The sequence below is a fragment of the Marmota monax genome, unplaced genomic scaffold, assembly GCF_021218885.2.
Source record: "Marmota monax isolate L192 unplaced genomic scaffold, Marmota_monax_Labrador192_F-V1.1 WCK01_AAM20220418_F8-fsc00149, whole genome shotgun sequence".
Lineage (NCBI taxonomy): Eukaryota > Metazoa > Chordata > Mammalia > Rodentia > Sciuridae > Marmota > Marmota monax.
Genome location: NW_026693170.1, coordinates 4,403,443 through 4,475,531, shown reverse-complemented (window position 1 = coordinate 4,475,531; position 72,089 = coordinate 4,403,443). Strand labels below are relative to the sequence as shown.

Here is a 72,089-nt window from a genome sequence, read left to right as displayed (position 1 = left end):
AGCCCCTCGTATTAACTTCCCAGGGCTACCAAGGCAAAATAACACAGAATGGGTTGCTTCAAACACAGAAATGTATTGTCTCACAGTTCTGAAAGCTAGCAGGTCAAGATTCAGGTGTTGGCAGGTCATGCCATTTGAAACACAAAAGGGAATTTTTCTGCGCCTCTTCCTAGCTTCTAGGCTTGCTGGAAATCTGATGTTCCTGGGCTTCTAGCTGCATGACTGCTGTCCCTGCCATTGTTGTCACATAGCATTCTCCCTGTCTGGCCACCTTGTTATAAGGACACCAGTCACATGGATTAGGAACCCACCCTACTCCAGAGTAACCTCATCTTCACCACATCTTCCATGACCCTATGCTTAAATAAGGTCACATAGCAGGGGTCCTGAGGATTAGGACTTGAACCTTTTGGGAACCCACATTTCACCCCCATAACGTCCCTATGCACAAGCACATTCAGTCCTAGAAACCAGCCTGTCAGGCAATTTGATGACGCCAAGTTAAGGATGAGTTCACAGGCTCATAGGAAGTTTAGGAACCTGCTTAAAGTCACACAGATAGGACACAATGAAGGTCAGAAAGTGGATACAGGACAGGGAAATTCTGATGTGCCTCTCTTGAGCTTTCAGAGAAGAGTTAGAGACAACTCCAGACCCAGAGGAACCCTGGGGGAGGAATCAGCTTTAAGGAGAATGTTTCCCAAGGAAAAGAGGTCAGAGGCTGGGATTTAGCTTCCCATCATCCCTCACTGAAACCCATGATGTTCCACTTTGGGCTGCCTGTGGACATGCATAGTATTTCCAAGAAAAAAATGCTGGAATAACTGAATATCCACCTGTGAAAAAATGAATCTAGACCCAGAGCTTATGGCTTTCACAAAAATTAACTCTAAGCATACCCTAGACCTAAATACGAGGAGAGAAACTGTGAAATGTTTAGAAAATCCAGGTGACCTGGATTTGGTGATCAAGTCTTAGAATAGCAAATGCAGAATCCATGAAAGAAACAACAAATATGTTCAATTTACTTAAATTTAAAAACTTACAAGGTAAAGACTGAAAGAAAATATTTGGAAAGCATACTTTCAACACTGTATCTGAATAATACAAGAGCTTCTATAATTTGATGCTAAGGAATAAAACAACACAATTACAAATAGAAAAAAAATGGGGAAAAGATGTAAATCGACATCGCACCAGAGAGAATGCATGCATAGCAAATGAGCAGATGAAAAGAAGCCCAACATCCTGCGTCATGAGGGAACCGCAAACTAAAACCACAGTGGGGCTGGGGCTATAGCTTAGTTGGTAGAGAGCTTGTCTCACATGCACAAGGCCCAGAGTTCAATCCCAGCACCACTGGGGAAAAAAAACACACAATGAGACACCACAGTAGATAAGATATCACTATGTACCTATTAGAAGGGCTTCATTTGAAACCCTGACAATCTTAAATTCTGGCAAGGAGATGAAGCTCCAGGAACTTTCCTTCATCACCAGTAAGAATGCAAAAATGGTACAGTCACTTTGGAAGATAGATTGGCATTTTCTTAAAAGTCAAGCATATGCCAACCATGTGATCTAACAACATGCTCTTTATAAAATTTATTTGTAACTTTTATACAAAACATGAATATTACAAATATTAATGGTGTACCATGTAATGTTTGGGTACATTGAGCAATGTATAAATCAGGTTAAGCATTTATCTCCTCAAACATCTTTTAATCAAGGTAAAAATTTTAGAATCCTTTCTTCTAGCATTTTGAAAGGGACTGTATATATTATTGTTATCTATATTCACCCTACTGTACAATAGCACAGCAGAACTTCTTGCTTTTATCTAGCTGTAACTCAGTAACCACTGATCAAACTTTCTCCAGTTCTCACCCTAAGTTGCCCCAGCCTCTGGGAACCACCATTGTATTCTGAAGTTTGATGAGATAAGCTTTATAGATTCCACACATGAGTAGGATCATATAATTCTCATCTTTCTGTGTCTGCATTATTTCACTCAGCAATCTCCAGTTCACCACATGTTGTCACAAATGACAGGATATCATTGATTTCTGTATCTGACAGTTCTCCGTTATGTATATGTACTATATATTCTTTACCTATCTATTGGTTGGTGGACATAAGGTGCCGCAGTCTGGCTGGGCACAATTCACGAGCCACTTATCAAGCAGAAACTAACTTTATTTTTAGAACACACGCTGCACCACACGAGCTCTTCAGGGATTCCCTCAGAGCCCAACTGCCACCACTGGCTTCTCACAAGCCTCTCAACTCCCCCACTCCTCCTGCTCTTGAGGCCGGTTGGCTGGGTCACGTGGGTGGAGCCAAAGAGTCCCCCAATGAGTAGCTCTGTGGTCTGAAAGGGCAGGGAAACAGCCCAATGAGCATCAATGCAGAGGAACCAATCAGCTGGCACCTGGAAGTTTGCTGGGGCCGCTGTGAGCCCATCATCAGCTGGCAGCTGGAAGTTTGCTGGGGCCCCTTCGGCTGTGGCTCTCAACATCTCCCCCTCTCTGTTTAAACAACAAGCATGTGGCTTAGGGACCGTGCCTGCCTTAGGTTGTCCAATACTACATATGGTCCTTACCCGTCATAGGATGAGCTGACCTCAAGGCGTCAGCCTCCTGTCTTAGGTTGGTACCATTGCAATTGGATCTTACCCGTCATTGACTACTGGTCCAGCATACAGCCACACCTATAGATAGGCGTTTGTACTAGCAGGGGGGTGAGGTTCTTTGCCTCACCTCTGTTGGCCCCCAAATTTTAGCTGAACAACCATCACAAGCAGAAGGGAGGAGGATACACCAAGCCAATTGACGGCTCCTTGTGGAAAAATTGTACCATTGATGACACCATCTGCAAAAATACCCCAACACTACCACAAGTCACTGCACCAACAGATAGCTCACAATGCATACAAGTGATACAAGTTCTGCAAGCAGTTCAGTGATAGCTATTGCAGAAGCTGTGGATTGGTTTTATCTTTGTCTTCACCGGCACTGGGATGAAGATAGGAATTCTGGCAATAATGGCTAAGGAAAAAATTATGCAACATTCCAGTAGGCACTAAAAGAAAACAATTTTCTGAACAATTTACACTATTCTGAACAGAATTATTAAATATAATGTAAAGGAAAGGTGAAAGTAAACAAACAGATCTGTTAACCTTCTTTTTTGTTCACATATTAAAATAATCGTCAACAGCTGTTTACCCAATTTAAATTAAACCATTTAAATCACGTGAATAAAAAAAATTGGATCCATTTTTTCATGAGCGCTCATCATATATGATATATGGACATACGTACATACAAACATACAACACAAAACACAAGTGTGCACACATAATATAATACATACAACACATAACATAATAGTAAAGGCCTTATAACTATTTACAGGTGAAATTTCCATTGCAATGTTTAAAAACTCTATAGTCAAAAAATAGAACTGATCAGCAAAACATTAACCTAGGTCTGTATGAGCTCAAAAAACAAAACAGAACTTTATGATGTGGGAAAGGGGCAAAAATTAAATAGATATTGAAAAAAGCATCCTGGTTCTGTTGCAGATGTAAGGATAGCCAAACTGGAGTTCTGGATTTCAGCTGTTATGGATTTGAGCCAAATCATCTTCTTTTTGGTCTGTAGAAATCGCTTTAGTTAATCTCTCTGGAATCCAAATCGGCTGCTGTTCTCCCTGTGGAAACACACAAACAGACCCCCGATTCCAGACAATTACTGGGTCAGGACCTTTCCATTGTCCTGTTAGAATATCCTTGGGCTTATGTACCTTTTTTGGACACATATGCCTTGGGCTTATGTACATTTTTTGGATACATATGTCTTTCTGCAGCACTAAGCCCTGATGAATCCAAATTTTAAAAGTTTAGAGTAAAAAGCGTTATTTTAAGTTTATCTTTGGGGGATATATACCCCTTTCCAATTCCCTCTTTTTGCTTTAATAAGTACATTTTAATAGTTTGATGAGCTATTTCAACTATGCCTTGTCCCTGTGGATTGTATGGAATTCCTGTTATGTGAGTAATGCCAAATGATGAGCAAAATTGTTTAAAGGAGGTGGAAGTATAACCAGGACCATTATCTGTTTTTAACTGTTTTGGAACACCCACAGTGGCAAAATTTTGTAAGCAATGAGCTATAATATCTTTAGTTTTTTCTCTGGCATGAAGGGAGCCCATCAAAAATCTGGAAGAAGTATCAACTGTAACATGCAAATATTTTAATTTTCCAAATTCTGGCAAGTGTGTGATGTCCATCTGCCAATATGGTTAGGTATCAATCCTCTAGGATTGACTCCAAGATTAACTTGTGGTAAAAAGCTTACACAATTTTGACATTGTTTTATTATATGTCTCCCTTGTTCCTTAGTTATTTTAAAGCGCTTTTGTAAAGTATTAGTATTGACATGGAACCTTTTATGAAAATTTGTAGCTTCTTCTAGTGTAGAGAAAATATGTATGTCATGTGTAGTTTTATCTTCTAAATCATTGCCCAAACTAAAGGCTCCAGGCAATCCTGTATGTGCCCTGATATGTCCTATAAAGAATGGATATTTTCTGTCCCAGATTAGACTTTGTATAGTGGAAAACAAAGAGAAAACAGTAGAGGAAGGGGAAATCCTAACAGCATCTTCAAGGGATACTATAGCATTAACTATATACTGACTATCAGAAAATAAATTAAATACAGAATCTTTAAACATCACAAAAGCTTATAATACTGAATTAAGCTCTACCTTTTGAGTTGATTGTTTGGGTACTAATGCTGAGAGCCATAGCCAAGTAGGAATGATGCATGGAATTTGGGGTTGAAAGGTGACCCTGCTCAGGGATTAGGGTGGCTCAGGGTTTAGGGTGGATCCTACTGGGAATAGGGCGGCTCCAGGTTTAGGGTGGATCCTGCTGGGATTAAGGCGTATCCTGCTGCCTCAGGCACCCGCTCCTTTGGAGTTCCCCTTGAGTTCTTGTGGGGTTCTGAGAGAATTGGTGCACGGAGCCGAGTGGAGGCAGGGTGTTCACAGGAAGTGTGGGTAGAGTGTCGGTGAGAGTTCGGGAATAAAGAGTTGCTGTTGGAATCTACAAGGTTTTGTGGTGGCTTGGTTATTTGTGCCCAGCCAGACTGCAGCATTTGGTGGCCTGTACGCTGAACGCCTGAAGCTTGGAGGTAAGTGAAATTGCTCGCCCCTGAAGGAGAGCGAAAAAAATGGGTGACCATTTCAAAAAACAATGTGTTCTTGTTTTGATTTATTTTGTTTTTATTACAAGTTGCCTGTTCCTAGAACTTTCTCAGGCAAACTGGGGAAAATGGTTGACTCAAGGTTTGAAGTTTTTTGCCCCCAAGGAAGAGAAATTGTTAGAGGAAGGAGGCACCCCAGTAAGACCAAGAACAATAAGGGAATATGTTGATATGATACAAAAATGTAGCCCATGGCTTTTTAAAGAGAAGTTGTTAAATATATCACAATGGGACCATCATGGTATCCTGATTCTGTTTACTACACTTGTCTAAGATCTTGGTTTTTACAGACATCTGATTAATTTACAAAGCTAGAGTGTTGAAACATCAACCACTAAATATAAAATCAAGTACTCTTTACTTATTAAGTTCCATAAGGTAATATATTTAAACATTATGTGTGTTTTCATAAATTGGTAAATGGAACAAAAGTTTAATATTGCTTTGTGTCTGTGTCTTTGCTGAAACAAGGTTACTAAGAGTTAAGATTCTATCAGGCGTAATTTATATACAAAGAGTATAAGAAGTTTCAGTTGGGTTTCAATTACAGTATTATAGTACCATAAAAAACATAAAAATATTTCATCTTGTGGAGTAATTTGTCTAAATTCAAAAATTTTATAAGGGTCGTTTCAGAATATGAATTTTTTTAAAAAGTGTTAATGGCTAGAAAAGAGATATAAAAAGATTCAAGATGTGGAGATATATTTTAATATGGAAGGTTGAAGAAAAAAGAAATGTTTCTAGCTGAGATAATCTTTGTGTGGTAAAGTAAAAAGTTATAAAATGTCTAAGTAAGTTGCAAAAGGCTTTAAAAGGTTAAATTAAAGGTTGTTAAGATGCCTTCATGGTGGAGGAAAGCATTCTTCACCATTCAAAGCCTAGTTAATCTTAAAAGCATTCCTTAAAAAAATTTAAAAAACATGAAAATGGGACGATAATAGGATAAAAGATATTTGGATAAAGAAGATTAAAAATTTGAAGTGGAAAACTTTAAAGACAGACATACAGAAAGGTAAAAAAAGATAGAGAAGATGTAGGAAGATAGAAAAGATGTAGGAAGATAGAGAAGATGTAGGAAGACAAGAATTTTAAACCCACAAAATAGGAAACAAAAGAAAACTAGGAGGAAAAAAAGCAACTAAGGGTGAATGTACAAACCTTAGGAAAAAAACTAGAAAATAGAAATAAGATAGAAAATGGTTGAAAATGTCAAGTAAAGGTATTTCAGATAGAAAATGCAAAAAGCTAAGACAACAACTAGATACAGACATTCAAGATATAAAAAGGTAGAAGAGAGAAGTTTAAAGTCAAATATTGGATAAAATAGAAGAACAAGGAGATTATTAGTAATTTTTTTCAAAAACGCCCATCAACTTTAATTTCTGGTGGTGCAGAAATTAGAAGTCTCAGATGAGGGTGTTAAAATGTTTAGACAAGAGCCAATTTAGAAAACATTAAACTAGAAGGAAATCGGATTAAAACCACATCAAAAAATTAAAAGGACTAAAGTAATTCTAAAAACTAAGGCAAAATGCTTTTGGAAGACTTGAATTTAAAAGGATATTTAAATTTCCAAAGGATGCATATAGGATATTTTGGAACATCATCCCTGAAGAAAAATCAGTTAAAGTTTTACTTAACAGGAATCCCATACAATCCACAGGGATAAGGCATAGTTAAAAGAGCTCATCAAACTATTAAAATGTACTTATTAAAGCAAAAAGAGGGAATTGGAAAGGGGTATATATCCCCCAAAGATAAACTTAAAATAATGCTTTTTACTCTAAACTTTTAAAATTTGGATTCATCAGGGCTTAGTGCTGTGCAAAGGCATATGTGTCCAAAAAATGTACATAAGCCTAAGGTACATTGGAAGGATATTCTAACAGGACAATGGAAAGGTCCTGACCCAGTGATTGTCTGGAGTCGGGGTTCTGTTTGTGTGTTTCCACAGGGAGAACAGCAGCCGATTTGCATTCCAGAGAGACTAACCAAAGCGATTTCTACAGACCAAAAAGAAGATGATTTGACTCAAATCCATCACAGCTGATATCCAGAGCTCCAGCTTGGCTATTCTTACATCTGCGACAGTGATTAACCAGGATGCTTTTTTCAATATCTATTTTATTATTGCCTTTTCCCACATCATAAAGTTCTATTTTATTTTTTGAGCTCATACATACATATGTTAATATTTTTCTGATCAGTTTTACTTTTTGACTGTGGAGTTTTTAAACATCGCAATGGAGATTTCACCTGTGTAAAGCTACAAGGCCTTTACTATTGTCTTATGTGTTGTATGTTTGTGTGCACACTTGTGTTTTGTGTTGTATGTCTGTGTGTGCGTATGTCCATATACCATATATGAGGAGCGCTCATGAAAAAATGGATCCGAATTTTTTTTTATTCACGTAATTTTAATGGTTTAATTTAAATTGGGTAAACAGCTGTTGAGGATTGTTTTAATATGTGTACAAATAAGGAGGTTAACAGATCTGTTTGTTTACTTTCACCTTTCCTTTTCATTATATTTAATAATTCTGTTCAGGATAATGTAAATTGTTCAGAAAATTGTTTTCTTAGTACCTGATGGAATGTTACATAATTTCTTTTTAGCATCATTGCCAGAATTCCTATCTTCATCCCAGTGCTGGTGAAGACAAAGATAAAACCTAACTACAGCTTCTATGATAGCTATCACAGTAAACTGTATAAACTGATGCATCAATGAATAATAACTCAACAAGTAATCCTCAATCAAGGAGTCGATTTACTTTGGGAGGAAATGGACATATTGATAGATTCCTCTGCTTTGAACTGCTTCCAGAACTTGCCTGGACTATGTATCACTTGTATGCATTGTGAACTATCTGTTGATGCAGCGAATTGTGGTAGTGCTGGCGTATCTTTGCTGATGGTGTCACCGGTGATACAATTTTTCAAAGGAGCCATCAATTGGGTTGGTGTCATGGCATTTCTGTATCCTCCTCCCTTCTGCTAGTGATGGTCTAACATTTGGGGGCCAACAGAGGTGAGGCAAAGAACCTCACCCCCTCACTGGCACCAAGGCCAAATTTGGGGGCCAACAGAGGTGAGGCAAAGAACCTCACCCCCCTGCTAGTACAAACGCCTATCTATAGGTGTGGCTGTATGCTGGACCGGTAGTCAATGACGGGTATGATCCAATTGCAGTGGTACCAACCTAAGACAGGAGGCTGACGCCTAGAGGTCAGCTCATCCGATGACGGGTAAGGACCATATGTTGTATTGCACAACTTAACAGGCACGGTCCCTAAGCCACATTGCTTGTTGTTTAATTAAACAGAAGGGGGGAGATGCTGAGAGCCATAGCCAAGTAGGAATGTTGCATGGCATTTTGAGTTGAAAGGTGACCCTGCTCAGGGATTAGGGTGGCTCAGGGTTTAGGGTGGATCCTGCTGGGAATAGGGCAGCTCCAGGTTTAGGGTGGATCCTGCTGGGATTAGGGCGTATCCTGCTGCCTCAGGTGCCTGCTTCTTTGGAGTTCCCGTTGAGTTCTCCTGGCGTTCTGAGAGAATTGGTTCACGGAGCCGAGTGGAGGCAGGGTGTTCACGGGAAGTGTGGGTAGAGTGTCGGTGAGAGTTCGAGAATAAAGAGTTGCTGTTGGAATCTACAAGGTTTTGTGGTGGCTTGGTTATTTGTGCCCAGCCAGACTGCATTGCACAAATGTAATAGTTTGATCAGGTGTAACTATTGTTGCTGTACCATTATTTGACCCATCAGTGAATATATTTGGAGCATTCATGATAGGTGTTTTTCTTGTCATTTTTGGAAAAACTACAGGATGTGAGGACCAAAAAGACAACAAAGGATTAGATGGTAAGTGATTATCAAATGAAACATTAGATTTACACATGATTATTGCCCAAGTATTTAACTCATTAGCTAACTCATCAATTTGATCCATAGTATATGGAGTAATAATTTTATTGGGAGAAATTCCAAACACTCCCTTTGCTGCTTTTATTCCTTTGAGTATTAATTGTCCTACAGCCTCAGGATACCTAGTAAGAATAGTGTTAGGAGAATAAGATAAATGTATACACAATAATGGACCTTCTTGCCAAAATATTCGTGTAGGAATATTTTTTGTTGGAATTACAATAAATGATAAAGGCAAACTTATATCAATTCTATCCAAATGCATATTTTCCATATATGTTTCAATAATTTTTAATGCCTTTCTTGCTTCAGGTGTTAACATTCGGGGTGAATTTGGATCTGATGGACTTTTTAGGATATCAAATAAAGGTCCCAACTCTCCTATTTGTATGCCTAGATAGGGCCTTATCCAATTTATGTCTCCTAATAACTTTTGAAAGTCGTTAAGTGATTTGAGTTGATCTACTCGTATTTGAATTTTTGGTGGACGGACAATGGTTGAGGATAATAGAACCCCTAAGTAATTAATTGGAAAATTTAATTGTACTTTATCTATTGCTATCTCTAGATTATAATTTTTAAATAAGTTTGTAAGTGTGGCATAACATTCTAGCAATGTGTTTTTATCTTTATGTGCTAATAATACATCATCCATATAGTGAAATATTTGTAGTTCAGGATTTTGATTTCTAAGTGGCTGGATTGCTTTGTTAACATAAATTTGACACATCATTGGGCTGTTAGCCATCCCTTGAGGGAGTACTTTCCATTCATATCTCTGATCAGGACCTTCATGATTCAGTGCAATGATAGTAAATGCAAAATGTGGACTATCCTCAGGATGAATTGGAATTGAAAAAAAAACAATCTTTAATATCTATAGCTAAAACATACCAGGTTTTTGGCAAAGCAGACAATTGAGGAATCCCTGATTGAGCAGGTCCCATAGTAACCATCTCATTATTAATGGCTCTTAAATCTTGCAATAATCTCCATTTACCAGATTTCTTTTTGATGACAAAAATGGGAGTATTATGGGGAGATATGGAAGGTTGTATATGTCCCTCTGCTAATTGTTGTTTGACCAGGTCATGGGCTACTGGTATCTTTTCTTTAGTCAGGGGCCACTGAGGAACCCATACTGGTTTTTCTGATTTCCAAGTAATTTTGATTGTCTTAGTGGCCCCTTCTGAAAACCCAATCCATGTCTATTTATTCCTTGATCTATTTGAATTGGTGCTGCTATACTTTGTTCTTGTTCTCCTAATCTTTTTTCTTTCCTAAAACCTTGTCCAGCCCTAGTAGTGGGCGCATTAGGATTGATGTTGTTTGTTAATGTCAAACCTAATTGATCTAGGACATCTCGTCCCCATAAATTTATAGGAAGATGATCCAATACATATGGCTGTATAGTTCCTTCACATCCTTCAGGATCCTTCCAATCTAATACCATTGCACTTCTATGGGGATTAGTCGCCACTCCTAGGCCTTGAAGCATTTGAGTGGCTTGTTGTAATGGCCAATGTTTTGGCCATTCTTGAGGAGATATGATGCTATGGTCTGCACCTGTGTTCAATAGCCCATTAAATTCATGTCCTTGAATATTTAGTTTCAGCATTGGGTGGGAATCTAAATTTACAGACAGCATAGCCCAATCTATACCTGTGGAGCCTAATCCCCTGTAACCTCTTTCTACAGTACGACTGGAAAATTTATCATGCAGGCTGGGTATTATTAATAACTGTGCTATTCTATCTCCTGGTGAAATTACTGATATACCTCTTGGAGAACTAGGTGTAATTTTTATTTCATCTACATAATCGGGATCAATTACCCCAGGACTTATCATAAGTCCTTTTAGTGTAGAATAACTGCGTCCCAATAATAAGCCTACTGTTCCTTTTACTCCTGTGGGAATGATTTGAACTCCCATCTCTGGAGTTAGTACTGCTCTGGCGGAGGCACAGATGTCCAACCCTGTGCTCCCTCTGGTTTGTCTGATGAGGGATTTAATGGATAATGTGTCCTGGGCACTACCCTGATGGTGTTGCTGGGTTCCTCCAGTGCCCCGTATATTTGTGCTTGTGGGCCCTGGAGCATTGGGCCCCCCAGTCCTTTTTTTGGCAATGGAGCCCGATGCTTTTCTCCACGATATCATGGGTAAACACCTGGTCCTTGTCCATTTTTTGATAATGGAGTACCCTCTATGGTGGTTTGAGAATGGTATTCATTAGCCCAATGTCTCCCTCTATGGCATCGTGGGCAAATACCCGGTATTCTATTCCTTTGATACCTAGTTTTGTTAAACCCTCCTCCTATGGGGCAATTCCTTTTAAAATGTCCTGTTTGTTCACAACTGTAGCATGTTTTTGGCCTGGCATCTAAAGCCTATTGTACTGCAGCTGCCAAGACTTGCCCTTGTTCATTAATGTCTCTACATAATTTAATATATGTGTTTAAATCTTCATGTCTCCATGGTCTAATGACCTCTCTGCAGCAACGATTTGCTTGGTCATAAGCCAGTTGTTTTATTAATGGCATTGCTTGTTCTGTATCCCCCAAAACTCTGGCAGCTGTTTGAATAAGCCTATCTACAAATTCAGCATAAGGTTCATTAGCTCTCTGTATTACCTTAGGTAATTGACCTTGTAAATCTCCATGTCCTTGTAAAGTCTTCCATGCCCTAACTGCGTCTGCAGCAATTTGTGCATATATAGCAGGATCATATTCAATTTGTTGCCGTTGACCCTCATAAGGTCCTTTTCCTAACAACATATCTAGATTTCTTTGAGGGTAACCGGCTGCTGTATTTTGCCTAGCCGTCTCCGTGCAAAATTCCTCATTGGCAACCTTCCATAACAAATATTGCCCTCCATTTAGCACAGATTTACACATGCTAGCCCAGTCTGCTGGCGTCATGTCCAAGTTGGTAATGGATTCGACCATGCTTACAGTGAAGGGTGCTTGAGGGCCATAGGTTGTTACAGCCTCCTTTAACTGCTTCACTGTTTTGAAATCTAGAGCGTGGTGAATTCGCTGCCCTCCTGTCTGGTCAAGTACAGGGCATGCTAATCTTTGAGGTCCTGTCTCAGGATTCCATCTATTTACTACGGGGGATGAGGGCCACTCAGCTGTCTCTATAGGTGGAGCTGTTGGTTGAATTACATCCTCTGGTGATAGAACAGTGTTATTAGCAGCCTCCTGTTGTAGCTTTTTCCCTAATAGCCCCTTTTCCTTTAAATTTTCTTCCTCTGTCTGACTAGCTCGAGAGACCTTCTCTTTTGCTTGATCTAAAATGTCTTTCTCCATGATCTGAACCTCTAACAATTTACTTAACACTCTTTCAGTTTGTTTTTTACTAATTTTTAATCTACTATAAAGATAATGCAACCCAATAAGATAACACAAAACAAAACCGAAACAGATTGAAACAAAAATGGAACAAAAAATCGTTGTATCAATTTTCTCTTCCTCAGGGCCGAACAACTTCAAACCTTGAGCCAACCATTTTTCCCAGTTTGCCTGAGAAAGTTCTAAGGATAGGCAACTTGAAACAAAAACAAAATAAATCAAAACCAGAACACATTGTTTTTTGAAATGGTCACCCATTCTCTCGCCTTCCCTCAGGGGTGAGCAATTTCACTTACCCCCGAGCTTCAGGCCGCCAAATGCCACAGTCTGGCTGGGCACAAATCATGAGCCACTGAAGCAGGAACAAACTTTATTTCTGAACTCCATCAGCACACTCCACACACGCTCCCAGTAAAAATGCCGAACGCCACGCCACGTGGCTCATCCCGGGACACACTACTCCAACAGGAAATCCCTCCTCCAGAATTCCCTCCTACTGCACTTCCCCAACCAATGGGAACTCTCTGGTAGTCCTGCAAGAGCTCCAAAGTAGCAGGCCTAGGCAGACAGCAGGGATCTAACCTCCAATTGAATGCACATCTTAACATAATCATTATCATCTCAATGGCTTGCTGGGGTCACCTTTCAACCAAAAATGCCATGTGTCATTCCTACTTGGCTATGGCTCTCAGCATCCTCCTATGGGGCAACTCCTTTTAAAATGTCCTGCTTGACCACAATTATAACATGTTTTTGGCCTGGCACCTAAAGCCTGTTGTACTCCTTGCATTACTGCAGCTGCCAAGACTTGCCCCTGTACCACTGATTCATTAATATCTCTACACAATTTAATGTATGCATTTAAGTCTTTATGTTTCCAAGGTCGAATAGCCTCCCTACACCATCTATTGGCTTGTTCACAAGCTAGTTGTCTTATTAATGGCATCACTTGTTCTACATCCCCAAAGACTCTGTTTGCTGTTTGCATAAGCCTACCCACAAACTCAGCATAAGGCTCATTGGCTCCTTGTATCACCTTAGATAGCTGACATTGTAAATCCCCTTTCCTTGTAGGGTTTTCCATGCCTTAACTGCAGCTGAAGCAATCTGTAAATATATAGCAGGATCATATCCAGCTTGTTGTTGTTGACCCTCATAAGACCCTTCTCCTAGTAACATGTCTAAATTTCTCTGTGGATACCTGGCTGCTGCATTTTGCTTGGCAGTCTCCACACACAATTCCTGATTAGTAACTTTCCATAACAGATATTGTCCTCCATTTATCACAGCTTTGCACATGCTAGCCCAATCTGCTGGTGTCAAGTTTAAACTTGCAATGGATTCAACCATGCTTACAGTAAAAGGGGCTTGAGGACCATAGGCTGCTACAGCTTCTTTTAACTGCTTTACAAGTTTTAAAATCCAAAGCCTGGTGATATCGCTGCCCTCCCGCATCCTGAAGTACAGGGCATGCTAATCTTCGAGGTCCTATCTCAGGATCCCATCTATCAACTATGGGGGGTGGGGCCCACCCAGCATATGTAGTCCCCATATACATAGGTGGAGCTGTTGGTTGAATACTTATGCCCTCTGGTGATAGAAAGGGGTTAGTAGCAGCCTTTTGTTATAATTCCTCCCCTGATAGTCCTTCCTCTTCTGAACTTTCTTCCCCTTTCTGACTAGCTTGAGAGACTTCCTCTTTTACTTGATCTAAGATATCTTCTCCTTCCTCTATTATAGTCTGAACTTGAAGGACCCCAAGGCCCCAGGCCCAACATTAGGAAATCTAACCCCTGTGCCCTGAAGCTGCAAAATGTTCCCTTACACAACCCCCATGTCAAAACCCCACCAGCTGCACGTAGCACTTCAAGTCTTGCACAATGCTACCACAAGATGTTCCATATAGATAACCCCGGAAGGGCCAAACTTGAGCAAACAGGGTAAAAACAGGAACTAAACAGGGTAAAAACAGGAACTAAAAGGACAGGATGCAATTTTATGGTTTTTCCGAGAACTAAAGTGGAAAAACAAGTTTACCCCCCAGGTGACCTAAAGGCTGGATTCAGAGGAACCAATAGAATAACTATTGCTGTGCTAAGCTAAAAACTAACCCCCTGTTCCCTATAAAAGATCTGTGCCCTAGAGCCCGGGGTGCCAGTCACCAAAGCTCCGGCTGAGGTTCCACTCAGCACCCGCAGGCGCCTGTGTACGAATAAACAGCCTCTTGCTTCTTGCAGCCAGTGTCTTGTGTGGTTTGTTCCAGGTTTGAGATCTGTGGTTCTTTCATTTTGGAGGTTCCACTGAGATCCAGGATCCCAGTTCCAACCCAGATCCTATCCAGAGGACACCCGACATCACTGGGAGGTAAGCCGGCCAGCTCGAGCTCTCTGTTTTGTTGGTTTAATGTTCAGTGTCTTGTGCAGCATCTGTAAGACTATGCATAGTCATCCAGTATTTTGAGGCAGCTTGAGAAGGAGTTGACGAACTCAGACTTCTCCCCTGCCACCCTGGGAGACGTCCCAGGGATCAGAGGGGCCCGTTTCTTTGGGGCCCCTAGTGTTTCCGAGGGATACACTGTCTTTGTAGGCAATGGAGAAACCCGTACTTCTCCCAGGCCGTCTGATACTTTCGGTTTCCACCGAAGCCGCGCAGCGCTCTTCCTGTTCGGTCTCGTCTTTGTGTCTGTCTCTTTACTTTCTCTCTACAATTAACATGGGGCACTCACTGACCACCCCTTTGAGCCTCACTCTAGATCATCGGCAAGATGTTCAAGATCGGGCAAACAACCTGTCCGTGACAATCAAGAAAAAGAAATGGAAAACACTCTGCACCTCAGAATGGCCAGCCTTCAACACTGGCTGGCAGGCAGAAGGGACCTTTAACATTAATCTTATCTTACAGGTGAAATCCCGAATCTTTACCCACGGTCCTCATGGACACCCCAACCAGGTACCCTATATTGTCACCTGGGAAGATCTAACCTCCAATCCACCCCCTTGGGTGGTTCCTTTTTCTCCACCCAAACCCCTTGAACCTTCTGCTCCCCTCATCCCCGTTCCCCCTCCCCCTTCTCAAACCTCTCAACTTTACCCCATTCTTAACAAATCTGAGACCTTAATTAAATCAGGGGCAACGCCAAAGAAGGTTCTGCCGCCAGAAGACTCAACTCTGATTGACCTGCTGACTGACGAGCCTCCTCCTTACCAGCCCCAACCCTTACAAGCCCCTGAACCTGATCAACAATCCTCAGAGGAGGAAAACAACCAGGAGGGCCCAACTGCCAGTGCTCCCCCGGATCCATCTCCCATGGTGGGACGACTCCGGGGACGTCGAGACCACACTGCCTCGGGGGACACCTCTAAAGTCCTCCCCCTACGACAAACAGGGGGCCCCAATGGCCAATATCAGTACTGGCCTTTCTCTGCCTCTGACCTCTATAACTGGAAAACCCATAACCCTTCCTTTACTAAGGACCCTATAGCTCTAACTTCTTTGATTGAGTCTATTCTAGTAACTCACCAGCCAACATGGGATGATTGCCAGCAGCTCTTACAGATACTCCTCACTTCAGAGGAGAAACAAAAGGTTCTCTTGGAAGCTCGCAAAAATGTGCCAGGGGACGACGGGCACCCCACCCAACTCCCAAATTTGATTAACAAAGCTTTTCCTTTAACCCGGCCAAACTGGGACTATGCGACTGAAGCAGGTAGGAACCACCTACGTCTCTATCGCCAGTTACTCATAGCGGGTTTCCATGGAGCAGGGCGACGGCCCACCAATTTGGCTCAGGTAAGACAGACTATCCAGGGGTCAGAGGAAACTCCAACAGCCTTCTTAGAGAGATTAAAAGAGGCTTATCGGAGGTTTACTCCCTTTGATCCTGATAGTGAGGACCAGAAAGGAAACATTTCTATGGCTTTTATTTGGCAGTCCGCCCCAGACATCAGAACTAAATTGCAAAGATTAGATAACCTACAGGATTTTTCTCTAGCAGATTTACTGAAGGAAGCTGAGAAGATATTTAACAAAAGAGAAACTCCAGAAGAACGAGAAGATAGGATTATAAAGATGCAAGAAGAACGAGACCTTAAGCTTAGGGAAGAATCAGATAAGAGAGAGAGAGAGAAAGACCGGAGGTGTAACAGGGAACTGAAAAAAATATTGGCCACTGTAGTTCAGGCAGGACAGCAGGGAGACAAGATAAACAGGGACAGGGAACGGAGCAAACCCCGTGTAGACCGAGACCAATGTGCCTACTGCAAGGAAAAAGGACACTGGGTAAAAGACTGCCCAAGGAGACCCCCCAACCCCAGAAGAGGTACAAATCGGACCCCCCAACTGCTAGCCTTAGACAAAGACTAGGGGAGTCAGGGCCAGGAGCTCCCCCCTGAGCCCCGGGTAACTCTGCAAGTAGGGGGGCAACCTGTGACCTTCCTAGTGGATACAGGAGCCCAACACTCGGTGCTAACGCAAGCACCAGGGCCCATGAGCCACAAAACGACATGGGTTCAAGGTGCCACCGGGAGCAAACCATACCGATGGACCACCAAAAGAGAAGTACACCTTGCCACAGGTAAGGTTTCCCATTCGTTTCTACATGTGCCTGATTGTCCGTATCCACTACTAGGAAGAGACTTATTGACCAAGTTGAGAGCCCAAATTTATTTTAAAGATGGGAGTGCCTCCATCACAGGGCCAAACCAGACCCCCTTACATATATTGACTTTCAAATTGGAAGACGAATATAAACTGTTTGACAAACCTTCTGTACCTATGAAAGATATGAACTATTGGCTTAGTTCTTACCCGGAGGCCTGGGCTGAAACTGGAGGAATGGGAATGGCTAAACAACAATCTCCAATAGTCGTTCACCTAAAAGCCACTGCTACTCCCATCAGTATTAAACAATATCCTATGTCAAGGGAGACCTATCAGGGCATCAAACCACATATCAAACGCCTCCTAGACCAAGGCATTCTAACATCTTGCCGGTCGCCCTGGAACACTCCATTGCTGCCCATCAAAAAGCCGGGAACTAATGATTACTGACCGGTCCAAGACTTAAGGGAGGTTAACAAGAGGGTAGAAGATATTCACCCCACAGTGCCAAATCCTTACAATCTCCTCAGCACCTTGCCTCCTAGCCATACTTGGTATACTGTTCTGGATCTAAAAGATGCCTTCTTCTGCCTAAGACTGTCTCCCCAAAGTCAGGCTCTTTTTGCATTCGAATGGAAGGATCCAGAGGAAGGAGTCTCTGGACAACTGACCTGGACGAGACTGCCACAAGGATTTAAAAACAGCCCAACACTCTTCGATGAGGCCTTGCATCAGGATTTGGCCGATTTTCGTGTAAGACACCCTTCCTTAATCCTGCTTCAATATGTAGATGACATCTTGCTGGCTGCAGCCTCCAAGGAAGATTGCCTAACAGGTACGGAGGAATTATTGCAAACTTTGGGACTATTAGGGTACCGGGCGTCAGCAAAAAAGGCCCAAATCTGTCAGACAAAAGTTACCTATCTTGGCTATGAACTCCATGATGGTCAACGCTGGTTGACAGCTGCCAGAAAAGAGACTATCTCGAGTATACCAGCCCCCCAGAGCCCCAAGCAGCTGCAGGAATTTCTAGGGACCGCCGGTTTCTGTAGACTCTGGATTCCTGGGTTTGCTGAGATAGCAGCCCCCTTGTATCTACTGACTAAACAAGGTAACTCCTTTACCTGGACTAAGGAGCATCAGTTGGCATTTGATCACCTTAAATTGGCTCTTCTGTCTGCCCCCGCCTTGGGCCTACCGGACATTACCAAGCCTTTTGATCTATTTGTAGATGAAAAACAGGGTTATGCAAAAGGGGTTTTAACCCAAAAGCTGGGGCCCTGGAGGCGACCGATAGCCTACCTGTCAAAGAAATTAGATCCAGTGGCAGCAGGATGGCCACCATGCCTCCGGATGATAGCGGCTGTGGCCCTTCTGATTAAGGATGCCACTAAACTGACTTTGGGACAGCCATTAACCCTATTAACCCCTCATGCCATTGAGACCATAATTCGCCAGCCACCCGATCGCTGGATGTCAAACGCCCGACTCACCCATTACCAGTCTCTGTTGTTGGACACTGACCGAATTCAGTTTGGCCCCATGGTGACCCTGAATCCAGCAACCCTCCTGCCGCTCCCAGGAGAAGCCGATCCTCACAACTGCCAGCAGATTCTTGCAGAGACACAGGGGACCCAGCCAGACCTCACAGACCAACCAATGAAAGATGCGGAGCTAGTTTGGTACACGGATGGAAGCAGTTATCTGCTCAATGGAGAACGACGAGCGGGAGCAGCCATCACCACCGAATCTGAGGTAATATGGGCGAGTGCACTTCCGGGCGGGACATCAGCTCAGCGGGCAGAACTGATAGCTCTGACTCAAGCCTTGAAGTTGGCAGAGGGGAAGAAACTAAACATATACACAGACAGCAGATATGCCTTTGCCACGGCTCATATACATGGAGAAATTTACAGGCGACGGGGATTACTGACCTCAGAGGGGAAAGAAATCAAAAATAAGACTGAAATATTAGCTTTGCTTAAAGCTTTATTTTTACCTAAAAAGTTAAGTATCATGCATTGTCCCGGCCATCAGAAAGGGGATACTCCAGAGGCCAGAGGAAACAGATTAGCAGATGAGACCGCTAAAAAGGCCGCCCTAGGGCCACTACTTCTGATAATGACTCTATTGCCCCAACGAGCAGACCCACAACATGATGACCATGAGGAACAATGGGTCTATGAGGACCAAGATTTAAGTGTCATACAGAAACTGGGGGCCACTTACAACCCAGAAGAAAATACCTGGAAATACCAGGGAAAGACGATCATGCCCCTCAAAAATGCAAAACAACTGGTGAAGTCCCTACACAGACTGACACATCTTGGGGCTAAAGAGATGAAAGAACTCTTAGAACGTGGAGAGGGTACTCTACATCTTCCAAATAGGGATCGACTCCTCCAGCGGGTTGCAGAAAATTGTCAGGCCTGTGCCCAGGTAAATGCTGGTAAAGTCAAACTTGGAACAGGAGTCCGGGTTCGAGGACATAAACCCGGGACACATTGGGAAATAGATTTCACTGAAGTCAAACCTGGTATGTATGGATATAAATATCTTCTAGTCTTCGTTGATACTTTTTCCGGATGGGTCGAAGCGTTCCCCACCCGACATGAAACTGCCAAAACCGTTGCTAAGAAGCTATTGGAAGAAATCTTTCCAAGGTATGGGGTACCCGGGACAATTGGGTCGGATAATGGGCCTGCCTTCATCTCCCAGGTAAGTCAGATGGTGGCCAATACATTGGGGATTAATTGGAAATTACACTGTGCTTATAGACCCCAAAGTTCAGGACAGGTAGAAAGGATGAATACAACCATTAAGGAGACTTTAACTAAATTAACGCTTGAAACTGGCACTAGAGACTGGGTACAACTCCTACCTTTAGCCTTGTATCGGGCCCGAAACACCCCAGGCCCACAGGGACTAACTCCATTTGAAATCCTGTACGGTGCCCCACCACCCGCTGTTAACTTTTATGAAACTGAAACTTATGCCTCCCTCACCCCATCTATGCAGACTCATTTACGTGCCTTGCAATTGGTCCAGAACGAGGTCTGGAAGCCTCTAGCCGCAGCATACAAAGAGGAACTTAAAACCCCCTAGCTACCACATCCCTTCAAGGTCGGAGATACCGTCTGGGTATGCAGACACCAGAGCAAGAACCTCGAACCGCGGTGGAAAGGACCCTACACCATTCTGCTGACCACTCCTACTGCAATCAAAGTGGACGGCATTGCTGCTTGGATCCATGCGTCCCACGTGAAGACTGCACATCCACGGGAGTCCGCAGATAACTCTCCGGATCCAGAATGGAAGCTACAACGCACCCAAAATCCGCTAAAGATAAGACTCACTCGCTGTTGATTTTTCTTGCTTTGTGCTTTATCTTCCCCATATCAGCCGCCTATAACCCCAACCAGCCTGTGAGCCAGACATGGCAAGTAATATCGGGGACAGGAGATATAGTTTGGGAAAAAACTTCCACAAAATACCCCCTTTGGGCTTGGTGGCCTACCCTAGACCCTGATCTTTGTCACCTGCTGGCTGGAGCAGACGACTTTGATATCCCGGCTACTGGCCCGGCTAAACCAGGTCCAGAAGTGTGCACCACCAGTGGACACTGCCCCTGCTCCCGTTATCCAGCAGGGTGTAGGGACCCGAGAGCTCAAGCAGCTCTAAGAAAGAAATCCTTCTACGTATGCCCTAGGGACGGGAGATCTATGTGGGCAATACGAATATTACTATTGTGGGGCTTGGGGATGTGAAACTACTGGGGAAGCATGGTGGAAGCCAAGCTCATCTTGGGATTTAATACAAGTAAAAAGAGAAAAGCAAAATGAGCCCCCACTCTCCACCGACTATTGTAAGAGTAAGCCTGGGACAGTCAAAACTTTATGGTACGGGGAAGGGCCATGTACCGCATTTGCCTGCAACCCCTTAAACATCACCTTTACTCAGGCAGGCAAAATATCAAAGGATTGGATAAAAGGAAGGCTATGGGGCCTAAGAGTATATCACCAGACTGCCTATGACCCTGGGGTCCTATTCAAAATTAGATTAATAGTGAATACCGACCCCCAACCAGTAGGCCCTAATGAGGTACTCTGGGATCAAAAGGCTCCTCCTCCTAAAAGATATACTCCTCCTCCTAAAAGATACAAACCAGCAACCCCAAGGCTGAAACCGGCAACCCCAAGGCCGAAACCGGCACCCCCAAGGCCAACGCCCCCATCTAAATCTACCTATCCAAGCCCCCCCATTTCCCCAATCGTGCAGATTGCCACAAGTTCTACACTATCAGGGTCAGGAAAAAGACTGATAGACCTAGTTGAAGGGGGATATCAAGCCCTTAATTCCACCCAGCCCAATCTTACTGAGTCCTGCTGGATTTGCCTACAGGCAAGCCCCCCCTACTATGAAGGGGTAGCTGTTAACGGGAGTTTTACCTACGATGCTCCCACCAGTTGCAACTGGGGAACAAGACACATGTTGACTTTGCCTGAAGTAACTGGTTCAGGAACATGCCTAGGGGGCTCCTCTATATTGGGGAAGAATGAACTCTGTACACGCACTGTAAATGTGTCATCCTCTGATATGTCCAAATACATAGTGCCCTCGCCAGGTCTTTACTGGGCATGTAACACCGGGATTACTCCATGTGTCGCGGTAGCTACCTTTAACCAGTCTAAGGATTTTTGTGTGTTAGTCCAGATCTATCCAAGGCTACTCTATTATTCCACAGAAGAATTTGAAGGACATTTCATGGGCAGGACTCGATTCACCCGAGAGCCTATCAGCATTACCCTGGCAGTTTTGCTGGGGGCAGGAATGTTGGCAGGGGTTGGAACTGGGGCTGCAGCTCTGATTGAAGGCCCTAGACAGCTGGGGATCCTAGAAATACAACAAGACCTGAGAGCAATAGAAACCTCTGTAACCGCATTGGAAAAATCCTTAACCTCCTTATCAGAGGTGGTATTACAGAATAGACGGGGGCTAGACTTATTATTCTTAAAGGAAGGAGGACTTTGTGCTGCCTTAAAAGAAAACTGTTGCTTTTACACAGATCACACAGGGGTAGTAAGGGAGTCCATGACAAAGCTCAGAGAAAGACTAGATGCAAGAGAAAAGTCCCTGCAAGGCTCCCAAAGTTGGTTTGAAAGCTGGTTTAACAAGTCCCCTTGGTTAACTACTGTATTATCCACTGTAGCCGGCCCCTTGATTGTATTGCTGTTGATTTTAACATTTGGACCCTGCATATTTAACAGATTAATGCAGTTTATAAAAGAAAGACTATCCGTAATCCAAACTATGGTTCTCACTCAGCAATATCAGTTACTCCAACAACATGCTGAGCCATCAGCTGAGACAATGCTGGAATCTGAGCACATGGGTCAATGGATATAAGATTATATCCATGATATAGAAAAGGGGGAAATGAAGGACCCCAAGGCCCCAGGCCCAACATTAGGAAATCTAACCCCTGTGCCCTGAAGCTGCAAAATGTTCCCTTACACAACCCCCATGTCAAAACCCCACCAGCTGCACGTAGCACTTCAAGTCTTGCACAATGCTACCACAAGATGTTCCATATAGATAACCCCGGAAGGGCCAAACTTGAGCAAACAGGGTAAAAACAGGAACTAAACAGGGTAAAAACAGGAACTAAAAGGACAGGATGCAATTTTATGGTTTTTCCGAGAACTAAAGTGGAAAAACAAGTTTACCCCCCAGGTGACCTAAAGGCTGGATTCAGAGGAACCAATAGAATAACTATTGCTGTGCTAAGCTAAAAACTAACCCCCTGTTCCCTATAAAAGATCTGTGCCCTAGAGCCCGGGGTGCCAGTCACCAAAGCTCCGGCTGAGGTTCCACTCAGCACCCGCAGGCGCCTGTGTACGAATAAACAGCCTCTTGCTTCTTGCAGCCAGTGTCTCGTGTGGTTCGTTCCAGGTTTGAGATCTGTGGTTCTTTCAAACTGAAGGCTTTGGACTAAGCAAACAAGATCGTACAACATCCATAATGGTAATGTGCTGACTGGCAGAGTTCCTGGGCTTTTCTTTTCTATCTTTTTAAAGTTTTCACCATGATGGTCCCATTGTGATATATTTAACAACCCCTCCTCTAAGATCCATGGGCTACATTTTTGTATCATATCAACGTATGCCCTAACTGTTCTTGGTTTTACTGGGGTGCCTCCTTCCTTTAGCAATTTACTTAACACGCTTTCGGTTTGATTTTTACTAACTATTGATCCCAAATTTCCATAACAAAGACAACACAATACACTAAGATAAAACGAAACAAAACAAAACAAAAACACACTGCGTCAATTTTTCTATTTTCTTGAAATGGCCATCCATCCTCTTGCCCTATCTGCTCCTCAGGGGCGAGCAGCTTTCCTCCCATCTTATCTATTTCTAGGGACAGGCAGCTTACCTTGTCACTTACCCCTGAGCATCCCAGAGTTCCCTGTATGGGCCACCACTTGCCACAGTCCAGCTGGGCAAAGTAACTGAGATGTGACAAGCAACTACGAAGGTTGAAGCAGGAACTGCTTTATTGCGGAACAGCAGAGGTATATGTATCTAACTGATTTACATAAAGCATGGCTCAATCAGCATCATCCAATCATAGCATTGCTCCCCTACAGATACAGTAATCAGCCAATAAGGAGTCCTCACCATCTTGATGGCTCGGTGGCATTGCCTCACAAGCCACTCCTCCTGGCAAACTGCCAGAGGCCATCTTGACTTGGTCGAGGCCTCCAACAAATACCTTTAAATTTTTATATCTCAATGTAAACGGTAATATACGGTTTGGTTACAAAACATCAAATAATATAAATAAATCCCCAATAAAATCCATTATCCTTATAAGTTTATAATTGTGGTGAGCCGCTTCTGCCGTTTCTGCAGACTATGGTCGCCATTACAAGATGGCGCTGGCTCCGCTGTGGTCTGTGACAAACAACTCCTTATTTGGGAGAGTTGGCGCATGGTTTTTCACCACCCTATGAGAAAGCTCCACGTGGCAGCTTCGCATTGGGGCTTGAGATGCTTTATTAAGGCTGGGAGGGGCATCCGAGAGGGAGAAGAAGAAATATCAAGGGCCTGAATAAACTGCTGAAAGAAGATTCCTGAGTTGCGTCTTCCTTGCGGGCAAGGGGTTGCGACATATAATTACCATTACACACAACTTTAGTTTGGAGAACACTAGCTTGATAAAATGTTTCTTTAAACCTTTTATCTTAAAGACTTGTATACCTGATGAACACATTTAATCTGTAAAGAAGAGTAATGTGCCACACTTTTATTGATGTTTTTATATTAACCAAGGTTAGCTTTTAAAGAAAAATATAGACTCTGTAATGTAGGACAATACTTTAAAATAACATTTGCTGTTTAACCACAGATGTACAAACCTTAATTTCTCAAAGATTAGTTGCTCTAGAGAATAAAATTTAACAGACATAATGTAATTAATATTTAGAAGTTTTTGTCATTTTAACATATAAATATATCAGTACATTAATATTTTTCCTTAGGGAATGAACTTTAATAGTTTAAACTATTTGTGTTATATATATAACCAATGTAGTTACATATAAACCTCTTAATATTTATCTTTTATTTATAGACCTTTATATTACTTAATTAGACCCTTTTGTTGTTTACTTAGATGTATTGTAAATATACTTTACCATATAAAGACTTTTTAACCTGGGAACATATTTTTGCTAAATATATTTTTATATTTAGAACCTTTTAATAATTTTTAATCCATTGATCCTTTTTCTCTATTTATACCTTGAAATCACTCTTATAAATTTCTGAATTTAGATAAATTAATACATTTTAATGAGATGAAATATTTTGTTATTTACAGTACTTTAATTGAAATGGAGTTGCAACCTCTTTACTCCTTGTATGTAGAATCATACATATTGGGACTTTTAATTTATAGTAACCTTGTTTTTATGATAACACAAAATAATTTTCATAGAGAACATCTTTTTCTTATCTTTTTTTTCTCTCACATTTCTACAACTTTTGAAATCAATTATTTTCCATGCATCACTTATTGAGGACTAGAATGTCTAATTAGAATATTTCCATTTTATTTAATTTCCTTTAATTTTTTACTTTTTTTCTTTCTAGTTTAAATTTTTAAAGTTTAAACACACCCCCCCACACACACATCTCACTTCTCCATTTCCCTTGAATCTCTTTCTCTCTTTTCTTCCTTTGATTTTTACTTCCATTTTCTCTCATCCTTCCTCATAATCATCACATTTATACCCCTTTTTGTTTCTCCTTGTCCACCATTAAAACTTGTAAACCCTTTTACAATCTTACTGGTTTTTATTGTAGGCAATAACTGAACATATCACTTCTGTTTGTTGCAAAAAAAAAAAAAAAAAAAAAACCAAAAACCCCCAAACCCTCTAGATGTCTTATCAGGAGCTATTTGGTTTAAGGCTGTATATTGTTTGCATTGTTGCTGTTATTATTTGTCTCCCTCTTAAGTGCAAGGTGCTGTAAACCCTCAGGATGTTATAAGTCTACATGTACAAGCTGTACTGCTTCAGATCTATTCTGCTAGATGGGTAGGCACACAAACAACATGAAAAAAACATGGGAACAAATCACCTTGAACAAATCAAGGTGCTCCAATAATAGAATCCATTGACATCACCATGGAAGAAATATCAAAGAAGGAGTTTAGAATACACATAGTTAAACTGATTAAGTAAAGAATGATGTATGGAGTAAAATAAGAGAAAATACAGGAAGTGAAAGATCATTTCAATAAAGAGAAATAGATTCTGAAAAGAAACCTAGCAGAAATCCGAAATGCAGTCATCAACAAACCAAATTAAAAATTCAGTGGAAAGCATGAACAACAGACTAGATCACTTGGAAGGCAGAGTTTCAGGCAATGAAGAAAAATGTATAATCTTGAAAATAAATTTGACCATGGAATAAAGAGGTTAAGAGACCATGAACAGAACTTGCAAGAAATATGGGATAACATGAAAAAGACCAAATTTAAGATTTATTGGTATTGATGAAGGCACAGAGATACCAACCACAGGAATGCACAATGTTTTCAATGAATTAATATCAGAAAATTTCTCAAACCTTGTGATACCAAAACCGAGACCCTCGAATAACTCTCAGACCACACATTGCCATTCCAATTAATCCTTTGTTGCTGTCCAGCAGCAGACACTCTGCTCTCTAAAAGCGAGATAGTCAGAGTGACACCCCCCCTTCAGTTTGGCCACATATTTAAGCCAAAAAACCACAAAAGGGACATTTGGGGGTTTAGCCAATGCAAGCAAGCCAAGTTACAGAAGCAGGAGAGTGCAGCCAGGTGGCAGGAGGCTTAGCCAATCAAAATAAGCCCAGTTACCCCAGTTACAGAAACAGGAGATTGCGGTTAGATAGTTCCATGTTCTTGAGGGTTTCCACAACAAAAGGTAAAACAACTTGCCCCAGTCATGACCTTTTTTAGTTGGCATGGCTGTTTCACACAATGGAGTTACTAAACAAAATGGAGTCACTATAGTCAAGACTTCTGTCTCATCACAGCCTAAAGAATGAAATGGAAAATTAAATACAGGAAGCATATAGGACCCCAAGTATACAAAATTGCAACAGCCCAACACCAATGCACATCATTATAAAAATGCCTCCATACAAAATTAGGATAGAACTTTAAAGGCTGCCAGAGGAAAAATGACACATTATGTTTAGAGCTGATTTCTCAGTTCTTTCAGAACCTCAAAGCTAAGAGGTCTTGGAATAATATGTACCAAGCTCTGAAAGAAAATGGATGCCAGCCAAGAATACTGTACCCAGAAAAGTTAAGCTTCAGAATTGAAGATGAAATAAAAACCTTCCATGATAAACAAAAGTTAAAAGAATTCACAGCTAGAAAGCCTACACTAGAGAACATTCTTGGCAAAATATTTCACAAGGAAGAAATGAAAAATAAAAGTGAAAACGAGCAAAGGGAGGAGCTACACTAAAGAAACAGTCAACCAAAGGAGAAATTAATTCAAATTTAAAACCAGAAATAAACAAAAATGACTGGGGATACAAATAATATCTCAATAATAACACTGAATGTAAATGGCCTAAGCTCATCTATCAAAAACATAGTCTGACAGATTGGATTAAACAACAAGACACAACAATATGAACATAAACCAAGAGACTCACCTCTCACCCATGTCCCATGTGGGCAGTGGAATTTGGGTTTCTTCTGCATGATTCAGGCTAGCTGCTAAATAAATCTGAGAAAAGAAAATGGTGAAAAAATCCATAACACAGAAAGTAATTTTAGAAAGTAAGGACAGGACAGCCCTCTACCTTAGGGGTCAAGCTTCCATACTGGAAAGAGAGAGAGAGAACAAGACCCCACGTTTGCTTTATTATATTGGGGAAAACTTCAAAGGTTTTCCATAGAATGTACTTCTGTCAAATAAGGTAGGAGGTGGGCTGTCCAGTCCCAATGGGATATGCCCAATTCTGGAGCTGCCAGATTGGTCTCCTTAGCCGTGTGAAGACAGATGTCAGTGCATTGTACAATCCATTAAGTGGGAGGAGCCATAAAATAGCTTGCAATGCTAAACCAAAATCTCCTTGGCTCAAGGTCAAGTGAAGATGTTCAAATAGCTCAGAGGTGGCTCCCCACATTCACCTCATAGTTAAAGATATTCATATCCTGAAGGTGAAAGGATGGAAAAAACATTACTCAAAAGGATTGCATAAACAAGCAGGGGTTTCTATCCTCATATCAGATTATTGAACTTCAAGCCAAAGATAGTCAGAAGGGACAAAGAATGATGTTTCATACGGCTTAAAGGAATTATATATCAGGAAGACAAAACAATCATAAATATCTATCTCCCAAACAATAGAGCATCTACATACATCAAATAAAACCCTTCTCAATTTCAAGAATCAAATAGACCACAATGCAATAATATTGGGTGACTTTAACACACCCCTTTCACTATTGGATAGATCCTCCAAACAAAAAATAAACAAAGAAACTGTAGAACTAAATAACACAGTCAATAATTTAGACTTAACAGACATATGTGAAATGTTTCATCTATTGAGAAATGAATATACTTTCTTCTCAGCAGCACATGGATTCTTCTCTAAAATGGCCACAAAGCAATTCTTAGCAAATATGAGAATACCATGCATTCAATTAGATCATAATAGAATAAAATTAGAAATCAATGATAAAATAAAAATAGAAGCTACTGTAACACCTAGAGATTAAAATATGCTATTGAGTGATAAATGGATAGCAGAAGAAATCAAGGATGAAATAGAAAAATACTTAGAGATAAATGAGAACACCAGTACAGCATATCAAAATCTCTGGAACACTATAAAGGCAGTGCTAAGAGGAAAGTTCATTGCATCAAGCTCATTCATTAAAAGGATAGAAAGTCAATGAATAAATGTCTTAACATTTCATCTGAAAGCTCTAGGAAAAAAAGATGAAGTCAACATCAAAAGCAGTATAATATAGGAAATAACTAAAATCAGACTGAAATCAATGAAATTAAAACAAAATGAACAATTAAAAAATTGACAAAACAGAAAGTTGGTTCTTTGAAAAAATAAATAAAGTTGATAAAGCCTTCAACCCACTAATAAACAGAAAGAGAGAGAGAATTCAAATTCCTAAAATTTGTGATGAAAAAGGAAATATCATGATGGACACTACTGAAATACAGAAGATAATCAGAAACTATTTTGAAAATTTATAGCCCAATAAAATAGAAAATCTTGAGGACATTGACAAATTTCTAGAGACATATAATCTACCCAAAATGAATAAGGAAGAAATGCACAATTTAAACAGACCAATTTCATGCAATGAAATAGAAGATACCATAAAAAACCTAACAATTAAGAAAAGCCTAAGATCAGATGGTTGCTTGGCCAAGTTCTACGAGACCTTCAAAGAAGAATTAACTCCAATCCTCCTCAATTTATTCCATGAAAGAGAAAAGGAGGGAACCATTCAAACTCATTCTATGAAGCTAGTATCACCCTGATACCAAAATCAGACAAAGACACATCAAGAAAAGAAAACTTCAGACATCCATGATGAACATAGATGGAAAAAATTCTCAGTAAAATTCCAGCAAGTCACGTGGAAAAATATATTCAAAAGATAGTGCACCACAATCAAGTGGGGTTCATCCCAGGCATGCAAGGTTCAGTCAATGTACAGAAATCAATAAATGTAATTCATCATAATAATAGTCTTAAAGAGAAGAATCATATGATCATCTCAACAGATGCAGAAAAAGCATTTGACAAAATACAGACCCCTTCATGTTCAAACACTAGAAAATCTAGAGATAGTAGGAACATACCTCAACATTGTAAAAGCTATATATGCTAAATCCAAAGCCAATATTATTCTAAATGGAGAAAAATTGAAAGCATTCCCTCTAAAACTGGAATAAGACAGGATGCCCTCTTTCACCACTTCTGTTTAACATAATTCTTGAAAATCTAGTCAGAGCAGTTAGACAGACAAAAGAAATTAAATGGATATGAAAGGGAAAAGAAGAACTCAAACTATCACTATTTGCCAATGACATAATTCTAAATTTAGAGGATCCAAAAAATTCCACCAGAAAACTTCTAGAACTAATAAATGAATTCAACAAAGTAGCAGAATATAAAACCAACACACATAAATCAATGGCATTTCTGTACATCAGTGAAAAAAATCCTCTGAAAGAGAAACTAGAAAACTTACCCCATTTACAATAGCCTCAAAAAATTACTTGGGAATTAGTCTGATGAAAGAGGTGGAAGACCTCCACAATGAAAACTACAGAACACTGAAGAGAGTAATTGAAGAAGACCTTAGGAGATAGAAAGATCTCCCCTGTTCTTGGATAGTCAGAATTAACATTGTCAAAATGGCAATACTGCCAAGAGCACTATACATGTAATGCAGTTTCTATTAAAATCCCAATGATGTTATTCACATACCTAGAAAAAGCAGTCATGAAATTCATTTGGAAAAGTAAGAGACCCAAAATAGCCAATGCAATCCTTAGCAAGAAAAGTGAAACAGGAGGCATCACAATACTAGAACTTAAATTATATTACAGAGCTATAGTAACAAAAATGGCATGGTATTGACACACACAAAAAAAACAGACATGAAACCCAATGGAACAGAATAAAAGACACATAGCAAACCCACATAAACATTGTTATCTCATATCAGACAAGGGTACCATAAACCTACATTGGAGAAAAGATAGCTTTTTCAACAAGTGGTGCTAGGAAAACTGGAAATCCATATATAGCAAAATGAAGTTAAATCCCTCTCTCTCACCCTGCATGAAACTCAACCCAAAGAGGATCAAAGACTTAGGCATTAGAACAGAGATCCTGCACCTACTAGAAGAAAATGTAGGCTCAACTCTTCATCGTGTCAGCTTAGGAACCAACTTACTTTTAAAAATCCACTAAAGCACAAGAAGTAAAAGCAAGAATCAACAAATGGGATGGAATCCAACTAAGAAAGCTTCTTTACAGAAAGGGAAACAATCAATAATGTGAAGAGAGAACCTACAGAGTGGGACAAACTCTTTGTGACCTGCACTTCTAATTAGAGCATTAATCTCCAGGATATACAAACCTCACAAAACTTAATGCCCAAACAAACAAACAAACCCAATCGAACAAACAACAACAACAAAAACCCCAATGCCCAATCAATAAATGGTCAAAGAATTTAGCAAACACTTCACAGAAGAATAAAAATGATCCATCAACAAATATATGAAAAAATGTTCAGCATCCATATCAATAGAGAAATGCAAATTAAAACCACACTGAAATTTCAGATACAAATGGAACTTTCTCTAAAATAAACTATATTTTTCATGCACAAAGCAAGTCTTAGCAAATACAAAACAATAGAGATAATTTCTTGCATCTTATCACAACACAGTAGAATAAAATTAGAAATCAACGACATAAAATACAGAAATCATTTTAACACCTGGGGAGAAAAAAAATAAATTCTTAGTGCTGCGATTCATGCAGCATCAACAAAAAAGTTTCTCAAGTAGGTACAATGGGAGATTAAGAAAAATAGAGACTTTTTAAGAAAAGCTGGGGCCAGGTGTGACACTGCCCTCTGATGGAGAAACTAAGACCCCAAACTAGCTCTGCAAGTTTATTACCTAGGGTCTCATAATCAGAAAGTTAAACTACAGAAGCCTTGAAAATTGTTCAAGGCTTGTGAATTATCAAGAGGCTTCTTGTGCACAAAAAGTTACAGAGCTAGAAACATTTTTGTAACTCTCCTGCTGTTACAGTGTTAGGAACATCCTGTGATTGTCTTGCTGTACCCAGAAAATCCATTTGACTGAAACATGTGATAACTATTAGCATCAGCTGCACTTCTGATAGAGCATTAATCTGCAGGATATACAAACAACTCACAAAACTTAATGCCAAAAAAAAAAAAACCAATCAAACAAACAACAACTACAACAGGATGTTTACATCCTGGCCTTTTGGCAAGTAATGTTTCTTAGACTTGGCTTTTGCCTACACCACAGGATCAACTGATAACTGAGGCTCATCCACTCAACACATCTTGGAAACAAATGAGGAAAAATATACAACATGTCAAAACCTCTGAGACAGTGGTAAGGCAGTTCTAAGAGGAACTAGCATTACATTTAGCATTACATTTCTACATTAAAAAATAGAAAGATACCAAATAAATTATCTAATATTACACACCAAGGCCCAAGAAAAAGAAGAACAAAATGAATGTCAAAATCAGTAGAAAAAAGAAAATAATATCAGAGATGAAATCTATTTTAAAAAACCCCACAAAGGATCAATGTAACAACAAGTTTGTGCTTGGAAAATATAAATAAGATTGATAACCCCTTAGCTAAATTAACCCAAATCAAGAGAGAGAAGACATAAATAAATAATACCAGACATGAAAAAAGACTCATCACCACAAAAAGGGCTGAAATTCAGAGGATCATTAGAAACTACGGTGAAATTTTTTACTTCAATAAACTGAAAAATCTAGAAGACACTGACAAATTTCTAGACAGAACAGATATGACCTACTCAAATTAAACCAAGAGGATATAGTAAACTTAAATTGGCAATATCAAAAAATGAAATTCAAGCAGCAATTAAAAGCCTTCCAACAAAGGGAAGCTAGGACCAAATGGATTCTCAGCCAAGATCTACCAGTACTTTAAAGAACTAATGCTGCTCTTCCTCAAACTATTCTATGAAATAAAAGTGGATGGAACTCTCCCCAATTTTTTCATTCTATAATGCCAGGATAACTATGATATCAAACTAGACAAAGAAACATTAAGGAAAGAAAATTTCAGACCATTGTCCCCCAGGAATATACATGCAAAAATCCTTAGTGAAAATATTTCAGGGGGCAAACCATATTCAAAAACACTTTAAGAAGATAATATACCACTATCAAGTGAGTTTCATCCCAGGAATGGTTCAATATATGCAAATCAATAAATGTAGTTCACCAGACAAATAGAATTAAGGACAAGAATGACATGTTCATGTCAATATTTATAGGAAATGCCTTCGACAAAATCCACCCCCCATTCCTGTTAACAGTGCTAGAGAAAGAAGGCATAGAAGGAATGTACTTAACATCATAAAGGCTATGTGACAAACCAAAAGCCAACATCATACTGAATGGAGAAAAACTGAACACATTTCTTCTAAAATCATGAACAAGGCAAGAATGTCCCTTCTCAACACTTTTGTTCAATATAGTTCTCAAAACTATAGCTAGAGCAATCAGACTAGAGAAGAAAATTAAAGGGACACAAATAGGAAAAGAAGTCAAACTATCTCTGATTGCTGATAACAGGATCCTATGTGTCCAGTACCCCACCAAGAATCCACCAGAAGACTTCTAGAACTGGTGAACAAATTAAGAAAATTAATAGGATACAAAATCAACATAACCAATACCTTTGCAATTCTCCAAGAATGAATCTACTGAGCAAGAAATTGGAAAAGTGTTACCATTCATAATAACCTCAGAAAATGTAAAGGAATAAATTTAGAATGAATGAGAAAGCCCTCTAAAATGAAGACCATAGAACACTGAAGAAAGAAATTTAAGAATACCTTGGAAAATTGAATGATCTTCCATATTCTAAGATTGGCAGAATTAATATTGTCAAAACAGCCATATTAAAACATTCTATAGATTTAATGCCATTCCATCAAAATATCAATGACATTCATCACAGAAGTTTTAAAAATGTCCTAAAATTCATATGGAAGAATAAAGCATAGAAAACATCAAAAACAATTGAAAGCAAGAATGACACTGCAGTTTCATCAAGTGGGTTTGATGAAACTGACCTCAAATTATACTACAGAGCTAGAGTAACAAAAGGAGCATAGCCAACAGAAAACTTCTAGAACTCATAAAAGAATTTAGCCAAGTAGCAGGATATAAAATCAACACCCATAAATCAATTGTGTTCCTATACACCAATGATGAATCAGCTGAAAGAGAAATTAGGAAAACTATGCCATTCACAATAGCCTTATACAAATTACTTGGGAAACAATTTAACAGAAGAGGTGAAAGACCTCTACAATGAAAGCAACAGAACACTAAGGAAAGAAATTGAAGACTTTAGAAAATGGAAGGATCTCATATATGTTCTTGGAGAGGCTGAATAAATATTGTCAAAATGGCCATAATACCAAAAATGTTATACAGATTTAATGCAATTCCTAAAATTCCAATAATGCTCTTTATAGAATAAAAAAAGCAGTTGTGAAATTTGTTTGGAAAATTAAGTGGCCCAGAATAGCCAAAGCAATCTGTAGCAAGAAAAGTGAAGCAGGAGGCATCACAATACCAGACCTTAAATTATACTACAGAGCTATAGTAACAAAAATGCCATGGTATTGGCACCAAAACAGACATAAAGGCCAATGGTACAGAATAGGAGACACAGAGAAAAACCCACATGAATACAGTTATATCATATTAACAAAAACACCATAAACATACATTGGAGAAAAGACAGCCTCTTCAATAAATGGTTCTGGGAATACTGGAAATCCATATGTAGCAAAATGAAATTAAATCCCTATCTCTCACCCTGCACAAAACTCAACTCACAGTGGATCAAAGACCTAGGCACTAGAACAGAGATCCTGCACCTACTAGTAGAAAATGTAGGCCCAACTCTACATCATGTCAGTTTAAGAACTGACTGCCTTAACAATACTCCAAAAGTGCAAAAAACAAAATCAAGAATCAATTAATGGGATGGCAGCAAACTAAAGGGTTCTTCACAACAAAGGAAACGATCAAGAATGTGAAGAGAGAGCCTACAGAATGGGACAGAATCTTCAAGACTTGCACCTCAGATAGAACATTAGTCTCCAGGATATACAAACAACTCAACAAACTTAATACAAAACCCAAAAAAGCCAATCAACAAATGGTCAAAGGAACTGAACAGGCACTTCACAGAAGAAGAAATACAATTGGTCATCAAATATATGAAAAAATGTTCAACATCTCTAGCAATTAGAGAAATGCAAATCAAAACTATTCTAAGATTTCATCTCACTCACTTTTAGTTTTGTCCTGTTCCTTGAACTACCTTTAGATTTTCTGTGTTGTTGTTCTTATATCTTCTAAAGCTGGATGGACAGTCAGGGTGTGAATTTTCAGATCTTTCTGTCTTCTCATATGAAAATGGAAGGCTACAAATCAATCTCTAAGCTTTTTCTGAATCCCCTGGGGAAAATATCAGAATGCATAATTCACTTGATCCTTTTTCAAGATTGTTTCATCTCTTGCAGTCCTTTTGCCTTGGTATGTAAATTTTCAAGTTGTGTCTAAATCCACAACACGTACCTATTGAGTTCAACTATGTTAAACCCATAGATCATTTTGGGTGAAGTGGCATCTTTATTCCATTGAAACTTCAGATTCGTGAATGTGGCATTTCTCTCCACTAACTTACAAATGAATTTCACCATTATTTTAGAGATTCAGCATATTCACTTTCTGCAAGTGTTGTTAGATTTGAACTGATATATATTTGAATTTGGTGGTTAATGGTACTCTTTCAAAATGGTTTTTCTTTTCTATTATGTGAAAATAAAAACTATATGTTTCATATTCTTAATAATCTTACATTACTTGTGTGGTATTTAATGGGGAAGATTATTGATATTTTTTACATAGAATATCATGTAATCTCAAAGTCAGGACAGTTTATGTAATTTCCTACTAATACAAATGACTTTTGTATCTTGTTCTTGATTAAGTACTGCCTAAAATTTCTAGGGCTTTATTGAACAAAATTTTTGAGAATAGACACTCTTGCTTTTTTCCTTATCTTAATGGAAAGCATTTATTCTGTTAATATCAAGTATAAGATCAGATGCAGATTTTTTTTAAAAAATTATTTATTCTAATTTGTTATACATGGCAGAGGAATGCATTCCAAATTCATAGTACACATATAGAACACAATTTTTCATTTCTCTGGTTATCCATGAAGTAGAGTCACACCATTCGTATCTTCATACATATACCTAGGGTAATGATGTCCATCTCATTCCACTGTCTTTCCTACCTTATGTCCCTCCCCTCGCCTCCCTCCCCTTTGCCCCATCTAAAGTTTCTCCATTCCTCCCATGCTCCCTCATCCCCATTATGTATCAGCATCCACATATCAAGAAAACATTCATCCTTTGGTTTGGGGGGATTGGCTTACTTCACTTAGCATGATATTCTCCAACTCCATCCATTTACCTGCAAATGCCATGCTTTTACATTCTTTTAATGCTGAGTAATATACCATTGTGTATATATATATCACAGGTTTTTTAATCCATTCATCTATTGAAGGGCATCTAGGTTGGTTTCATAATTTAGCTATTGTGAATTATGCTGCTATAAACATTGATGTGGCTGTATCCCTGTAATATGCTGTTTTTAAGTCCTTCAAGTATAAAGAGTGGAATAGCTGGGTCAAAGGGTAGTTCCATTCCAAGTTTTCTAAGAAATATGCATACTGCTTTCCAGATTGACTGCACCAATTTGCAGTCCCCATGGCAATGTATGAGTGTGCCTTTTTCCCCATATCCACACCAACACTTATTGTTGTTTGTATTCTTAATAGCTGGCATTATGAGTGGAGTGAGAAGGCTGGTGAAGAATTAATTTTCCTTTCCCTGCATTATATCTGGTGATACAATTAGTTGAATTATATTTATTACATGCTGCAAGATATCTATTATCTTTCACATCTCCAGTAATTAAAATGAAGGAGATTGAACACAGGCCCACAGGCCATAACAGGAAGTTTCCTTACAGTTTCTGCCTACAAAGTTAGGTAAATGCTTGTCAGTAAAATGTAAAAATTATGAGGCAGAAATCTTTCTGGATGCCACCTTTGCTGAAGGTCAAGATGTTACTAACAAATCCTCCAGGGGTCATGGCAGCACCCTTGCATAATTACTTTTTGTCAATTCTAGGAGACAAGTCTAAAATGTACCCACTATTCCTAGACACCTTATGCTGTACTTGGAAAGTATTTATATAATCCATCCCCTTAGAAAAGGTGCCTATTTCTATTGCAAAATGGTTAAGACAGTGAGGTATTAGTGGATGTTCTGCTGAAATGACTGGATTGTTATGAGAAAGTCCCATTTTAAAAACTGTTCCACTATAAGGCTTTGAGTCCCTGGGGACAGTAGAGTTAGCTGGTCTAGGTCTCCCAGGACCTGCTGTTTTTTGCTCAAATGACACTTTTAGGCAGCCAACATGTTTATTGCAGGACCAACACATAGGTTATTGAGCACTATAGCCAGAATAATTAAATCCAGTCACATGGATGGGAGTAATATGGGAGACTGTAAATCCTCCCATTATATGAGTCATTAGTAAATACTTGGATGGATTCTCCAGTCCACACACTGGGTGTTCTAAAGGTGGATCTGTAAAATATGTCCAGTAAATTTCCCCCTGTGTTCCATTTGTATTACAGCTCAATACAGCTAGCATTGCCACAAGCATCATAGTTGGAGATTTGGCTTCTCCTGTTGCTGAGTCTTTTGCTCAGCCTGCAGCATCACTTTCTTCAGCCACTTCCATGAGGGTAGCTTCAACATTGGGTCTCTCTGGGCCATTTTATTTTCCCTCTTCCTTCAAAAGTTTCTCTTTCCAGTGGTAGTCAGGTCTGACATCTCTGGATGGATCATCAGTCATTTGAATCTTGGTTATATATCTCCATGCCTGATGGTGCATTCAGGTACCCAAAGAGGATGAAATGCACCTTCTGGGAAAATACAAGCGTGACCTCTGCCCCACATAATCACTGGATCTGGCCCTCTTCCATTGACTAGTTTGTAAATATTTCCACAAAACTCAGCCTAAAGGGACTGTTGCTGTGGAAGACATGTGTTGCTCAGCTGCAGTGTGACCTTCCGAGTACGGTTTAGAAAATTTAAAATGAACATGGCATGATCAAAGTTATTTTGAGGTGTCTAGTCCTACCTCCCCCTTAGTGTTTTTTCAACTGTTGCTTGATAGATAAGTGAGCTCATTCTACAATAGCTTGTAAGGCATACCTGTTTTATGGTCAATACAAAACTCTTGGCAAAATTGTTTAAAAAAAGAGCTAGCATAAGCTGGTGCCTTATCAGTTTTAATCTGCAAAGAATCCTAATACTGTGAAAGCAGCTAGGGAATGAGAAATAACATATTGAGTATTTTCTTTTGCATGAGATGAGGCAAAGATAAATCCAGAATAAGAATCTACAATTATATGTACATAATATTGTTTACCAAACTGAGGAATGTGAGTTACATCCATTTGCCCTAATTGATTTGATCATAACCCATGGGGATTTGCCTGTGATGGTAAAGATGGATGTATAACACACTGGGGGCAGTGACATACAATTTGATGAGCTTGTTCTCTAGTAATATTAATTTTTTAATGTAAACTAGAAGCATTTTGATGATGTAAAGAATGTGAAGCTTGTGCACAGTCATACAAAGACATTTGCTGACAAACAGCAACCAATTGATCAATCTTATCATTACCTGATGTAAAAGGCCCTGGGAGATTAGTGTGGGCCCATATATGGTCTATAAAACATGGATGCTGAGGCACTTGTATTGTCTTTTGCAAAGTATGAAACAAATTGAATACCTCTTGTAATGGTGTATACCTAATGGTTGAAGTTTCAATATTTTTTAAAACTCCAACTGCATATAAGCTGTCAGAATACGTATTAATGGGCTCATATACAAAATGATTTAAAGAACAAATGAGAGCTTGAAGTTCTGCTCATTGTGCAGAAGTATATGAGTTTTGTATTACCTCTGTATGAGTGTGACTATAAAACCTGCTTTACCTGAGCTTGTGCCATCAGTGAATTCTGGTAATGTTCTTCTATTGGTTGTGCATGTACAATTTTTGGAAAATAAATGCAGTTACTAAAGGCAAATTGAATAATTTTATCATGAGGATAATGACTTTCTATCTGACCAGGAAAATTAGCAAGAGCCACTTGCCAAGTATTAGAAATTTGGAAAAGCCAATCATTCTGTTGAGCAGAAAATGGGATGATTATAATATTAGATTCTGATCCAATCAGCTGTAAAAGTCATGTTCTGCCCTTCATAACCAACTTAGTAACAAAATCATGAAAAGGAGGTAATGACTTTTTAGAAGAGTGAGCTAAATGATACCATTCAATCCCAATGATTGCCAGATTGCTCCTATAGGAGCATGAGCAATTGGGAATATCAATACACACATAGGCTCTTGTGGGTTAATTCTAGTAAGTTGAGCATTTTTAATAGCAAGTTCAACCTTCCTTAAGGCTGTTCTGACTTCTGTTGTGAGCTGATGAGAAGAAGTTAGAGAAGGATCTCCCTGTAAGATCTGAAACAAGGACTCAAATCTGCAGTAGCTGGTTTTAAAGATTGCCTCAGCTAATTATTATCACCTAGTAATTTTTGAAAATCATTAAGAGTGTGTAGTCCCTTGACTCTTATTTGGAAGTTTTGAGGATGGATTGTGCACCCTTCTATTATATGACCTAGATATCAAAAAGGGGATGTCTTTTGCACATTTTCAGGTGTGATGCACAAACCCATTGCAGTAAGTGAATTTTCTAATCGAGCAAAGACTTTCAAAAATACATTTGGGTTAGCATGAGCTAAAAGTATATCATCCATAAAATGAACAATATATGCATCAGGGAATTTCTCCCTCACAGGTGTGATAGCCTGTGCCACAAAATTTGACAAAGAGTTGGGCTATTACACGTTCCCTCAGGCAACACCTTCCAGCAATATCTCCTTACTGGCTCTTTTAAATTTATTGCTTGGACATTGAAGGCAACTTTTTTTTACAGTCATCTGGATGCAAAGGTATAGTGAAGAAACAATCCTTTAAATTTATCACCATTAGATGATAATCCAAAGGAATGGCTATAGGAGAAGGAAGCTCTGGTTGTGAAGCTCCCATGGGCTCCATAACATGATTAATTGCCCTGAGATCTTATAACAACCTCCATTTACCACAATTTTTCTTAATTACAAAAATGGGAATATTCCAAGGACTAAGAGTAGGTTCTAAATGTCCAGCCTGAAGTTGTTCGCAAATGAGCATATGGGCTATTTAAGTTTCTCCCCCATTAAGGGCCACTGACAAACCCAGATTGGTTCTTCTGTGAGCCAATTAATTTTTTCTGCTGTTTTCTGGGCCAGGGATAATGTCAGGGCCCCCTGCCAAAAGTTTTGGCTGGGTGATTTAACTAGCCTTTGTTGGGAAGACTGGCTTATAGATAAATACCCTTCTTGTAAATTTCCTTCAATTTCTCTAGGAGAAATAAATTTTTGATTATGTCCCTGAGATGATATATTGGAGTTTGGAGTTATTAATAATAGACCTAGGCTGCTTAGACAATCTCGGCCCCACTAGTTCACTGGCAAGGTGTCTAGGACATAAGGCTTAAAAATTCCAGAGTTACCATCTTTATCTTCCCAGTGAAGATATTGAGAGCTTTGTGCAGGTTGAGAAATATGACCAATCCCCTCTAAGTGGGCAGGTGTAATGTGTAAAGGCCAGTCCCTGGGCCAGTACCTGCTAGATAGGACAGCTCTATCGACCCTGGTTTCCATCACACCTTGGAAATTTTTATGATTGATCCAATAGGGGATGCTCCTGCCTAACTAATTGAACCCAATATTCTTGGTCCAAGAACCGTGAAGTTGAGCTTTTACCCAGGCCTCTCACAGAGTGACAAGGCAAAAATATTAAGTGCACTAATAATTCTCTTGAAGAGAGTTGAATAACATGATCTGTTTGAACTGTAATTTTAATTTCTCCTTTAAAATTTGGATCAATCACTCCTGGCAGCACCTGAATTTAGTTCCCTTTGTGTTAAATTGTTTTGTCTCAAAACTAGGCCTATGGTATTTAGTAGCAGCAGCCTTGAATCCCAGCAGGGATCTGTTGTGGGCCCATTTCAGGAATTAAACTTATTCCCAAGGCTGTTAGAGGTCCCAAGCAGAGCAGGAAGCCTTCCTGACCTGTAATAAGGATGCGTCAGCAGGGCTGGGCCTAGTGACATCTGAGCCTGGGACTCCTCTTCTGGTGTAAACTGCAACACCCCTACTGTTTGGCAGGGCCAGAGCAGGTCCCACTCCCTGGTTCCCAGCAGCGAAGAAGGCAGAGGTAAAGCTGTAAATGGCAGACGACTACTTCTGCCATGCCTGCTGGGGCTCCCCCAGGCCACATGGTAATCTCTTCAATGGTGGCAGTTTGCAAACGGGGTGATCACACATCTGCCTGATTACACATCAACCCCATTCCTGAGCCATATGCCCAGTTTTACTACAGTTAAAACGCTGCCTCTAAGAATGGCATCTCCTAGATGGTAACACTTTCTTTAAAGAAGCAGCAAGTGTTAAACCTTGTATTTGCATGGAACCCACATTTAAGCAAAGCTGAATAAATTCAGAAAAGTTCCCTTTATCCGATGAGGTCAGATGACCTCCTGACAATCTTTATTGGCATTTTCAAAAGATAATTGTTTGATCAAAACCTCTGAGGCAATCAAATCCCCAATGGTTCAATTTGTTGCCTGGTAAAGATGTGCCACAAAACTCTGAGAATCTTTCCTCTGGTCCCTGACAAATATGACTACAGTCCAAAATTTTTTCACCTTTATTTGGTAGTTCTTTCTAAGACTTTTTTGCACACATAGTAATCTGATCATAAATTGGCAAATAATAATTTAGTTGCTGTTCTAAATCAGTGAATGGTCCAGTTCCAGTTAGCATATCTAGAGGAGATTCAAAAACTTGCCTTCAGTTTCTCTTAGCTTGTCCAGCTTGACATTCATAAGAAAAAAATCGCCTCCTGAAAGGCATGCTTTAGTCAATGTACCCAAATCATGTGGAGGTAGAGGCTCAATACATAGAGACTCAAGCAGAGTTTGAACAAATGGTGAATTTGGACCATAAGTACAATGAGCATTTTTCAGCTTCTTCTGAGTTTTAAAAGGAACCACAGCATGCAAGCCTCTGAGACCAAACATTGATTTTTCTCATTAACCTGCTCAAAAACTGAGAAAAGCTGAAAGCCTGTAATGTCCTCTCCTGCCTCCAGCACGGTCCTGAGGTGGCATTTGAGTGGTGAAAGCATGGCCACAGCCTATTCAGGGTAATTGTTGAACCTTGTTCTCCCAGAGGAGAGAGGCCAGATTTGAATGGCGGATGCAGAGCCACCCAGATGTAAGCTACCAAAGCCTTCCTCCAACTCATTCTCACCCTCTGACTGGGAATCCTTAGACTCTGGCAGCTCAGTCTCCTCAGGATCTTCCTGAACATTCTCCTCCCATCCATCTTGGATCTCCCTCACTGTAACTGAATCAGGGCTGGTTTCCTCTCTAGCACAGCCCCCGAGAACAAGTTTTGCTGGCCCACTGTTGAATCACTGTCTCTGTCTCCATCAGCTGAGACTGAACTTTTGGGTTTTGGCCTTGTCTCAAGGCTCTCTGTCTGAGGTATAGGAGGTACAGACTGGGTGTGAATTGACTCTGCCCTTAGTCTGGCTACAGGTAGAGAAAACCGCCTGGGGACCCCACTGGCTGTGTTTCTTGCCCCAGGCTTCTAATGGTCTACTGTAGTCCCTAACAAATCTGGAGACCAGGGGTCCTTGTCTTACATATCAAAAAGACACAATTCTAAGGCAGTCCAGACTTTTTGAATATTTTTTATTGTGCCCCTAGATAGCTTAGTAGAGAGGCAGCCTTCAAACAGCCTCCTACCTAGCCTTGCCCAAGTACACAAAATCTCCCAAGTACATGGATCTTGCTCACAAAACCACAGGCAGACATTATTAACTGTTTTTAGAAATTGAGCCAGCTGGGCTCTTTTGACTTGTTCTCTGCTATGGTTAATTAATTCTCCAGGTTCCCCTTTATGTTCAAAAGTCTAGAAAAACTAGGGATAACAGGAACATACCTCAATATTGTAAAAGCTATCTATGCTAAGCCTCAGGCTAGCATCATTCTGAACGGAGAAAAATTGAAGGCATTCCCTCTAAAATCTGGAACAAGACAGGGATGCCCTCTCTCACCACTTCTGTCTAACATAGTTCTCAAAACACTGGCCAGAGCAATTAGACGAAAGAAATTAAAGGCATAAAAATAGGAAAAGAAGAACTTAAATTATCACTATTTGCAGATGACATGATTCTATACCTAGCAGACCCAAAAGGGTCTACAAAGAAACTACTAGAGCTAATAAATGAATTCAGCAAAGTGGCAGGATATAAAATCAACACACATAAATCAAAGGCATTCCTGTATATCAGCGACAAATGCTCTGAAATGGAAATGAGGACAACCACTCCATTCACAATATCCTCAAAAAAAAAAAAAAATACTTGGGAATCAACCTAACAAAAGAGGTGAAAGACTTATACAATGAAAACTACAGAACCCTAAAGAGAGAAACAGAAGAAGATCTTAGAAGATGGAAAAATATACCCTGTTCATGGATAGGCAGAACTAACATCATCAAAATGGCGATATTACCAAAAGTTCTCTATAGGTTTAATGCAATGCCAATCAAAATCCCAACGGCATTTCTTGTAGAAATAGATAAAACAATCATGAAATTCATATGGAAAAATAAAAGACCCAGAATAGCAAAAACAACTCTAAGCAGGAAGTGTGAATCAGGCGATATAGCGATACCAGACTTCAAACTATACTACAGAGCAATAGTAAAAAAAACAGCGTGGTACTGGTACCAAAATAGGTGGGTGGACCAATGGTACAGAATAGAGGACACAGAGACCAAGCCACAAAATTACAACTATCTTATATTTGATAAAGGGGCTAAAAGCATGCAATGGAGGAAGGATAGCATCTTCAACAAATGGTGCTGGGAAAACTGGAAATCCATATGCAACAAAATGAAACTGAATCTCTTTCTCTCACCATGCACAAAAGTTAACTCAAAATGGATCAAGGAGCTTGATATCAAATCAGAGACTCTGTGTCTGATAGAAGAAGAAGTTGGCTACGATCTACATATTGTGGGGTCGGGCTCCAAATTCCTTAATAGGACACCCATAGCACAAGAGTTAATAACTAGAATCAACAAATGGGACTTACTCAAACTAAAAAGTTTTTTCTCAGCAAGAGAAACAATAAGAGAGGTAAATAGGGAGCCTACATCCTGGGAACAAATTTTTACTCCTCACACTTCAGATAGAGCCCTAATATCCAGAGTATACAAAGAACTCAAAAAATTAAACAATAAGAAAACAAATAACCCAATCAACAAACGGGCCAAGGACCTGAACAGACACTTCTCAGAGGAGGACATACAATCAATCAATAAGTACATGAAAAAATGCTCACCATCTCTAGCAGTCAGAGAAATGCAAATCAAAACCACCCTAAGGTACCATCTCACTCCAGTAAGATTGGCAGCCATTATGAAGTCAAACAACAACAAGTGATGGCAAGGATGTGGGGAAAAGGGTACACTTATACATTGCTGGTGGGACTGCAAATTGGTGTGGCCAATTTGGAAAGCAGTATGGAGATTTCTTGGAAAGCTGGGAATGGAACCACCATTTGACCCAGCTATTCCCCTTCTCGGTCTATTCCCTAAAGACCTAAAAAGAGCATACTACAGGGATACTGCTACATCGATGTTCATAGAAGCATAATTCACAATAGCTAGACTGTGGAATCAACCTAGATGCCCTTCAATAGATGAATGGATAAAAAAATGTGGCATTTATACACAATGGAGTATTATTCTGCACTAAAAAATGACAAAGTCATGGAATTTGCAGGGAAATGGATGGCATTAGAGCAGATTATGCTAAGTGAAGCTAGCCAATCCCTAAAAAACAAATGCCAAATGTCTTCTTTGATATAAGGAGAGCAACTAAGAACAGAGTAGGGAGGAAGAGCATGAGAAGAAGATTAACATTAAACAGGGACGAGAGGTAGGAGGGAAAGGGAGAGAGAAGGGAAATTGCATGGAAATGGAAGGAGACCCTCATTGTTATACAAAATTACATACAAGAGGAAGTGAGGGGAAAGGGAAAAAACGGGGGGGAGAAATGAATTACAGTAGATGGGTTAGAGAGAGAAGATGGGAGGGGAGGGGAGGGGAGGGGAGGGGGGAAAGTAGAGGATAGGAAAGGCAGCAGAATACAACATACACTAGTATGGCAATATGTAAAACAGTGGATGTGTAACCGATGTGATTCTGCAATCTGTATACGGGGTAAAAATGGGAGTTCATAACCCACTTGAATCAAATGTGTGAAATATGATATGTCAAGAACTATGTAATATTTTGAACAACCAACAATAAAAATGAAAGCATTTTTAAAAAATGAAAAAAAAAATCTCCACCTGTAAAAAAAAAAAAATTCTCCAGGTTCATTAGAAAATATATTTTCTGAAGATGTGGAATTGCCCATGTTATTACTATTATTTTTAACATCCCTTGCTTTCCCGGTCAGCTGTCTGCTTTCTTTCACAACTCAAACACACATTCTCTGAAATTCTAAAGTGCACTCTACTCAAGCCAAACTGCCAAATTTACACTGAGCATCCCAGTTCCGGGCACCACCTGCCACCCCCATCCAGCACAGGCAGCTGAACTAAGGTCGCTCATGTGAATTTGGGGTGATGCAAAATAAAACACAAACACAATTTACCTTTACACAAGCTTCAGGATGAAAGGGAGATCAAAGAAAAAGGGAGAGCAAGAAAAAGCCATGAGAGGCTGATGAAAGAAAGAGGGAAGCACATTTGAAAGTGAGCTTTTATTTGGGGGGACCCTGTTCTTAGAAAGCTCTATCCATAAAAGGGCAGAAGGGGGTAGGATTACAAGGGAGCAGGTGAGTGTGACTCAACCCCAGTGGGTACACCTGCACCTGAAGTCATACCTTGATATCCGAGCTGGGACAATGCCCAAGTCACTGTGAAATGTAGTGATTGGTCAGAGTTCTGTGCTTCAGGACTGGAAGGCATGGTCATTCAGAGCAACTCTGTACAAACTTCCACTGATATGTGACTCTAGTCTTCTATGCCTGTCCCAGCCACACATGACTACTACAGGACTGCAATTCTGCTAAGTTCACCTGGCCTCATCCTGAGGCTCCCATGAAGAGTCTGGACATCAAGAGATAGCACAGGGCCAAAGCCAAGGAGGTACACACCTGGCCTCCTGTGCTCACTACAGGATCCTACTGGTCTTTCCACACACTTCCCCTCTCAGGCACTTCACATCCTCATTATGAAAAGCTTCTGATCCTAAGACCCTCCAGTCCATCACCCAGAATTCTCCCTTCCTGAGTCCCTTACAGTAAGTCAATGAAAGACCCCCATATCCAGTCTCACATCCTTTATAATCTCTATAAAATATGGGACTTGAATTCTATCATAGACTGCAAAATGCACACCAGTGAGATCTCTTCTCAATCTGGTACCACAAATCCAAAGCTTGGGTAATCAGACATGCAAATACCCTAATGTCCTCTGTTCTGCCTTGGTTTCCTACCTCCATATAGCACATCCTGAGACACCTCCTATTCTAGTGATGTGAATTCTTCCTGGAGCTCTGTTACATGTTAATTTTTTTCTTGGCTGCAACTTTTGTAACCTAGTCTACCAAGATCCACACAGCATCAGTAAAGGATTCTCAAGTAGGGGTGACAGGAGATGGAGAAAAACACAGAGGCATTATCAAGCAAAGCTGGGGCCAGGTGGAACAATACACTCTGATGGAGGAACAGTGACCCACAACTAGCTCTGCAAGTTTATTATACAGGGTCTCATAGTCAGGAAGTTTAACTGCAGAAGCTTTGCAAATTGTTCACAGCTTTTGAGTAACCAAGAGATTTCTTTGTTCCCAAAAAGTTACAGAGCTAGAAACATTTTTCGCAGCTATCCTACTTCTGCAGTACTAGGAACATTCTGCTGCATCCAGGATTCCCATTGTCCCAGTCCATCTGATAATTGTTAGCACCAAAGTCAAGAGTCGAGGCTAATAACATCCTTGACTTTGGTAAGGAATATTTACCAGGCTTGGCCAACACCACAGGATCAGCTGCTGACCTGGAGTTCATTCACTCTCCAAAATAGTCAAGGTTCATGTTGGAAAGAGTGGTTCAGATAGGAAAGAAGCAACTGCATAAACAGAACCAAAGGCCACAGTTATATCCCACAGTATATAAATGCAAACTACCCAGCCATCACCACCTACCTGTAACACTAGCACCATGCTGGACTTTGAGCTGATTCTGGTGGCCTTGCTGGCCTGCCTGAGTGCAATGGTGTTGAAGTCTGTCTGGAAGCACAGGAGTCTCCAGGGAAAGCTGCCTCCAGGTCCCACTCCACTGCCCTTTCTTGGAAACTACCTGCAGCTGGAAAAAAATGAGATGTACAACAGCTTTGTGAAGGTCAAACCAGGCAGAGAGGTGGGTGGAATTGGGTGGGCTTGGGGGCTTCCCAGATTCACTGTGGCTTTGTGGCAGAGTATTGACCAGGATGCATCTGATTCTTAGGACACAGGGATTTTTCAGGTTCAGCGGCCAGTTCCTGGCCAGAAAATTCCAGATCTTGGGTTTTTAGCTCCTTGAGTATCAGAGCCTGAGAGAAATGCATCCTGGACCCTGACATGAGGAAGCTGGACAGGAAACCAGCCCTCTAACCATTCGCATCCACCCCCTACAGATGAGCAGGCACTATGGCCCTGTGTTCACCATCCACTTGGGGACTCGCCAGGTCGTGGTGTTGTGTGGATATAATACAGTGAAGGAGGCGCTGGTGGATCAGGCTAAGGAGTTCAGTGGGAGAGGCCAGCAGGCCACCTTTGACTGCCTCTTCAAAGGCTATGGTGAGGGGGACACAGCTTGGGGGGATGTGGGCAGGCATACATGGTGTCTTGAATTTCCCCAGTTTTCCTTTTTTACTCACCTGTCCCTCAAGTTTGTGGAAACAGTGTCTGGTCTTCTCTCCACAGTCTTATCAATGGTTGTTCCTTTTTATGTTTCCTCTGGGCTGTCTTAAGCTTTCTGTGTCTCAATTTCTCCCGCCCTCTCTCTTCCTGTCTCCCTGTCTCATCACCCACTCATCATGTCAAATCCCCCTTTCTTTTCCCTGCGATGGCACTAATGAGATCTTTATGTTGGGCTTCCTGTTGAATGACCCCCAAGTTCTTCTCCACACATGAGGATTTCAACTCCCAGCACTTACTGGATGAGAGGGGATTATGAGGAATTTCATGATTTAAAATTATAAATTTCATTGGTTACAAAATTGTGCAAAAGCACAAGATGTATATGCAGGGGCATCATCTGTTTTTAATGAGCAGGCTTGTCCATAGTGGCAAAGCAGAGTAATAAATAAGAAATGCAAGTAGATAGATTTTTTAGACCTATAAGCATTAGCCCAAATAAACCCAGAGTGAGTATCAATGAAAATTGAACGAGCACATTGTACTCTTAAAACAAAAACCAAAAAGGGGAACTAGCCACTCTCATGTTAATAATGCCTTACATATTGTTTGATTTATAGTTAATGCACTCAGCATGCAATACAAAATTAATACTCACAATTGCTCATCTGCCTTGGGTAGACATTTTATTCCCAAACAGCCATTACCCAAAATTTATGTGAAATATAGGGTTCCACCAGACCCAGAATGAGAAGACCCTACACCCCTGATTACATGGGGAACAGGATAGACTGCTATGCTTACACCAACAGGTCCTGCTTAGACTCCAGCTCCATGCATGAGACCTGTCAATCATGAGTTGGCTTCAGGGACTTCACAACCAATCCCCAAGTTCCATTTGACCTTGGATGAGGAGGATTCCACTGAACCAAAAGATGATCACCTTTCTCAAAAGAGAAGAAACACTACAAGAGGGCCCTAAGATACTAGACCTCCTGTGACTTGGGGAGATATAAAATCATTAACAGCTTCAGCTCAACAGCTGCTGGCTCATGGGGAAGCACTCTGGAAAATTTGGTTACCGCTTTGTTTGCTAAACTTACACAAAACTCTGTGAATGTTTTCATCCTTAGAATAACGTTGTTCTGCTGTTGTAGCCCAGCTGTGGGAAATCCAAAAAGAAAAAAAATCATACTCTTTGTTCATAGGTGGGTGTCTGTTACTGGGATTGTAATGTTATACTTGTGACTGTCAATGCCTGCCCTATTTTTTTTGCCTCCTCCAAAGAGGAAACAGGTATTATTCATCAAAAGGCCATATAAAACAAAAAAGGGGTCTGCTGCCGCAGACACGGCGTTTGTGCCCAGAAGTCTCTTCTCTGGAAACGGCCTCAGTGTCCTGGGAACTACTTCCGGCGCTTCTGCATGGTGGGTGCTATGAACCGGAAGTCTCCCGTCAATCAACTGCCGCCTGCACCACAACCGCCATGGCTACTGCCTTTGATTCCGCTGCTGTTAGCCTGCGGTCGCCTGGAGGTCTTCTTTCTGGCTGCTGCTGGATGTAACTGAAGCTGATACATTGCTGACCCCTGGGGATCGCCTGGTGATGCTGCCCCCACAGCTGCAGTGGCAGTTACCGCTGCAGCTGCGGCTGCTGATCCGCTGCCGGCTGCCAACAACCACCGCTAGTACCTCTGCTTCCACGGCCTGCAGGACTGCTTCAGAGGAGACTACAGGTTTGGTTGTACATGGCTACACATATTTTGGGACACCAGCCAGGCCCGGGGTCTGGGTGCCAGCAGGTTTACCACCACAAGAGCCTCTGTCTGGAGCCTCAAGCTGGGACCTGCAGGTCCAGTGTGGGGGTGCATGTGGGTTTGGAGGAGCCTGGGGTCTTCCTGCTGAGAGTGCTGATGGCGCTTGTCTTGCAGCTGCATCTTGAGGTTGCTCCTTTACATGAGTGTATCCCTGGTAGTCTCTCTGCAAGTAGAAGCAGCATTGAGATCTTGGGACTGCAGCGTGGCTGAGCCTGTGGAAGCCCAGATGGGTGGGATAGAGTCCGGGTTTTATGATGGCTGATCTGGGTTTGGTGATCCCAAGAGATGTCAGAGACAGGGCTGAGAACTGAGAGACAGTTCAACTTTCCAGAAAGATTTATTTTATTTTAAATCTCTCTACCATATTTGGAACAGGATTTTTTTATGCATCAGTGTGTGGCGGTCAATGATATATGAATAGGGTTTTGCATTTTTGTTGTACTCTTATGTCTTTAACTTTTTTCTCTTTGTTCATATTCTTCCCCTCTCTTGTCTATTTTCTTTCCAACTTTCCTCCAACCAACAGCCAATCTCTGTCAGCTTCTCTTCCACTCTTCCTGTGAATTTTTACTACGAGCTTCTCTCTTCCCTGTTGCATCACATGACTAAACCAATCAGGATCACTCCAAGTGAATTTGGGGACTAAATAAAGACACAGACACAGAAAGTAACTTTTCTTTGAGTTGAGTAATTGCTTTTCAGCTGCAGTTCCCACAAGGGGGGCAAGGCAGGCAAAAAAAGAAAAATAGCATGAACCCTTTTATTGGGGAGAAGCCATTCAAATAAGCCAAGGGATCTGGTTTCAGGGGGTTGAATCTAGCCTTGCTGTCAGCAAGTTGACTGACATCTAGGAAGGCCACGCCCATCTCATGTGCTGTGAGGGAATCATAGGCAGAGCAAGCTAAAAGACTTACTGTTGCCCACCCAAAGAGAGGGGCAACATGGGTTCAGTCCACCCTGTGTGCTCAATGCTCATAGTTCACACACACAGCCCATGGCTGGCTTGCCACAGCTTCACATTCTCATCACTCAAGACTAAGAGGTGCTTGGTTCCTATGTAGCAGCTTCGCCCTTTCTTAATATAAAAAAGGCAATTAGGGAATTATATCTTTCAGCCACTAGACTCTTGGTCTGAGATTATCATGATCTACTATTGAAACACAAAAGAAGTTAATAGAAAATATCATTTCAATAAAATAATTAACTTTGGAAGATCCAGTTTATTTTTATTACTTTGCCAACACTCATCAGAAGATTCTTAATCTTTTCCCAATTTTATTGTGAAGCATTTCATTTGGCCATAGTAACACAGACATTTTTATTTGGCATGGCATTTAAGCCTTTCCACAAACCATAGAGCAGGGGGGCTCATGTGCATTATTCATTACAGTGGCTTCTAGAGTATTTTTATTGATTTAAAAAAATAAATGACAGTGGAATGCATTACAATTCTTATTACACATATACAGTACAATTTTTCATATCTCTGTTTGTATATAAAGTATGTTGACACCAATTTGTGTCTTCATACATGAACTTTGGATAATGATGTCCATCACATTCCACCATCCTTGCTAATCCCCTGCCCCATCCCTTTCCCTCCCACCCCTCTGCCCTATCTAGAATTCATCTATTCCTCCCAAACTTCCCCTTCTACTCCATATGAGTCAGCCTCCTAATATCAGAAAGAACATTTGGCATTTGTTTTTTTCTTTTGGGGGGAGAGGATTGGCTAACTTCACTTAGCATTATCTTCTCCAACACCACCCATTTACCTGCAAATGCCATGTTTTATTTAGGGCAATAATACATTGGTGGATATTTTATGTAACTAACTGGCCTTTATAGGAAAGTTATATTTCAACAATCTTTCTATTTGGACAATTGTCCAGATATATAATCTTAATTACTAAGGATCAGCATAATCAGCTTATTTAAGTTTCTCATATGATGTCTTTTGCTCAGAAAATACTCCCAGACAGCCTGTTTACTGTAGGATCAACATATAGGTATAACTGACCATTACAGTCAGTACAAGTAATCTAGTTACATGGGTGGACTTTCCGGTACACATTGCAATGTATGTTAAAAGTGGACCTAAGAAATGGTTCCATATAAGTTTGTTCATAATTTTTACTTACCTGATAAGCCTGTGAAGCTGCATGGCTATAAACTCTGCAGCTGGAAATTTACCTTCCTGAGCCAGAATTTTCAGTCATTTTAACAATGACTGGTTTAAATTCTATCTTTTGAAATTTGATTTAATTTATTGATCATGTTCAGTAGCAGTAAGACTCAACATTACAATTAAGAAAAAAATTTAAAATATTTTGTAAGATCTATTATGTGCCTGTAGGGTTTTGTTCCTCCCCCTGTTTTAATGTATTAACACTGAATGAAAGGCTGGCATAAATCATAATATCATTAGTGTAAATTATAGATAATAGTACAAGTATTTAAATGATAAAAAAGATTTGTTATCTCTAGCTGGTTGTGAGACTTGACAAAAGTAATTTAAAGGGACCATGGTAAATAGAAATTTGTCCTTTACTAAACGTAAGACTTGATTTTTTACTTTAACAGAATTTCAAAAAATAAAGAATACAATAAGTTGTATATAAAAAATTGTATTTTGAAATTAGCTCTCGATTACCTTAAATAATTATCTTAATTTTGAATGAAGTTAAAGACAGAGTTTTAAAATTAGGAGTGGCAGTCTTTACTAGGGACATGAGAAAAATATAAACATCTATACAAAATAGGAGGTACATATGCTAAATAAGCCTAGAGAAGATATTTTGGTTTTACCATTAATAAAAAAGTGAAATAGAGAAATGAATAGTCTTTTATCTACAAATGCATAAAAAACTGTCATTATTGTTATCAAATTTAGTGATGACCTAAGTAGGGGGAGTATCTCAAATATTAATGGGTAAAAACAAATTAACAGTATTGTTTAAGAGAGTGATCTAATTTAGGATTTTATATAACATTGAGCTAGCAAAGGCATTTTGAGGGATTTTATGTCAAAACAATCTTTGTGTATAAAGAAACAGTATGAGCATCCTTAATAATTTTATTTAATGTAGTAAAATTAGCTCTAATAATTATGTATAATTTATGACTTTACCAATTTTAAAAACATTAATGTATGTAGGGCATTGTCTCATATTATTAAACTTGAGAAATAGTCTATCATGTTAGATTTTTAATTGAAATTAGCTATTGGCTATTGAGCTGATTTATTTATGGCTGTCTGTCTAATATTTTAGGGATAACTATTTTTGGAATTATTTTTTAAGTGATAAACTGTTGATAGGGGCTCAAAGTAAGACCCTGTTTTAATATTTAGAGACTTTCAAAATGTTTAAAAAATAATAGAAAAACAAATTTTACTTCTCTGTAGGAAAAGAATCGCCCATATCAATCTTACATTAAAAATCTTGCCCTTTGTTTTCTCACTCTCCAAGTGAAGATTCCTAACATATAACCCCCCCAAAAAAAAATCTTTACCTAATATTTCAAAATATAAAAATTCACAAAAACAATCCCCGCCCCCAAAATCTACAAAAACACTTTTCCTGTGGGAGAGGACAAAATTAGCAATATATCCTTTACCAATCATCTTAATTTCTGTGGTACTTCCAATTTTCTAATTTCTCATTTTTTGATGTCTATTTCTTGTCCCCAGAATTGCAAAAACGTTTAAGTTCACTGACTTTATTTTGTCTAATTTTCCCCCTTTTATAAATCTGCCCTTGATACTCTGAAATCCTAAGCATGCTTAACTTCTGGAGAAAAATTCCAAATCCATTAAATTTCTAAAATTTACTCTGGAGGTCCCTGCTCGGGCACCAATTGTCACATCACACAACTAAACCAATCAGGGTCACTCCAAGTGAATTTGGGACTAAATAAAGACACAGATACAGAAAGTACCTTTTCTTTGGGTTCAGTGACTGCTCTTCAGCTGCAGCTCCCACAAGGGGGGCAAGGCAGGCAAGAAAGTGAGCAAGGAGCATGTGCTGAACCCTTTTATTGGGGGAGAAGCCATTCAAATAGGCCAAGAGGTAAGGTTTCAGAGGGTTGAGTCTAGCTTCGTGAATCCTTGCTGTCAGCAGGTAGACTGACATCTAGGAAGGTCACACCCATCTCATGTGTTGTGTGGGGATCATAGGCAGATCAAGCAAAAAGACACTGTTGCCCACCCAAACAGAGGGGCAACGTGGGTTCAGTCCACCCTGTGTGCTCAATGCTCATAATTCACACACACACAGTTCATATCTGGCTTGCCTCATCTCCATACTCTCATTGCTCAAGGCTAAGGGGCGCTCAGTTCCTATGTGGCCACTCCCAACACTTCCCCCCTCGTGAATATCACATATTACACTACCTCTGTTCTCTATCCACCATCTGAAATTTTAAATCATTTTGACAAATTTTCTGCTTTTACTATAGATAGTTATTGAATTCATTTTGCTTTAATGCAAGAAAGCAGTAGATGCCTTAGCGGGAGTTATTAGGTTTAAGGCTATACATTGTGTCTGCACTGGGTGCTGTTGATATTGGTCTCACCATTAAAGGTGAAGTACTGGAAACTTTCAGGGACACTATAAGTATACAGGGTAGAAATTTATGCTGCCTTAGATTTATACTTCTAGATGGGAAAACACACAACATGAAAAAACAAGGGAATAAAATTGCCCCGAACAAACCAATATGCTTCAACAACAGAAGCCACTGATAACACAGTAGAAGAAATGTCCAAAAAGGAGTTCAGATTGTACATAGTTAAATTGATATGTGAAGTAAAGGATAGTATAAGGAGTGAAATAAAATAAAAAATACAGGAAGTGAAAGACCACTTTAAAAAAGAGTTAGAGATCATAAAAAAACAAGCCGACATCCTCAAAATGAAGGAATCAGTAAACCAAATTATAAATTCAATAGAAAGCATCACCAACAGACTAGACCACTTGAAAGACAGAACCTTAGACATTGAAGACAAAATATATAATCTTGAAAGTAAAGTTGAACATGCAGAGAAGATGGTAAGAAACCATGGAGAGAACATCGAAGAATTATGGGATAACATGAAAAGAACAAATTTAAGAGTTATTGAAATACATGAAGGAGCAGAGATCCAAACCAAAGGAATGCACAATCTTTTTAATGATATAGTAGCAGAAAATTTCCCAAACCCAAAGGATGGAATGGAAAATCAAATACAAAAGGCTTACCATACCCCAAATGTACAAAATTACAGCAGACCCACACGAAGACACATTATAATTAGAATGAATAACACAGAAAATAAAGATAAAATCTTAAAGGCTGTGAGAGAAAAAAATCAAATTATGTATTGGGGGAAACCAGTTTGGATCTCAACTGATTTCTCAACCCAGACCCTCAAAGTTAAGAGTCCTGAAATAATATATTTTGAACTCTGGAAGAAAATGAATGCCAATCAAGAATTTTATATCCAGCAAAATTAAGTTTCAGATTTGAAGATGAAATTAAAACATTCCATGATAAACAAATTTAAAGAATTCACAACTAGATAGCCTACACAACAGAGATTCTCAACAAAATATTTCATGAGAATGAAGTTTAAAAAAAAGTGAAAACCAGCAAAGAGAGGATCTACACTAAAAGGACATTCTAACCAAATGAGAAACTAAGACAAATCAAAAACCAGAAATAAATCAAAAACAAATCATATCTCAATAACCTTGAATGTTAACAGCCTAAACTCATCAATCAAAAGACATAGACTGGCAGATTGGATTAAAAAGCAAGACCCAACAACAGACTCACCTCATGGGCAAAGACATCCACAGACTGAAGGTGAAAGGGTGGGAAAAAACTTATCAATCATATGGTTTGCATAAATAAGCAGGGGTTTTCATTCTTAGATAAAGTAGACTTCAAACCAAATAATCAGAAGAGACAAAGAACATTTCATACTTTTTAAGGGAAATATATATATATATATACAGGCCATAACAATTATAAATACTTATGCCAAACAATGGAGCATCTATGATCTATGTATATCAGAAAAAAACTTCTCAATTTCAAGAGTCAAATAGACCGCAATACAATAATACTGGGTGACTTTAACACACCTCTCTCACTACTAGATAGATCTTCCAAACAAAAACTAAATAAGGAAACTATAGAACTAAATAATACAATCAATGATTTAGACTTAACAGACATACATAGAATATTTCATCCATTAATTAGCAAATATACTTTCTTCTCAGCAGCACACGGCTCCTTCTCTATAATAGACCATAAATTATGCCACAAAGCAACTCTTAGTAAATACAAAAAAAAAAATAGATAAAATCCTGCATTCTGTGAGACCACAATGGATTGAAATTAGAAATCAATGATAAAATAAAAAATAGAAGCTACTGTAACAAATGGAGACTAAGTAAAACACTATTGAATGGTGAATGGATAGTAGAAGAAATCAAGGATGAAATTTAAAAACTCTTAGCCGTAAATGAGAACACTGATACAACATATCAAAAATCACTATGAAGGCAGTACTAAGAGGAAAGTTTATTGCATTGAGCACATTCATTAAAAGAATAAAAACTCAACAAATAAATGACCTACCTAACATTACATCTCAAAGTCCTAGAAAAAGAAGAACAAATCAACACCAAAATCAGAGAAGGCAGGAAATAATTAAAATCAGAGCTGAAATCAATAAAATCAAAACAAAAGAAACAATTGAAAAAAATTGACAAAACAAAAAGTTGGTTCACTAAAAAAATAAATAATATAGATAAACCCTGGTCATGCTAATGAAGAGAAAAAGAGAGAAAACTCAAATTACTAAAATACAAGATGAAGAAGGAAATATCATAACGGACATGTCTGAAATACAGAAGAGAATTAGAAACTATTTTAAAAATTTATACTTCAATAAAATAGAAAATATTGAAGGCATAAACAAATTTCTGGAGGCACATGACTTACCCAAACTGAATTAGGAGGTCATAAACTATTTAAGCAGATCAATTTCAAGTAATGAAATAGAAAATACCATCAAAAATCCTACCAAACAAGAAGAGCTCAGGACCAGATGGATTCTCAGCCAAGTTCTACAAGACTTTCAAATAAGAAATAATACCAACACTCCTCAAAGTATTCCATGAAATAGAAAATAAAGGGACCCTTCCAAACTTATTCTACAAGGCTAATATCACCCTGATACCAAAACCAGGCAAAGACACAGCAAAGAAAGAAAACTTCAGATCAATATCCATGATGAACATAAATGCAAAAATTCTCAATAAAATTCTAGCAAATTGCATACAAAAACATATAAAAAAGATAGTGCACCATGATCAAGTGGGGTTCATCCCCAGGGATACAGGGATGTTTCAACATGGAAATCAATAAACGTAATTCATCACATCAATAGACTTAGACAAGAACCTTATGGTCATATCAATAGATGCAGAAAAAAATCTGACAAAGTACAGCACACATTCATGTTCAAAAAACTAGGGATAGTAGGAACATACCTCAACATTGTAAATGCTATATATGCTAAACCCAAGGCCAGCATCATTCTAAATGGAGAAAAATTGAAAACATTCCAGCTAAAAACTGGAACAAGACAGGATGTCCTCTTTCACCACTTCTATTCAACATCATCTTTGAAACTCTAGCCAGAGCAATTAGACAAAAGAAAGAAATTAAAGGGATACAAATAGGTAAAGAAGAACTCAAACTATCAGTATTTGCTGATGACATGGTTCTATATCTAGAAGATCCAAAAAATTCCACCAGAAAAATTCTAAGACTAATAAATGAATTCAGCAAAGTAGCAGGATATAAAATCAACACCCATAAATCAAACACATTTCTATACATCAGTGATGAATCCACTGAAAGAGAAATTAGGAAAACTATTCCATTCACAATAGCCTCAAAAATAAAATAAAATACCTGGGAATCAATCTAACAAAGGAGGTGAAATACCTCTACAATGAAAACCACAGAACACTAAAGAAGGAAATTGAAGAAAACCTCAAAAGATGGAAAGATCTCCCATGCTCCTGGATAGGCAGAATTAATTTTGTCAAAATGGCCATGCTACCAAAAGTGTTACACAGATTTAATGCAATTCCTATTAAAAGCCCAATGAAATTCTTCATATAAATAGAAAAAGCAATAATGAAATTTGTTGGAAAAATAAGAGACCCAGAATAACTAAAGCAATCTTTATCAAGAAAAGTGAAACAGGAGGCATCACAATACCAGAACTTAAACTATAATACAGAGCTATATAGTAACAAAAATGGCATGGTATTGGCACCAAAATAGACTTGTAGACCAATGGTACAGAATAGAGGACATAGAGATAAACTAGATGAGGATTCCAAAAAATATTCACTGGAGAAAAGATAGCCTATTCAACAAATGGTGCTGGCAAAACTGGAAATCCCTATGTAGCAAAATGAAATTAAACCTCTATCTCTCACCCTGCACAAAAATCAACTCAAAGTGGATCAAAGACTTAGGAACTAGGACTGAGACTCTGCAGCTAATAGAAGAAAAAAATAGGCCCAAATCTTCATCATGTCAGCCTAGGATTTGACTTCCTTAACAAGACTCCTAAAGTGCAACAAGTAAATCAAGAATCAATAAATGGGGTGGATTCAAATTGAAAAGCTTTTTTCTCAGCAGAGGAAATAATTAGTAATGTGAGGAGAGAGCCTACAGATTGGGAGAAAATCTTTACCACATGCACCTCCAATTAAGCATTACTCTCTAGGATATATAAAGAAGTCAAAAAACACCAAAAAAACCCTTAAAAAACAGTCAATAAATGGGCTCCTTAGCAGACACTTCACAGAAGAAGAAATACCATTGATCAACAAATATATGAAAGAGTGTTCAACATCTCTAGCAATTAGAGAAATGCAAATCAAAACTACTCTAAGATTTCATCTTGCTCCTGTCAGAATGGAGCAAGAATATAGGCAACAATAAATGTTGACAAGGATGTGGGGGGAAGATATACTCATACATTGCTGGTGGGACTGCAAATTGGTGCAAGCATTATGGAAAGCAGTATGGAGACTCCTCAGAAAATTGGAAATGGAACCACCATTTGACCCAGTCATCCTACTCCTCGGTCTATACTCAAAGGACTTAAAATCAGCATACTATAGTGATGCAGTCACATCAATGTTCCTAGCATCTCAATTCACAATAGCTAGACTATGGAACCAACGTAGGTGTCCCTCAATGGATGAATTGATTAAAAAATATGGTCTATATGCTCAATGGAATATTACTCAGCTTTAAAGAAAAGTGAAATTATGACATTTGCAAGTAAATGGTTGGAGTTGGAGAATATCATGCTAAGTGAAGTAAACCAATCCCACAAAGCCAAAGGCTGAATGTTTTCTCTGACATATGGATACTGATCCATAATGGGGGGGGGGGGAGAAAGCATGAGAGGAATGGAGAAAATTTATATAGGGCAAAGGGGATGAAGGGGAAAGGTGTGGGCATGGGGGTAGGAAAGATGGTGGAATGAGATAGGCATCATTACCCTAAGTACATGTATGAAGACATGAATGGTGTGACTCTACTTTTTTTTATAACCAGAGACATGAAAAATTGTGCTGTATATGTGTAATGCAAGTTGAAATGCATTTTTATCAAATATAACAAATTAGAATAAATAAATAAATTTAAAATTGAAAAAATCCACCAGAAAACTTCTAGAATTGATGAATAAATTCAGAAAATTAATAGTATACAAAATCAACATAATCAATAGTTTTCCTATGCTCCAATAATGAATCTGATGAGCAAGGAATCAGGAAAATGCTCCTATTCACAATAACCCCCCGAAATGTGCAGAAATAAATCTATGAATGCGAAAGCCCTTAAAATGAAAACCATAGAACACTGAAGAAAGAAATTAAAGAACACATTGGAAGATGGAATGACCTCCCATGTTCTTGGATTGGCAGGATTAATATCACTAAAATGGCCATATTAACAAAAATGTTCTACAGATATAATGCCATTTCCATCAAAATATTAATGTAATTAATCACAGAAGTAAAAAAAAATGCATATAGAAGAATACAGCATAGAGAAAAAACAAGAGCAAGAAGAGTGACACTGGAGGCATCACATTCCATGATCTCAATTTATAATACAGAGTTAGATTAACAAAAGGAGCATGACCAACAGAAAACTTCTAGACCTCATAGAAGAATTCAGAAAAGCAACAGGATATAAAATTCACACCCATAAATAAATTGTGTTCCTATACACCAATGATGAATCAGCTGAAAGAGAAATTAGAAAAACTATGCCATTCACAACAGTCTCAAAAAAAAAAAAAAAAAACCCTTGGGAATCAATCTAACAAAAGAGGTGAAAGACTTATACAATGAAAACTACAGAACACCAAAGAAAGAAATTGAAGAAGACCTTAGAATATGGAAGCATCTCCCATGTTCCTGGAGAGGCAGAATTAATATTGGCAAGATGGCCATATTAATAAAAACATTCTACAGGTTTAATGACATCCACATCAAAATATCAATGGCATTCGTCACAGAATGAAAAAAAAAAATCCTAAAATTCTTATGGAAGAATAAATCACTGAGACTAGCTAAAACAATTGAGAGCAAGAAGAGTGACACTGGAGGTATCACATTACCTGACCTCAAATTATGCTACAGAGCTAGAGTAACAAAAGCAGGGTAGGGGGTTCTGTGTTTGGGACTGTGGTCCCTGATGACTTCATGGCTGTGGCATGCTTGGTGCCTGGGAAAGTTTCTGTGCAATAGCATAGGATGCCTGGTTGCTATAGTAATATCCTCCATGCTAGGGTCTTATCAGTTTGGACCTTAATCTTAGGTACTTAACTCCTGGGAATAAAGGAAGTTGCTTGCTTGATAGCTACAATGTTTCACCAAGCTCTGGTGCTCCTGGAGCTGCCTGCCTAACAGTAACTTGAGACAATGGAATTTCTTGAGAACTGCACAAAGCTCCTAACATTACATATTGTAACTATAAAATGTAACTGCAGAAAAAACAACCTTACTGATACTCTAAACAATAATGTGGTTATGGTACTAATGACCTAATATAACCTATTGTTATAAATAAACATGGCCGCTTGGACAAAGAGCCACTTTGCCACATTCCTGCCTCCTGCACCTTGTCTCTCTGTCTCCTCTTTATTATTATTTTTCTTTACAAAGCAGCATCCTATTGGCATCAAAACAAACGTGAAGATCAGTGAAGTAGGATGGAAGACACAGAGACAAACCCACATACTTACAGCCATCTGGTACATGACAAAGGTGTCAAAAATATATGGTGAAGAAAAGACAGCTTTTTCATCAAATGATGCTGAGGAAACTACATATCCACATATCCATATGTAGAAGAATGAAACTAGATTCTTCTTCTCACCCTGTACAAAAGTCAAATCAATAGCCAAACTATGGAGCCAGGGGTCCCTGGGTCTCAGCAGGGCCAACCCCGAGTCTCTCTCCTCCTCATGGCTCTGCCTGGCTTGGTGTCTCTCTCTCTCCGTCTCTTTGGCTTATTTCTGTTTTTTGTCCCCAGTCCCTTCCTGCCTCTAAGGGTGTTTTCTCCTGTTTCTTTTGGTCCCTGTGTGTCCCCATCACCCAGCGCCCCTTCCCCTCTCCCTCTCATGTCCGTCCCCCTCCTCCTTTCCCTGGTCTTCCTCTCCCCCCCCAGCTCCTCCCCCTCCTCCGTCCTTCCTGCCCCTCCCCCCTGCCTAGTCCTTCCTCCAACCTCCCTCTTTCCCCCACCTCCCCGCCCCAGGCCTCACTTTGTCCATGCGGAGCAGGTAGGCGTCGATGAAGTCTCTGGGGGCGCTGGGGTCCAGGGTTGCTCGGTGCTTCTCCACACTGTGGCCGATGAAGGTGAGGACCTCCTGCAGGTTCTCGTAGACTTGCCTGTGGGTGCCGGGAAAGTGCTTCAGGACGTCGGAGAAGAACTCAAACACCTACAAGAAGGAAGGGGCACTGAGGAGTTCCAGGGGCCTAGCTAGCAAGTCACGTGGAGGGCAGCCATGCAGGGCCCAACGCCTCTGTGGGGAACCTCTGTCTTTCCCCTCCCCCCCTTCTCTTCTTCACCCTCTCCCTCCTCCACCCCTCATCAGAATCAATCTCTATCCCCGCTCTCTTTGTCTTCTCTTTTTTCCTCTATTCTTTCTCCCAAGCCCTCATTTGCTTTTTTCTTTTCCTTCTTGGTTTTTAAAAAATATTTTTGGCACCTTGTAATTGTACATAACAGTGCAAATCACTATGCCATATTCATACATGCACATACTCTAATTTGATCAATTTCAATCCCCAGTACCTTCCCTTTCTCTTCCCTTCCCTCCCCATCCACTCTGCCCATCCTTTTTCTGTTGGTTCTACTATTATCTTAATTAGTACATCATGATTTATATATACATGAATCCTTGTATGATATTTGTACACCGACATAACATTATTCAGCCCCCAGTACTTCCCCAATCCTCCCCTTCTCCATACCTCCCAATCTTGTTCCTCTACTCTTTTGGTACTGGGGATTGAACCCAGGGGCACTTAAGCATGGAGAGACAGGGTCTTTCTGAATTGCTAAGTGACTTAGGCTGGATAAGTTGCTGAGGCTGGCTTTGAATCCCTGATACTCCCGCCTCAGCCTCTTGAGCTACTGAGATTATAGGTGTGCACCACCACACTCAGTTCTTTCTTCTGTTTTTTGAGAGACACCTCATTTTTAATATGTCTTCTCCCCTGCCCTTTGGCTTCTACATACAAGAAAAAAAAACATTCAATCCGTAACTTTCTGAATCTGGCTATATCACTTAATTTCTCCCATACATCCATTTACTTGCAAATGGCATAATTTCATTCTTATTTATAGCTGAGTAGAATGCCATTGTGTATAGACACCACATTTTCTTTATCTTAGTCTGTTGATTGGCACCTATGCTAGATCCATAATATGACTATTGTGAATTGCACATCTATAAACATTAGTATTCACATATCACTATAGTATCCTGATTTTAGATCTTTTGGATACATACCAAACAGTGGGATATCTGGTTCATGTGGTGGTTCTATTTCTAATCTTTTGAGGAATCTCCATACTGCTTTCCAAAGTGGTTGTACTAATTTTAATTCCCACCAAAAATATGAGTGTACCTATTTCCCCACATCCTCACCAGAAATTATTATTATTTGTATTCTTGATGATTGCCATTCTGACTAGAGTCAGATGAAATCTCAGTGTAGTTTTCATTTGCATTTCCCTGATTGCTGTGGATGTTGAACATTCTTTCATGTATTTGTTGGCCATTTTTATTTTTCTTTTGAAAATGTTTATTTAGATCTTTTGCCCATTTATCAACTGGGTATTGTTTTTGAGTTTTTTATATATTCTGGGTATTTATCTTCTGTCAGAGGAGTAGCTTGCAGGGATTTTCTCCCATTCTGTAGGCCCTCTCTTATGCTCTTTAATTTCTTTTGCTGTGCAGAAACTTTTTAATATGGTGGCATCCCACTTACTGATTTTTGGTTTCCTTTCTTGAGCTTTAAGGGTCTTGTTAAGGAAGTTGGTTCCTGTGCCAATATGGTGGATTTCTGCCCCTAAGTTTTCTTCTAGCAGTTGCAAAGTTTCCTCTCTAATTCCTAGGTCTTTGATCCATTTTGAGTTGATTTTTCTGTGCTAAACATGGAGATCTAGGGCCTGGGGTTGTGGCTCAGTGGTAGAGCTCTTACCTAGCATGTGCAATGCACTGGGTTTGATTCTCAGCACCACATATAAATAAAAATGATTTTTAAAAAAAGCTCCATCAACATCTTAAAATACTTTTTTAAACATAGAGATCTAGTTACAATGTTCTACATATAGATACCCAGTTTTCTTAGCACCATCTGTTAAATTTCTCCAACATATATTTTTGTCACCTTTGTGAAGGATCAGGTGACTGTGTCTGTGTGGATTTGTCTCGTGCCTTTCATTCTGTTCCACTGGTCTTGGTGAGTGTTGGAAGGCCAAGACCATGCTGTTTCATTTCTGTCTCTGCAGTATGATTTGAGACCAGGTATTGTGATGCCTCCACTGTGGCTCTTCTAACTCATTATTGCTTTGGCTATTCTGGGTCTTTTATTCTTCCAAATGAATTCTAGACCTGTTTTTCCTAGTTCTGCAGAGAATATCACCTGGTGTTCTGGTTTAGATGTGGTGTCCCCTAGAAGTTCACGTGTAAGACAATACAAGAAAGTTTGGAGGAGAAATTATTGGGTTATGGCCTTAACCTAATCAGTGAATTAATCCCTGGTGGGATTAACTGAATGGTCACGGGAGGCCATGTACTTGCAGCCATGTTTGTTTATTTATTTAATTATTTTTACAATTTGGTTTGTTTTTCCTCTTTGATTAGTTTTTCATCCCCTCCCCTCTTTACTGAGGTACTACCCACAGTTGTTTTTTGATGTTGTTTTCATTTCCTCTTCATGTAGTGTTTTGCCCAAAATGCTTTGCAGTGCTGGTTTTCTGGCTGTGAATTCTTTTAACTTTTGTTTATCATGGAAGATTTTTATTTCTTTGTCAAACCTAAAGCTTAGTTTTGCTGGATACAAAATTCTTGGTTGGCACCCATTATCTTTCAACGTTTGAAAACGTTGTTCCAGGATCTTCTCGCTTTCAGTGTCTGTGATGAGAAATCCTCCATTAACCTAATTGGTTTACCCCTAAATGTAATCTGCCTACTCTCTCTTGTAGCTTTTAATATTCTCTCCTTGTTCTTATGTTGGATATATTCATAAAAATGTGTCTTGGAGTTGGTCTATTGTGATTCTGTATGTTTGGTGTCCTGTAGGCTTCTAGGATTTGTAAATCCATTTCATTTTTTATATCTGGAAAGTTTTCTAAAATTATTTCATTTAACAGATGGCTCATTCCTTTGGTTTGGACCTCTATACCTTCCTCTATCCTAATGACTCTTGAATTTGTTTTTTTATGATATCCCATATCTCTTGTATGTTTTGCACATGATTTCTTACCAACCTTTCTGAGTTGACTAGACTCTATTCGAGATGATATATTTTGTCTTTGTTGTCTGATGTTCTGACTTCTACTTGGTCTACTCTACTGGTGATACTTTCATTTGATATTTTAATTTGGTTTATACTTTCCTTCATTTCTAGGATTTCTGTTTAGTTTTTTTATAACCTCTATATCCCTGTAGAGTTGTTCATTTTCTTTTTGAATTTGTTTGTGTAATTCATTGTCGAGGTGTTCTTTCATTGCTTGCATTTGCTGTCTAATGATCTCTTTAAGATTCCATTCCATCTGAGTCAGGTATGTCTTGAGTTCTTTATTTGACCATTTTCTGATGTATCTAGCATCTCCTGTAAATTTAAGCTGTCCTGCATTGTCTGTGTTCCTTTTCTTCCTTTTTTCATGGTGTTCATGTTTCTTTCCAGCTCTGTTTGACTGCTGTGTTGTTATTTTCTCCTATAAATTTGTTTTGGTTTTGTATAGCTCCAAGTTCTATCCTTTGTGTTGGGAGACAATGTTTAGAGATGTTGGATTTAATTGTGATTTAAAGTAAATTCATTAGTTTCATTAAAGACTTACAGATTTTGATGGCATATAGAGAATTGAGGTTTGAACTTAGGATTTTATGTTAAGGTCGGGAGATGTGATGGTATGGAGGTTAATATATCTTAGCTTCTTTGGGGGTTGCTCAAATGCAGGCAGATATTAACAAGACAATAGACATGAGTACTTGGGGGTAGTTAAGGGCTTAGGCGGAGTATAGAACCATCTTGTAACATTCATCTATTTGCATTTAGTAAATTACACGTAATAGGAGTGGTCATGCTTCGGAGGAAAGATAGGGAAAAGGTAAGGAAGAAAGCCTCCCTTTTCTTTTCATGTTGCTCGCGTGTCTTCCCTTCTAGCACTGTGGATCCAAGGCATTACTGTTTTGACCCTATAGGCTTATAGTGCCCCTGTAGGGTTCCAATACCTCTCCTATGAGGGGAAGGACAATGTTAACAGATCCCAGTATAAACAATATACAACCTAAAAAGAAATAGTTGCTATTAAGACACAGTTTTGTCACAATATACAGAAATGGTGAATTATTATCTACAATATAATCAGTAGGTTTGTAAAAGGGTTTACAGTTTCTGATGGTGGACAAAGAATTGGGGTTGAGGTGTAGAATGATATGCTGAGGAGGTAGGAGGTGAGGATATACAGTTATTATATCTTAGGAAGTGTGACAGAGAAATCTAAAGAAGAAGGTTAGTAGCAGGAGAATAGAGAAAGTAATTTGGGGTAGACAAGTAAGTGGGAAGACAGTAGAGTACATAAAACAAATGCACATATATTAAGAAAAATAAAAATGGTAAAATAGTAAAAATTGGAGGAGAAACAGAATATACAACACAACTGTTCTATACTATTCATTTGTCCCAGTCCTCAAAACCCTAATTCATGCAAAGCAGTTGGTTTCACATATGTTGGGGATGTGAGAAGGAGAAGGAAAAAAAATCTTGAAGGAAAAAACAAGGATTGTTTTGGTTGGAGATCAATACTTTCCTGCTTCCCTCTCATCCAATAGGTGGGGTTTCTGTTGTTAGCTGGTATATCCACCCTCAGGATGGTGAATGTAACCAGGGTGTCACTATGCAAGGATAGCGGCTGCTGGGAGAAGGGAGAGTTAGAAACTGAGTACCTGGCCTTCTGGAGTTCCAAACTGGGAGTTGCCCCCACTAAAGATGGTGATGAAGGTGACCCAAGATGGAGGTGGCTGATTTCAGCAAAGGGGTGTCAGGTCGGGTCAGGGAGAGCCTGGTGATGGTGTTGAACATGGACAATGTGTTCAGAGACAGCTCTGTGGCCTGCAGTGTGTGCTGTCTGCTGTGTTCAGAGCCTGTGTGGCCAAAAGTTTTCTGTGGGTACTGATGCGGATGGTCCTGCTCAGGCACCTGGTAGTCCTGTGTGGGTGAGTAGTTGGGAGACCTACTCTGTCACTGGGGCATGGAGCCCTGCACAGTAGAGTGGCCATGATTCCTGCATGGGAGCAGGAATATCACTGGCAGAGAAGCAATATTCTCACTGCTTGAGTCCCAGGTCACAGAGCGACACAGAATGCCGCTTCCCTCCGTCCTGCCATCTTGGATCCCCCTGTCCAGTCACTGTTGCATCCACATCTTTTGCAGGCCCAATTCCTACCCCCAACTTGATTCATGGCCTCAGCTGGCGAGTCGGGGGTGGGGTGGCCTGTGTGCAGGGCTGGTGGCCTATGTACCTGGGAGTCCAAGGACAGGAGTGTGTGTGAGCAGGTAAAGAGAGAGCACATGTGCCTATAGCCAGGACTTAGGGAGCTCCCAGGGCAGAGCTTCCTGGGCTGTGCAATAGTAAATAAACTTAAATAGTATTTTCCTCAAGGAAGGGGTACCATTTTCTAGTTCCTTTAGAAAGGCACCAGGAAATGTCCAAGTAAGTCACAGAAGGTTTGTGGAGGGTAAATCTAAAAAAGATTGTGTTTGTGATTAAATTGGCTATAATTAGCACAGTTACAGTTACTTGAACTCTAAAGTACTGATATGAAGCAAAGTCTGAAACATTGATCTGCTCTTATCTACAGAAGATTTTATAGTATTTGTTAGGTTTTATTACTTGGGGAAACTAAGTCTTAAAGGAATTAGGATTTCTACCTCTTTCAAAGTCTTAAGTGATTCCTTTCTAACTGGTTAAACAACTGTTATTTAAGTTACAACAATATTGTTGACATCCAAAATATATGTGACTTGGTATATGTATGTATCTGAGAACTATCTAAGCCTTGCCTAAGAGTTATGTAAAAGTTTATAAAATGAAAGTTTATGTAAGTTTCCTGACAAGACAACCCATAAGTGCTCTCTTTTATACATTGTATCTGATACAGAAGGGCCACATTGTCATTACAAGATCTGTCTTATATACGTTTGCTTTGAATAAGTCTATTTCTGACCATTAATACTGTTTCCTAAATGTATAAGAGATTTAAGGCTATGCTTTGACTTTGGTTCACCTATGCAGGCCTGTGATTATTGTTACTGTACACTCTGGATACTAAATTGTACTTTAAAAGTTAAAATTATAATAATAAAATAAGAAAATTTTTAAAAGAAAAAAATCAGGCACCATAGGCTCTCTCTGCTTCCTGGCTGTCCTGTCCTGAGCTGCTTTCCCCCACCATGCTCTTCATCATGATGTTCTGCCTCCCCTTGGCCCATAGCTATGGAGTCAGCTGACCAAGGATGGAACCTCTGAGGCTGTCACATGTGCCAATTTCACAAATGGTGGAAACGCAGAACTTCTGAAGTCGAGAAGCTGCAAATCCACACTAAAGCACATATGGACAGAAAGCAGTGAAGAGTTGTCTATTGGCCGACTCCTGTCACAGACTATTCATGGCAAAGAAAATGATGCAGATTTGGACCTATGACATGACCCCCAGAACCTCAGTCTGAGCAAGACTCCTGGGACTGGCTGAGGAGATCCACAGATGTTCAAAAGCCTCAGCCCAGGCCTAAGAAAAGGCCCATTGTAAATAAGGAAAAGTTTAAGAAAATGGGGCGATTTTCATTCCAACATCAAAAACAACAAAGATGAACCTGTTGACAACTGGGGAAATTGTAGATCATAACCATGGGGCATTTAGTGCTTATTTGGGGCATAACCCCACTAGTGGGGGATTGTAACTGTCAGGTCAGTGCCTCCTACAAAAATTGTGGGATTTGATGTGGCACAATAAACTGTGATGGATGCCAGAGATCCCAAGTCACTTACCTGTAGTGTCAAATATGAAAGGATTGACAAGTCTCTAAGAACTCACTCTGCAACAACAGCTCTTCAAACACCTGTTACCAGGAGCATACCCAAGGCCAAGTGCCCTGGCTCTGCTCCAAGCCCGTCCAGGGGCCTGTATTTACATTCCCTTTTATAGTAGATTATAGGCGAGTACAGAAAGTGTCCCCACTCTAACTGTCATGTGGGCCCTCCCCCTTGGAAGGGGAAAAGGGGTGGGGCTGAAGACTGAGGAATTAAAGATCACATGACAGGGCTGTTGTCTCAAAGAAGGTCACAGCTGTGGCCGGGAATGTGTCTACACGGCTGTTCTTGTCTGTGTCAAAGACACTCATGGAAGCAATCTGACGTCACCTCTGCCCAGTCAGCTTCATCTCTCGGTGTGGTTGTAAGACACCACGGGTTTTTTAAATTCATTTTTATTGGTTCTTCTTATTTTTATTCATTCTAATACATAACATTAGTTTTCATGTTGACAAAATTATGAAAACATGGAATATAACTTGTTCTAATACAGCCCCCAGTACTTCCCCTTTCCCTCCACTTTATGCCCCCTCTAGAGGGAAAGGGTTCTCTTCCCTCTACTGATCTTTTGCTATTAAAGTTTTTTTTATTTAGTGTCTTATGGATGCGCATGATGGTGAGATTGACTGTGTGTATGTATACAGGAAAGTCAGGTCAGATTCGTTCCACTGTCCTTCCCTTTCCACCCCTCCTCCCTTCTCTTCATTCCCCTTTGTCTACCCCACTGATAGTACTTCTATTCTTTTTTTAATCCTCCCTTTATTTTGAATTAGCTTCCACATATCAGAGAAAATATTCAACCTGCAACCTTCAGGGACCAGTTCATTTTGCTTAGCATGATAGTCTCCAGTTCCATCCATTTACCAGCAAATGCCATAAAGTTGTTCCTATTTATGGCTGAGTAATACTCCATGGTCACCATAGATTTTAAAATCACACTTGAGGACACACTCTTAAGATACACAAACATACACTCATCTATCACCTATCAAGAGGACTTTCATTGACTCATAATGATTCAAAATAATCTATCATCTGTTGAGAGCCACAGCCGAAGGGGCCCCAGCAAACTTCCAGCTGCCAGCAAACTTCCAGCTGCCGGCTGATGATTGGCTCACAGTGGCCCCAGCAACATCTAGCTGATTGGCTCCTCGGCCCCAGCAACATCTAGCTGATTGGCTCCTCTGCGGTGATGCTCATTGGGCTGTTTCCCTGCCCTTTCAGACCACGGAGCTGCTCATTGGGGGACTTTTTTGGCTCCGCCCACGTGACCCAGCCAATCGGCCTCAAGAGCAGGAGGATTGTGGGAGGTAGAGAGAAACTGGTGTGGGAGAGAGAGGCTTGTGGAAAGCCGGTGGTGGCAGTTGAGGCTCTGAGGGTTTTTCCTGAGAGGCTGTTTTGTTTGGCATGTGTGGTTCTAAAAATAAAGTTAGTTTCTTTTGACAAGTGGCTCCTGATTGTGCCCAGCCAGACTGCGGCATTTGGTGGCTCGCACGGGGAGCGACTGAGGGTAAGTGAACTGCTCGCCCCTGAGGGCAGGGCGAGAGGATGGGTAGCCATTTTAAGATTCTCCTTTTGTTATTTTGTTTCACTTTTGTTTTAAGTTGCCTGTCCCTGGAGATGTGTAAGATGGAAGAACAACTGCTCACATCTGAGGAACAGATAGGGAGAAAGGACGGATGGACATTTCAGGAGGCTATTATAATGATTTTGTGTTGTTCCAATTTTGTTTCACTCAGTTTCAGTTTTGTTAGGCGTTATCTTGTTGGGTTGTATTATAGTAGAAATACGGGATCAGAAATTAGTAAAAAACAAACTGAAAGAGTGTTAAGTAAATTGTTAGAGGAAGGAGGCATCTCAGTAAAATCAAGAACAATCAGGGCATATGTTGATACAATACAAAAATGTAGCCCATGGCTTTTTAAGGAGGAGTTGTTAAATATATCACAATGGAACCATCATGGTGAAGATTTAAAAAGAATAGAAAAGAAAAGCCCAGGGACTCTGCCAGTTGGCACATTGCCATTGTGGACGTTCATATCTTGTTTGTTTAGTCCAAAGCCTTCAGTTCAGACAATGGTAGAGGAAGAAGAAGACATAATGATTCAAGTAAAAGAGAAGGTCTCTCAAGTTAGTCAGACAGAGGAAAAGATTCAAGTAAAAGAGAAGGCCTCTCAAGCTAGTCAGACAGAGAAAGAAAGTGTAAAACAGAAAAAGCCATCAGGGGGAAAGTTACAACAGGAGACTGCTGCTAACACCTTTCTATCACCAGAGGACGTAAGTGTCCAACTAACAAGGCCACCTCCATATGCTGGGAGGTCCCCAACCCCCGCAGTTGATAGTTGGGATCCTGAGACAAGATCTCAAATATTAACATGCCCTGTATTTGAGGCAGGAGGGCAGCGATTTTACCAAGTTTTAAATTTCAAAACAGTGAAGCAGCTAAAAGAGGCTGTAACAACCTATGGTCCTCAAGCACCCTTCACTGTAAGCATGGTCGAATCCATTAACAACTTGATCATGACGCCAGCAGATTGGGCTAATATGTGTAAAGCTGTGCTAAATGGAGGACAATACCTGTTATGGAAGGTTGCCAATGAGGAATTTTGCAAGGAGACGGCTAGGCGAAATGCAGCAGCTGGTTATCCTCAGAGAAATCTAGATATGTTGTTAGGAAAGGGACCTTATGAGGATCAGCAGCAACAAATTGCATATGATCCTGGCGTATACGCACAAATTGCTGCAGATGCAATTAAGGCATGGAAGACTTTACAAGGACATGGAGGTTTACAAGGTCAATTATCTAAGGTAATACAAGGAGCTAATGAACCTTATGCTGAATTTGTAGATAGGCTTATTCAAACAGCTACCAGAGTTTTTGGGAATACAGAACAAGCAATGCCATTACTAAAACACCTGGCTTATGAGCAAGCGAATCGTTGGTGCAGAGATATCATTAGACCATGGAAACATGAAGATTTAAACACATATATTAAATTATGTAGAGACATTAATGAACAAGAGCAAGTCTTGGCAGCTGCAGTCAAACAGGCTTTAGATGCCAGAGACATTAATGAACAAGGGCAAATTGTGGCAGCTGCAGTAAAACAGGCTTTAGATGCCAGGCCAAGAACATGCTACAATTGTGAACAAACAGGACATTTTAAAAGGAATTGCCCCATTGGAGGAGGGTTTAACAAAACTAGGTATCAAAGGAGTAGAATACCAGGTATTTGCCCACGATGCCGTAGAGGGAGACATTGGGCTAATGAATGCCGTTCTCAAACCACCATAGACGGTACTCCATTATCAAAAAACGAACAAGGACCAGGTGTTTATCCACGATATCGTGGAGAAAGGCATCAGGCTCCATTGCCAAAAAATGGACAGGGGGGCCCAATGCTCCGGGGCCCAAAACCACAAATATACGGAGCACTGGAGGAACCCAGCAACCCCATCAGGGTAGTGCCCAGGACACATGGTCCATCAGATCCCTCATCAGACAAACCAGAGGGAGCGCAGGGTTGGACATCTGCGCCTCCGCCAGAGCAGTACTAACTACAGAGATGGGAGTTCAAATCATTCCCACAGGGGTGAAA

The 72,089-nt window shown here is 39.8% G+C and overlaps 1 protein-coding gene, 1 long non-coding RNA gene and 1 pseudogene across 2 annotated transcripts; 2 read left to right on the top strand and 1 right to left on the bottom strand.

Annotated features, from left to right (window-relative positions):
• The first annotated feature begins 15,263 nt into the window (after positions 1–15,263).
• On the top strand, positions 15,264–20,767 carry LOC124100295 (uncharacterized). Its single transcript, XM_046455786.2, is given in 2 exon segments — positions 15,264–15,605; positions 15,663–20,767. Coding segments are annotated over 2 exon segments (5,196 nt in total). The 3' UTR covers positions 20,517–20,767.
• A 6,612-nt stretch (positions 20,768–27,379) lies between these two features.
• LOC124100286 (uncharacterized) lies at positions 27,380–61,600 on the bottom strand. The gene is made up of 3 exons (XR_009227928.1): positions 61,427–61,600; positions 47,055–47,214; positions 27,380–27,453 (listed from the first exon to the last, which is right to left on the bottom strand). It is a non-coding gene; the product is annotated as an uncharacterized LOC124100286 (long non-coding RNA).
• Positions 61,601–65,481: 3,881 nt separating this feature from the next.
• LOC124100131 (neurexophilin-1-like) lies at positions 65,482–68,643 on the top strand (annotated as a pseudogene).
• Positions 68,644–72,089: the final 3,446 nt, after the last annotated feature.